Source organism: Sardina pilchardus, chromosome 2 (genome assembly GCF_963854185.1).
Source record: "Sardina pilchardus chromosome 2, fSarPil1.1, whole genome shotgun sequence".
In the NCBI taxonomy this organism is placed as follows: domain Eukaryota; kingdom Metazoa; phylum Chordata; class Actinopteri; order Clupeiformes; family Clupeidae; genus Sardina; species Sardina pilchardus.
The window spans coordinates 46,945,083-47,017,171 of record NC_084995.1 but is presented as its reverse complement, the minus strand read 5'-3'; the positions used below and the strand labels follow the sequence as shown (position 1 = coordinate 47,017,171).

Sequence of the window (72,089 nt, the reverse complement as noted above, 5' to 3'; positions counted from 1 at the left end):
GCCAGCCCCACCCCATCCAAAACACCGCACGAACACACACCAACGGCCCGACCAGGACACACAATCCGATCATCCCACACACAGCCACATGCCCCACAAGACGAAGAAGACAAAAAAAAAGAAAGAAAGCACATGAGAGCAACAACAAAAAAGAAAACCACACCACAACATCACACCCAGACCAAACCGGCCGCCCAGGCCCCCCGGAAACAGTGCCCCCAGAGCAAAAGTCCAGAATGCTTCATGTCTTTGGACATGTCATCCTGTCAACTCTTTAACCGCCCAAGGCGCCGTACGGCGACAAGCAACATCACTGATTAAAACAGACGGTAGATCCGAGTAGGGTGACTAATCGCTTTTGTACTCTCCACCACTAGTTGGCAGACATCCAGAGCTTCGATTCAAGCCCAAATTTGAGAAAAAGTTTTCAGCAAGGACCTGTATTACTCGCGAGAAACACAAGAAGAAGACGCATTTCCTGTTTTTAACGCGGAAGTGAAATGCGCGATCGCATTGCACAAATTGAAGCAGAAAAACGGCAAATGTTAAAAAACAAAGTCGTGTGTTATGAAGTCTTGGGTCTGTAAGTCACCTACTCTGATTCTGAAGGAGAATATCTGCCTTTAGGAGATTATGATCGGTCGTCCATTGGCAGTGACAGTCAAGATGCGTCTGTGAATGGAGGTGCGTCTTTGCGTGTGTACCTCAGTGTTTACTTGCAGCAATGTTGACCAAAGGGTTCAAATAAGCATGGTGTGTTCGGTGCCAGTGATAATCATGATGATAGTGTCTGTAATTGACACGGTACAGACAGCAGGGCTAGTGAAAATAGGGCTCTGAAGAACTACAAAGTCATCCACGAAATGAACTGATTTGGCCAGGCTACTTTATTGTATAGTAACATAGGGATTGTGGTAATACTAATAGTTTACTATTGTTGGTTTACATTTGGCTGTGGTCCTGTTTGTTTGTTATGTCGGAAAAATTACAAAAATCAAAGTAAAAATCAAACAACCAGTATTTACTGAAATGTGCATAATTTGACGCTATTGCCATCCTGTGACGTCATAATATGCAAATTAGATGAGTAAATTGACTTCCTTCATAAACTTTAGTTCATACTCAATGATTTTCACATTTACAGTAGGACTTTATCTCTGACCACTTTCAAGCCATGGCCTTTTGAAATTTTTATGCAAAAATCCAAAAAAAACCCGGGCGGTTAGAGGGTTAACAGGGTAGGGAGGCGATGTAATGTAATTAAAATCGTTAAAATCATTGGACTTCCACTCTAGAAACACCACCCCAAGAAGGCCCGAACCATGAGCCCAATCCAAATACAATGCCGCAATATAGCCCTCCCCTCCGCCATCCACTCCAATGCATTCCCACCTCCCCCGTCCCCCCCATGATCACAACCGATCAGACCGCATGCCCCAGCCAGACCGCCAATATACGCCCACGCAGAGCCACTGCCAAATGGAGCCGACACGAACCGAATTTTGCAGTGGTCCTCTTGTTCTTAGTCTTCTTCTTCTTCCTCTTTTTTCCCTGCGCAGAGGAGGAGGAGGAGGAAGAGGAACGGGCTCGAGGAGACGAGGAACTTCCTGGGCGTGCACCAAATGGATAAGAACAGCAATTACCACTACATATGGATTATCAGATACATGTACAGAGGCCTGCACTCCCGCGAGACCCGACGCAAAAGGGTGCAGAACGGGATGAGTTGTGAACTTTTGTTGCGGCTGCCGGCGGTAGTGAAGAGACATTTGAGGGAGCGGAAGAAGCAGCTGGTTCGCGGGACTCAAGCCAATAAAAAAAAAAAAATACAATCTAAACTTTATAAAATCAGCTCTTGTATGTGATTATGATTTTGGTTAATATTAGTCTATGCTTTTCCCAGGCTGCGATAACGTAGGCTACAGTAGCAGGGGCGCAAATAGCAGGAGAGCCACTTTCGCGTAGCTACAGCTCTGCCTTGACAGTTTTCACAAGAAAAGCTGGATGCCAAAATTATCTTCAAAGCTTTATTCAAGATTCACTGTAAAACTGCAAAGTAGAGTCTACAATAAAGCCTATTGCTTGTTTCTGAAAAACATTTCCATGACACATTCATAAAAACGAAGAGGGAATGAATTGTTAGCTTAAGGCTAACGTCTATGGGAAAACTCATAATGAAGCTAGCCGTTAGCATTCAACAAACTCACTAAAGCAGTGGTTCTCAAACTTTTTCTTTCATTCCCCACTTTGATCAAGGGGACTTTCTCGAGCCCCACCTGTCCATCATCGCTCTATAGAAAGTATAGGTCAAGCTCAAAATTGTCATATTTATAACGTCACTTGCTAAATATACATCAGTAGGCCTAACAAATAACAGTTAGGCTACTAAAGATAAATATCAGTTCAAAAATAGAGAAAATAAAAATCTAAATCAATGACCAATAACGTCAGTTTTTTGTCATTGACAAGGTGTCAATCCTTGCTTCAAAAAAAGCTGATTTCCAATAATACAGCAAAAGGGCCAACTATATGCTACCATTGTGTTATAAATGAAGTTCAACACTCTCACAACCTCGTTCAAAATCTTATTCAGGTCAAGCCTTGACGCGAGCGCTTCCCTGAATGAAACAGTCCGTCTGTTGCGCATCAGGCACTACCCTCTTTATCACGACGATAGCATTTCTTTTACCTGCTATCGTCTGTGCGCCAACCGAGAAAAGTCCCTCACAGTTTTCCCATTTGATGTCCTGTTCTGCCAGGTAGACTAATTGTTGAGATCAATGTTGAATAGTTCATCTGCAGTGGCCCTACTTTTGGCATACTCGCAGAATAGAATATCTTCGCCCGCTGTCAAGTTAACAAAGCGGACATAAGCAATAACTAAACCACCTTTGTGGTGGCCTTGTACACTTGCAAGGCAAAACATGAGTGTTTGCGTTTGTCAAGCAGTTGTTCTTCGAGATCGCAGAACAGCAATTGTGTCGTCGGACAGATAGCCAAGATATCCTTACTGCGCTCGTCTCGAACATAAACAGCGGTTTTTTTTCCGCTGCAATTAAATCCGACATCAATCATTTTTTTCGGACTATGGTTCCAGGACAGACATTCTCATCTGGTCAATGATAGGCCTACAAGAGTCTAGATTACCTTGTTTGTGTTTATTTTGTGAGATGGAGGTGCATTCTCGTAATTATCAATAAAGAAAGGCACAGGCTACAGATTCAAAAGAAATCTCCGGTTTTTCACGTCAGCTCGCGCCCCACCTGGCATGTCTCTGCGCCCAGTGGGGCGCGCCCCACAGTTTGAGAAACGCTGCACTAAAGAAATGAAACATACTTTGCCTAGCGCCTCTTTAAATCCCAGTATATGAATTACAATAAAGTTCCACTTACCAGGAGAAACATAGAGGTACTGGGACGCTGCAATGCAGCCTTTAGCTGTTCCCTCAAAAAATCTCGCTCTTCCTTCAGCACATTGACCTCTTCCTGGAGTTTTTTGCATCTGGCTTGGGCTGTTGGAGCATCCTCTTGAGTTTGAACAGCTCCTGAGTTATGAAAACAAAAATACAATACGATGTGCACATTTGAATACATATTTTTGTTTGTTTTCAAGGGTCTACTCGAAAAATCAAAGTTCACCCCTTAGCAGGAAGCGACGATCGCAAAAAAACAGTTGAAATAAGATGAGGAATTTGTCTAGGTAAAAACACCCAGAGTCACGATTTTCTCCGCAACCTACTCAGTTTGACAGAATCCAAAAAACAAAAGTGGCATATTAACATCGATTGACTTTTTCACGATGGAGCCAGGGGTGGTGTATCAACCACATTTTCATGATGTCACAATTCTATCCCTTACCTCCCTGCCCAAGTAAAAACCTATAATTGCAGTAGCCTACCTTGTGCAAGATCCTCAGGTTCATCCTCAGGCTCCTAAAGAGGTACTGCTGCTTGAGCTCTTCTGTGTTTTGGACGCATGGTGCCGTGGCTGTAATACAGTAGCACACAAACATGAAACAAAAGATTACAAAAAATAAAAAAAAACGCATTTAAGGTTTTACTTTACAGACTCAAAAACACGTTTGCGGGCATAATTTGGAAATAGAATTACGTTATTATGTTTTTGAAACGGATAGTTCCGGTCCTTGATTATGACAACGATAACGCGATCACGATAAACACACACCTTGACCGCATTTCGTTCTATAGTAGGCCGAAAGTGTAGCACAAATATATGGCTGCATCTCGTTGTTGCATTGCAACCATTCATATGGAGAGAATATTCTTGGCGGACGAATGATACATTTTTCGTTGCTGTGCCTTTGTTTCATGAAATCTTGCTAGATCGACGTAGTAACCGTTTTAGAAAAGCAATAAGCCACTCGAGTCAGTCAGCTACTCCGCTTTGCGTCGTGCCTTACAACGCCCGTAGCTCTTCGATTATACAGTATGCACGGCCAGTGTTGGGAAGGTTACTTTAGAAATGTAATGTGTTACAGTTACAAGTTACTCTGTTTAAAATGTAATAGTAGTGTAACTATTTGAATGACTTTTTCTGAGTAATGTAACTAATTACTTTTGATTAGGCCTACTTTTCCGATTTTTGAATGATATATCGAAGTGATTATTTGCACCCGGGTGTAAATAGTGGAAAGGAGGCATTTTCTTATTTGCACCCAAACCTGAAATGCGTGCTATCCAACATCGCGGGACCATCTTGGCAGGACATGGCCTACCTAAATCTAACAAGTTAGGATTATTGAAACAATATTTGAGATGGGAAAGTGGTGCTAAATTTCCATAAACTTTATTCAGTGAACGGGTAAAGCCGTCCGTTTGCAAGCAAAATCAAGAAATGCGATCTTTTAGTTTTGTTTACCGTTACCTAGCAACCCCAACAAGTGAGTAAATGATTAGCATTCTCCCACTTCAACTCAACGGGGCATAGTACAGCGGATAAGTGATCGAATTACCATGCCCGAGGTGTGGATTTCACGTGAAACTTTTTTTTTTTTGCCTGCCAATGTACGAATGATGACTTCTTTTTTCTTAGATGACGTTACCTCGCAGCAAATAAGAGTTTGTGCTTTTTGAACCTGTCAAAGACTGACTGGTTTTATTTCAGTTATGAGTAGCCAACAGTTAAGTAGAAGTAGGCTTCAGTAGTTGTGAGTAGAAAGGTTTCTTGGTGTTTTGACTTTGAGCCCCCAACGCTGCCTGGAAGGCGCTTAGGCATGGGTTAAGGTTAGGAGTAGGATTAAGTGCTTTTAAGTCAACAGTGGCAGCGCTGCCTGGAACAACTCTTTGAAGTAGCCTGCCTTTGATGAAGCTACCACATGACCACTCATTAGCCTAACATATAATCACTTCCAAGTAACCCAGACGGCAAAACAGCTAAAAACTGTTCAAAACTAAATTAAGCCCAGCCTACTGTAGAGCTGGTAACACAGGCCTATTGACAGAGACCATGGATGTTAGACATCGGGTGTAAAGTATTGTTGATTATTACACTATTTGCTCCACGGTGTAAATAGTATTGTTGATTATTACACTATTTACACCCGGGTAATGTTGATTATTTGCACCCGGGTGTAAATAGTAATGTTCATTATTTCCACCCAGGTGCAAATAGTCTCTGCCATGATATATATATAGTCCCCAAATCCATGCAAAGATTTCGGCCTTGGTCTACAGGCTGCTGAGCAGTTCTGTACAAGCGCACAAGGCAGCAAGGGCATTCAATACATGAATTAGCATCACATTTTTTGTGAGGATAATATAATGATAATCATAACACATTTACAGGCAGGCATGTAGGCCTACGCTGATAGCGCTGTAGACGTGATAGAGCCTATCAGAAGGTCCTGTATCAAACTATGGCTGTGGAGGGAAACAGTTCTTTTTACATACAATATTATTTGCAAAGTTTTGCTGACAATATTGAGATGTAATTCAAATTGTAATTTTGAAAAATTTCAAAAGTACCTGTAATTGAATTACTGTTACATTTATTTTGTAATTAAATTACGTAACTCAATTACATGTAATGCGTTACTCCCCAACACTGTTGGTTTGTTACTATTTTCACCCTGAATGCCAGAAAGATACTGTATTTCCATGTTAGCCACTGACAAGATATTTCCTGTCAAAATATGCGTTTGCAAGACAATCCAAAGACAAAGACAAAAAAAGTTGTTTCAGTACCTCAATCTGCGCCTTTTGGGGGCCTGCATCACTCTAAAATCCTCCTCCTTCACAGCAAAAATCTTCCTGGCATTCTGTTTCCAGAATCCTGATCCTGTGCAAAAGATAATTCATCACTGAACTACTGGGACAAGTGTGTGATGTAGGATGGTTTGATGGATGTGATGTAGGATAGTTTCTTAAAAATCTGAAATACAAAATTGATATATGAGATTCAACTGTACCTTTGGTTCCCTCAGAGTCAATTATTTTATTGCCCTGCCCATCTGCTAGCATAAGTTTCCTCCTGGCGAAGGGCATCATGCACTTTGGAGAGAATCCCCTCCACCGAGGCCTCAAACTCCGAAAATCGGACTGTGAGCGTCTGTTTGCTCTCCAGTTTACCAGATCCGCAATAAAGATGCTCTTAAAGCCTACCTTACATTGACAGACTTTGCAAAGATTTGGAAAAGATTTTTGAAAGACTACAGTCTCAGACCCTCTCACATCTAAAGACAATTCATTGAGTTTTTAGTCACAGTCTAGTCACAGGCCAGTCTCAGATTAGGATTTTGCAAAGACTGGGTCACTATTTACAAGACTGCTGCTAGATTCCCTCAAATTATTTCCATCGTGCAATAGGCTACACGTCATCATTAACACTAGAAGCGCCGTGCCGTTCTGACCCACTTATACCTAGAAGCGCCGCGCCCCGGTCATTTGACCGCTTTGACGACCTACTAGAAGCGCCGTGCTGGTGTGAACTACTTAAAGCGTGGCTGAGCGGTCAAAAGACCGCCGAATCCTTAGACTGGGAGGCTGTTACTTACACATAATGATAGCTAGATGGCGCTTCGTGCACGAATCAAATCGTTTGGTCATAATTCAGTTTGCACTAAGCCATGTGTCATTCGTGTCAGACCGTGTTGACGTGGTTGTTTCATTATGACATACAGCACGTTTGAGATATCTGTTCATTTATTTGTGTTGATTTGTGTTGTTTGAGGTAAAAACACTGGAAGAGTTCTTGAACAAACCTTAAGCAAACTTGACTTTAAACTTTTTCATAGTATTTCACTTTTTTTATATTTCGTTTTTACATTTTGAATGCTACTTAGAAATGTTATAGGCCTAGGCTATTTTAAAAGCCTGACCCGACGGGAGGGGATGGATGAAAAATGTCGACCCAACACCGGTGTTGGATCTCAAAATCACCGGCCCGCAGTTCAGGTTTGGGCAGATAATCTAAGGTCTAAAATGAATGGGTGGCTAGTTCTAATTCACTCCCCAAATTCACCTCTATTCATTTAATAGGTAATATGTTCGCGCTATAAAAAAAAAGCTATAGGCCTATTGTCTCCACAATTTAAGCTAACTTCTATGTGAATTCGTGATTCAGGATTGAGACACACATTGTAGCAAGAAGCTGGGGCAGAGCCGTGGCGCACTGGTTAGAGGTTCAGCCCCAAACCCCAATGATTGCTGGTTCGATCCCCGACCTGTTCGCAGCTGAAGTTCTTTTGAGCAAGGCATCAAGTAAGGGATAATCAACGACGCGCCGTGCGTTTATAGGAAAATAATGCACATTTGAAGTGGTAATAAGGACCCGACGCCGTAGGCGGAGGGGACTTTACACTTCGATAAGTGCATTATTTTCCTATAAACGCACAGTGCGGAGTTGATTATCACGCTTATACCACTGCTACTATCACTTTCGTTTATATTGCCGCTGTCTTAGATACAACGTTGTTGTTTTTACCGTTACATTGACATTGGCGAATTAATATTCAAGTGTAATAAGCCCAAAAGTAGGGAACTACTTCATAGCCGTGCGTTATATTGAAAAATGATGCACGTTCCAAACAGCGCATCACAATAGGAAATTTGACCAAGCAATGGTATAAACTTTATTGATGCCTTGCTCAAAAGAACTTCAGCTGCGAACAGGTCAGGGATCGAACCAGCAATCATTGGGGTTTGGGGCTGAACCTCTAACCAGTGCGCCACGGCTCAGCCCCAACTTCTTGCTACAATGTGTGTCTCAATTCTGAATCACGAATTCACATAGAAGTTAGCTTAAATTGTAGAGACAATAGGCCTATAGCTTTTTTTTATAGCGCGAACATATTACCTATTAAATGAATAGAGGTGAATTTGGGGAGTGAATTAGAACTAGCCACCCATTCATTTTAGACCTTAGATATTCTATTCTTCACTATTCACTACACGCACGCTGGCGAATTCGAACATTCTGAAATGCGCATATGCGATGAAACATGATTGCTCATTCTTCCACGAGTTGCCTAAAACAGCCAGCAGCCTATGCAGGGGGCAGAGAGAGGAGGTGGGGGTGGGGAGGCAGTTGTCCTCAATTGCCGCAGTGATGTCTAGCCTAACTGGTTAGACGAGTGTAGCCTATGGGGGAGGGGGAATGATCGGTTTCAAATAGGCTATGTTTGCAATGGATAGTGTGTTATGTATAGACCCCGAAGCCATATGCTTTAAGAATAACGGCTGGCTAATGAAGTTATTGGCTGGCTAGCTGGCTCAGCCAAACCCTAAATGCTGCTGCAGCCGCCAAAGTTTTCATGGCTGATAATGGCTTTAGTTGCCACTTCATGTCTACAGATGTCTATATTGTACTAGATCTCAACACACAATGTTATTGTATTGTTTTGGACAAAGTTCTGCACGTTTCACTTCAATGTAGACTGCATGCATGCGTTGTGAACAGCGCAGCAATCTCTGGAAGTCGCAGTAGGCCTAGCCTAATATTGTGTTCAGTGCTGTAGCCTAAATCCGTCTGTTCCAGAATATTTGGTTCATATCATCAATCTTTGGTTTTGGTGTTTGTGCAACCGGGCCCTGAAGATTTAACAAAAGTCTGAGTAGCCCTACGTAGGAATTAGGAAAGTATGTAAAGCGAGATCAAAATTAGGCTACCTTGTTTGCTTCTTTCCATCATGTCATCTCAGGGCGAGAAAAAAACATTGCACTTTTAATTGGTCGTCAATTCACTGTGAGTCCTGTGTATCGTAGCAACGAGCACAATACTGATGTGGTGTATCCAGTGGGAAATCTCATGTAGGCCTAGTTTCTAGCCTATCGTTTATTTTTCGCGTGTGTCTCTATGATATAATTATTTTTAGATGCAGAAAGTCTAACTGGCTTAGCCAAAGTTTGTCAGGTGGCGGCTTAGAAAATTATTGGCTGGCGAAATAATTTTTCGTTAATGGTAAACAGTATTGTGATACATCCGTTTATTTCAGATAGTTTGTTATTAAAAACCATTAACAAAAAATAATTGTTTGTCGACGTTGAAAAACGGACGGTGAATTCAGTCAATGTAAGCTACCACATTTCGCTCGTGTCGAGATGTGAACCCGGTATTAGTCGAGGGAGTTAACGTTGCGCCACTTAAAGTTTCTTACTCTGCATGGAAATGGGTAGCCTATTTGACGCGACGTAACTCAGTCAGTCCAGCAAATAGGCCTATGTAAGAAAATGCAGGGGTGGAAATGAAAATTTAAAAATGTGACAATCTATCAGCCAATAACTGATTTCTGGTGAAATTAACCAGCCACTCAATGTTAAAATTTCAATTCAATTTCAATTTAATATCGCTTATAGAGCGCCAATACATTACACATGTCTCATGGCGCTTTGCAGAGTGTTAGACATTCAAAGAGAGCCCATGAGTAACAGGGGCAAGGAAAAACTCCCTAGAATTGGAGATACATATAGGAAGAAACCTCAGACAGATCCACGACTCAAGGGCCCAACCCATCTACCTTGGGTCAGTTACAGTACAGTTAGAGTACAAAATATGACTTTGTGTCTAAATCTACCAGCCACTCTCACATTTTACCAGCGCTAATTTCCATCCCTGTACATTAGTCTGAGCTTTAAAAGATAGCCTACAAATAGAAGATAAGATATACAACTATGAATGTACGTAGGCATACGCGTCCTACGTAGCCTAAATAGGCTACAACGAATTTCAGCTGAAAATATTTTTTACACACGTACGGCCTGTCGCAATGTTTTCAAAACAAACTTGCATTTTACCACTGTAAATCGCCTCCATAGACTATGCCATGTAAATGAAACAGTTATTAAAATATATATATACATATATAACCTATGTTTTATGGTAAAATATTATTCTCATGCCCGACTGACAGGAAACCCTTGCGACATCTGCTGTGAGAAAAGAGAATAGCAGCCTGGATAAACATGGCCGAACGTGAGAGAACATAGTGTTGTCACATAAGTGAGAGCAAAATAGCTCTAAACTAGCTTGTGCCGGTGTGCTTTTGATCATGTGTATTTAGGAAAAGTCGTGGAATTTAATCGAGTGAGGAGATTTTTTTTTTTTGCAAAAAAACAGGAATTTCTTAACCAACATGTTTGCTTGGACATACAACATTCGTCTCTGTCTATACATATCAGCATCATCTTCCATCTTGTCAGTGATGATGTGCCCAAGATATTTTGTACAGCTAGATACACAGAGGGATTGCCCTGACAAGTAAAACATACATACATACTTAATAGTAAGGCTTAGTAGAGATATTGAGTGGGTGAGTAAGGGGGGGGGGGGGGGGCAGCAGTGTGTGTGGGGGGTGGCTATATATGTGTGGATGTGAGGTTAGCTTCTTGCGAGTAAAGGGGGGGATTTATTAGGGCAGTGTGCAATACAGTGTGCAATATTAAGGCAATGTGCAATACTGTGTGTGTGTGTGGGGTGGGGGGGGGGGGGGCTATATGTATGTGGATGTAAGGTTAGCCTCTTGTTTATATCTCTTTATGTCTCTGTATAATTGGTTGGTGTTTTTTGTGTTAATGTATGTTATGTGTCCCAATCTCACTCTCTTGATTGCCCAAGGCAAATTTCTCCACTTGGAGACAATAAAGGCTCATCTTATCTTATCTAATATCTTATGATCACCGCACTATAGACAGTCACTGGTCATAACTGTCCAGCAGTTGAGTCGAGGAGCGATGAGCGTGCGGGTCATCTACCGACTCTTGTAATTTGCTCCTGCAGGACAGTGCAAGAAAATACAACCGGGAGAGATACAACAACGTCATCGAACATTGTTTATGCACAACCTCTCATAATTCATGAAAACCAAGAAAAAAATTATTTCCATTCTAGGTCACCTTTAACTTTGACTCATTATGTTAGCCTACTGAAAAGGACACAGACACACGTTTGACCCTTTGGCCCTCTAATCATTTTTATTTATGACACATTTTGTCAAACACTTGTCAAAACATATTGTGCCTAAACTGCACAATCAATTACCCTCACCACTGTACAGTACCATACAAGGTACCTCCAAAACACACTGAAACCCTGGCTGTGTCATATTATTCAGCCTTAACCGGATCACCACATGAACATGTATAGTTGTTCTCACACAAGTTTTGTTCAATATAATGATCATGCATTTTAAAGAGACCCTATGCAACTTTTTCATAGTCATAAAATCGCTCAGAGATCGTTGTTTTGCTTGACTGACCAGTTTCATCGAACACAGTAATATTTCCTCCCGCCCCCAGTGTCCCTATCCGCTATTGCAACCTTGCAACTTTCTGATAAGCGATCGTCTTCAGTTTACATCTGGAAGTCAGAGACGCGTAAGGAACAAGAAGAACCATGCTTGCAATTTATATATTTATATATAGCCTATATATGTATAAATATACATGCTAAAGCTGTCGGGGAAGCTCTGCAGAGAAATATGCAAGCATAAAACGAGCGAAAACGAAACCGAAACCAGAGATGAAATCGCCAATCCTGCATAATTCCTCTTTAAAGGGATAATCCGGAGTGAAATGCACTTTAGATCATTTTTTCGGACTATTGGGAGTACATACGTTGAGTTGACACCAAAATCATGTCATTCGGATGTATTTTGAGAAAGTTCGAGCTCACCGTTTTTAGCCAAAACTCGTTAGCCTGGAAGTGACTGAGGCATGTCCTTTCGCCGCTACAAAACGCTATTTTTATACCTCTTCTACTGTTCCAAACAGTAGGTACTGACTCGATTAAATTCATTCTGGACTCTCTATCCGACCACATAAAGACGTGGGGATACTTCGGTTTGGCTTTAGGGACCCTCTACTCACTACCACGCAAGTGTAGTGTTGTTTGGAACAGTAAAAGAGGTATAAAAATAACGTTTTGTAGCGGCGAAAGGACATGCCCGAGTCACTTCCAGGCTAACGAGTTTTGGCTAAAAACGGTGAGCTCGAACTTTCTCAAAATACATCCGAATGACATGATTTTGGTGTCAACTCAACGTACGTACTCCCAATAGTCCGAAAAATTGATCTAAAGTGCATTTCACTCCGGATTATCCCTTTAAGGCAATCCTAAACTCTTTGAGCTCTTTGTATCTTTTTACATATTTCTTTCAGAGACAAATACTGACCCAATGGCCAACTCCTGCTGCGAATCACTAATTGGTTGCCAGCCGTGTGTGGAGCAATGCTTGCAAAATCCTCTGGACCAGTGCCCCAAATAAAGGGGGGGATTCTTTGCGAGCCATGTCCATAGAATTTGTGGACTTGCTGATGCCCTTTCTGCACTTGCAGATATCCAGTAGCCTATATTGTGTAATTTAGGGTTTTACGTATACAGTATAAGGTTTCAGTGACTTACAGTTATTATGTAATTTTCTATGCAATTAGCCCCCCCACACACACACTGCCCCTTACCAGCGTCTTAATAAGCCACGTACATACAACACACTGCTCACCACCCTCTGGATCATCAGTATGCCACTGCCCCACACCCACACTTACATGCTCCCTCTACTAGCACGACCCCAGGCAGTTGGGTTGGCCCCTTGAGCTGTGGATCTGCCCAAGAATTCTTCCTGGACAAGTTTTTCCTTGACCCTGTTGCCCCCCCCCCCGCCCATACATCATTCACCCCCTGCAGCTTACTCTTACCCCCCCCCCCCCCCTCCATATGCACAACAGGCGAAGGAACTGACAAATTTCACTGCATTCTTTAGTTTAGACACATTTTCATTCATTTCTTATAGCTGGGAAGACTTTGAGCACAATTTCATTACTGATAAATATGTTTATGAATACATGACAAAGTAATGTCATGTACTTATCTAATCAAATTGGGATAAGGTCTAGAATTAACTAGGGCTATGGGTCAAATAATGCTGATTTTGAGACAGTTAGAGTCCACACACAAAATCAATAGTGTGATTTATAAACTCTACATATTCGGCACATACCTTTACATATGAGGCATCTGAAATCCTCCTTGATATGCTCCGCTGTAGAATTGTTCAAAACCAGCACCGTGCAATTGTTGCTCCTGGTCAGCTGGGAGAGGTTGTTGATGGACACCGTGACATCATTTTGAGATTGAGCAGCCTCTACAACCTCTTCAATTTTGTCCAGGATGTCCTGAAGAGCTGACACACTTACTTTAGGACTACAGAGAGAAGCCAACAACACAAAGCAAAAATAAAGGAAACTTTTATACCTGACATTAGCAGTGACATATTTGAACTTTTAGGAGGAGCCAATTATTCGACAGTCTTACCTTTTGCGTTTCGTTCCCTCTTGAAATTCGTGGAAAACTTTCTCTGAGACAGCATAAATTTTGCGAGAATTTTGCTTCCAATAAACAGAGCCTAGAAAATAAGAAACTGTACATAAGCCATTTTAAGTCAAGAGGATACTGTCTGACTAGTCACCCCAGCCACTGTCTCTTCATCCTGCCCTCTGGTACATGTAGATGTGAGTACCCCCATTCAATAAAATAAAAAAGGGAGTGGTGTAATCGCATTAAGATCAGCACCACAAGATTTAGAGACAAGCCATTAGGATGCTGAACTCCACATCTTCTGCAAAACACCTGCCATTTATTAACACTACCTCACGCAACTAGGCCAGCTAAATTTATGATGGATTAAGCAAGATGAGGCTGCTCTGAGCACATTTTTCCACACTAATAAATCACTGCATAAGTTGTATATGACAGTAAACAATAGGCTTCTTGAATCGTGGTACATCGAGTCCCCTCAGAGTCTACAATCTGGTTGTACTGGGAGTCCGTAAGGATGAAGGGCTCTTCAGTTTGCATGGCCAGCTGAACTTTGGAGATGATCCCATCAGTTGATGCCTCAAATTCGCTGAATCTAAGGACAGCAGTGCTTCTGGGTCTAAGTCTCCCGTTCTCGAGTTCGGCTATGTAAACAGATCTAAAACAAGAACCAGGTAGCCGTTTAATTAGAGCCATGATGTTTATCTGGTTTATTTGTATATGTATTTTAATACATAATGGTAATGAGGACAAATACCTTTGAAACGACTTCAACACTGCCCGAGGGGCAACTGGCCCTGGTTGAAGTGCAGAGCCATAGAAAGAGAGAGTTGCGACACTCTTTGATGTTGCCGCCACGATCAAAAGTAAAAAAAAAACCTGTGCTGAATGGCTGAATCGCAGGAGGGTGGGATGTACTTCTGATGCTGGAAGGTGTAATCAATTAACTCATTGACTACTGACCAAGAGATTGGCTGTAAACAGTTCCAAAAGCCCCATAACGAGGAAATAGCCTGGAAAAAGCGCTGCCATTTTTTCCTATGGAGGTCTATGGGAGTGTCGCCACTCTGTTTTATCTACCGCTCTGTTGAAGTGGAGATGGAGAACCAGCAGCAGCCGAGGGGCGTGTGAAACGAAATCGGTGGTCTGCCTGAGGAGGAGAAACCATAGGCGCACTGAAGTCGTCCCCGTGGACTTCGAAGTGAGCTTGTGGAGTTAGGTCATAGATGTTGAACTGGTTGTTTGCAGTTGGAAATATTGCCATCTTGTCGTTAGACCTTTTTTAGACCATTATGGGTTAAATTTAAGACCATCACGAAGTATTAAAAAAAAGAAATAACAAGCCAGATTGCGGTCAATTGACATCCTGTCACCATCCTGCATCCTGTGACGACAGCAGGGGTCAAAATGTGGCTGGTAACTGGAAAAAGTTACCGGCCAAGCAGATTTTTTACCAACCAAAATTAAAAAACTAATTTTAAAGCTATTGTTAAGTACTAATGATATAGTACCTTTAACTATTGCTTGTGTTCATGTCATTATACACTATATTTGGAAAAGATTTAACAAAGACCATTTTTTTTTACTTTCCAGACATTATTAGGCTACACTAACCATTTTTATACCTGCAGTATTTTTTAATACCTTAAATTTCATTTACGTGTATCTCATTCATACTTGTTCAATCATAAGGATGAAAGAATTGAACATATGAGGCAAAGTAATAAAATAAACAAATTCATGTGTCTGTTCTTCATCCACTATGCCCTCCATGAAGTCTGGCCTTTTCATTCGAACACCCTTTCACGTGACTCTCAGCAGGATATAGTTTTCCGCCTCACTTATGGATACAATGTTTAATTCTGGCTCTATCACTCAGCCTATCATTGACACAGAAGTTGCGCGATCGCTGTCTGCTTTATTTACTTTCATTTTGCGTCATATATCACGCCAGTCAAGGCGTCAATAATTTAATAGGCTACAGAACGGAAAATGGCAGGGGTGGACAGGATTAGCTGACAAATCTGTGATGCTCGCTTGTAGTTCTTGAAGCTACAAGCTCAACTAACTCTGCAGTTTTCGAGCGGCCAGATCAGACCGCTGTCTAGCATTCACTGCCACTGGACAAAACAGCCACTAGCAGCCACTGCCGCGGGAGAGAGACGGTGAGCCAAGGAGGGGCTAGCGGCAAACACACATACACACACACGCGCACACCATACAGCAAAGTTTTGTCGTTAACCTAATATAACCATATAACTAAGTAGGCTAGGCTATTTCGTTGATGACTAGTGGCCATTTAACACACGTCAAAGTGGTGGATTACTTGTCATAATTCACTCGCCAGAACAGAAATCTACACGCTTGGCGGGTTTTGAGCCCTGGACGCGGTACATTTCCGTTTCACATCTGTAGTTTTATTATTACGTTCCACTAACAGCAACATGTCATGTAGAACTACACAGACCATAACTGCCACCATAACAGAAAAACAAAAAACAGAACGGCGTGGAAAAGGACGTAGCCTAAAACAAAACAAAAAAACATGAATCCTTTGTCGATATTTTGAATTGAAACTTAGGTCTTAAATTACTCAAACTCAATTTTAGACTTACAGTGCAAAATATCTCTATATTTTAGACTTTTTTAGGCCTAAAATCGGAAATGTGTAATTTTAGACTTTTTTAGACTTTTTAAGACCCCGCGGACACCCTGCTTTAAAACAGTGCAATCACAAGGATGAGCAACAATGATCGGGATCAATTTGAGGTGACATGCGTGCTGCGAATGGACACACTCCACGCAGAACTAAAACAATTTTTTTTTTTTTTTTTTTAAACGTCCACAACGGGGACTAAGCAAAATATTGTCTTTCCTTTATAAACCGTCTTGGGCTAAACATGAATCGTAATTCAGCTAGCAACAGGGAACGGCTAGTGTAGGCTAGGTCGGCCTGGCTAGCTTTATCGAACAAGTTAGAAATTAATTCAGAAATTACGGATTATCAAATTACCTGGAAGATTCTGGCAATTTTGTCCACATGGAGATCACTCTCCTTTAAAAGCACCCTCTTGCTTCCCTTGTTAAATATATAACAATTCTCCATTGTCCTCCTGAGTTGGAAATCGCGGTGTCGTCAGCTATTGAAGAGGTAGGCTACGGATTCATTTAAGACAGACTTGAATGTTATTCTTTATTTGAGCAGGGTTTCTAATACACTCCAACTTTTATAGACTGGTCCAACATTTGGTCGAAAATGTATGACTGGTTACCTGGCGACCAAAGGAATTTTTGCTGCAGAAAATCGTGTTGGTGGAGCCCTGCGCGGGATGGCGAGACCCTACCACGAAATGAGATGCAAGGTGGTACCCCCAGCAAGCCTCATACTGTCTAAATCATGTTACATCATTTTACTGTATTCTTTACATTCAGTAGTCTATGCATGCAACAATAAACCTCCTTTTATCCCTGTACATTTAGGCATTAGGCACACAGGTAATAACTTAATTAGTCTATAGCCAAGTGGCTGCAGATCTGTGTGAACACACTAAGATAATTTCCCATCAACTGCTATTGAAATGGTTTTAATAACACTTGAACTACTTCGAAATATTGTAATAGGCACATTTATTTCACAGCACTAGCACTCAGGACTGGGTTGTAGAACAGATTTGAACAGAGAATGTACATCAGACATAAAACTGACTAAATTTATTTGTCATATTACAGGGCCTGCGAAACCTCAATCCAGTACCATACAATGCTGCCTATATGGGGCATAAACTCCATTTAGACCAAAACGAAAAACTTGCAATGTTTGGAGTGACACATGTGATTGCCATAGATGGCTATTCTAGCAAAGTAGTGGCACATGCAACAATGCCAGTGAAGAATAACCTCATTATTTATGAGGATGTTTACAGGTATGGAATTGGTTCCATTCACATTGTTAATGTAATGCAGTTTTGCTCAAATGTAGACCATATATTTTTTTTATCTGTATGGATGTCATTGTGCCTTAATGTGTACGCTGCTGGACACTTTCATTTCCTTTGAGATAAATAAAGTATCTCTATCTATCTATCTATCAATCAATCAATCTATCAATCTATCTATCTTTGCAGCTATAACAGCTTCAACTATTCTGGGAAGGCTTTCCACAAGGTTAAGGGGTGTGTTCATGGGATTTTTCGAACCATTCTTCCAGAAGCGCATTTGTGAGGTCACACACTGATGTTGGACAAGGAGACTGTCTCTCAGTTTCTGCTCTAATTCATCCCAAAGGTGTTCTGTTGGGTTGAGGTCAGGACTCTGTGCAGGCCAGTCAAGTTCATCCACACAAAACTCTATTATCCACATCTTTGAGGACTTTGCTTTGTGCACTGGTGCACAATCATGTTGGAACAGGAAGGGGCCATCCCCGAGCTGGGCTTGGCCCAGGGTCAAATGGAAATAATTGAATATTACAAATTAAAAAACGATCGGAAATGTCGTCTGTTTTTCTAATATTACTATTTGAAGATGATAACACATTTTGAAAACAAAATACAGACATTTCTGCTTTTATTCTTTCAAATAAAACACCAAGTTGCACCCTTTTTTACATTTCACATTTCATTCCAAAATAGAATAACGAATGAACGAAAAAGTACATCGGTTTTCAAAACATAGAAAATACAAATACCGATATCAGTCTTAAATTTATATTTTCGTTTGGCGTTTTTCACTTTTTTTTTTTTTACAATGCCAGCACAGTGACCTTAGTTCCTCCGTAGACGGGCTGTGGTTCCTCTCTCACATTGAAATGGCGCGTTTCTGGTTTCGTTTACAACTGTAACTTTCTTATTCTGTTGAAAAATACTTTCTTTATGTGACAAATTATCTTTAAAAAATACTGATGTAATTTACCAGAGACGGTTTATAAAGTAATAACTAGACAATCTTTGATAATATAAAGTGGACTATATCCCGAACCGGAAGCTGTCAAAGATCAGAGACATAAGAATCCTCGCTCTCAGCCGTTTCTTTCTCTGTCTGGATTCAACATGAACATGGAGGAGATGTACACTTTGTTCCGAGGGTGAAAGCGTGTTAACCTGTGAGAAAGCGATTTGACTACAGACAAAATCGCAAGAATATTTCAAGTAAGTACTCATTCATATCCAGTAGTAGGCATACATAATGTGAAGTGTTCGCTATATCAAAGATACTTAGCTATATCTAACAACATGCCGTATTGACGCTAGCCCTATTATAACCGTCACTGACTGTACGTTTAGCACGTTTGTTTAAGATAATTTGGCTGCACTACTAACAGTAATGTATCGCTTATTTAGGTGAATGCAGACAACTTATATATCACAGTCAATCGGAATGTGGCATTGTTCCCAGGCGCCAACGGGTGGTTCAGCGTCGCAGAAATGGCGCCAGGCGGCCATTTCGAGGTTAGCGGCGACGCTGGACCCCCGTTGGCGTCAAATCGCCCCGAAGATGGACCTGTACCTTCGGGGCGATTTGCCTTCAGCAGCTCGAGCACCTCGGCTCCGACTGCGAGTGCGAGCAAGACGTTTTCAAGGTGAGTTTTAATTTCCTCAGAAACCTTTTATGTAACACATCTACAGACATTGTTATGGCATTGACTGTGATAGCTATGTATGTAATAATGTGTGCTGCATTGTCCCTGACAAATAAACTAATAAATAAATAAAGGAGGAGAGCAAGGTACAACCAGGATCAGAAAAGTAGCAAAGTGTAGCTTTTCTTACCCTCTAGAGTTACTTGGTTGAATCTTTCATCTGTCAAAAAGCAAGTAATTGAACATAGTCCAGGTGATGTGTTCAGATTTTCCTGATTTTTGGTCCAAATGTTCCTCCATGTCTCATTAGAAGGAAACCAACATTTTTGCTTGGTATCTTGTTTAGTTTCTGAGATATGGCTCTTCAAATGTGGATAGACGTGTCCTAAAAAAAGGCTGAAAATGCCTGTATTTAATGAGCATCACCTTTTTAAAACCACTCTCCTGTCTTAAGGCTACCATATTATTTTCTAAAAATTTGAACACTGGGGCAGTACCCTGTTTAGTTGTCCAATATCACAAAGGAATTACAGTCCTTCCCACCATTGAAGACTTATTCATCAAAAAAAACCCATATGTTTTTTAAACAAGATACCAAGCTAAAATTTTGGTTTTCTTCTAATGAGACATGGAGGAACATTTGGACCAAAAATCAGGAAAAACTGAGGACCATGGTGTCGGACCTGTTCCAACTGATATGGAATTGCCCATACGACGGCCATATTGAATTTTTGGCCAAAATTTAACATGCCCAAAGTCTTAATCTGTTCCAATAGGGGTTCTGACCAGGAATCCATTGAGAAAACTTTGACCAAAAACTAGGCCCAAAACTTCCAGCAAATGACCTGTCTATAAGGAGCCTGGTCCAACTCAGCAATGCTACGACATGTCTAGTAATCTCTTCACAGCAAGCTGAGGAGATAAAGGCGTTGTTGTCCTGTTTAGTCTGCAAAGGTAAGTTTGTTTACGGTAGGGCATTACACGCAGCATCCTTAGGAAACTGCAGTCAGGTGCTTCTCGGTAGGACAAGACTGCAAGTGATCAGTGTTCTCCAGCTCTCTCTTCACTGTAATTTTTATCATATTTTAAGAAACTTGCTGTTCCTTGCATATTTAGTTTACATTTGAACTTAGGTTGCATTCAGACTGCAGGGAATCTGATTCAAAACGGATTCCTCATATCCAATTTTTAGGGCTGACTGTCCACACTGTTTAGCAATTGGCTGTTTATCATTGCTATTCTCCTTAACCCTTAACGCAAAATGAGTAAAAAAACGCACACATTTTCTTTGTTACATTGCTCCGTGATTATTAGTCACAGCGAGATGAGACTTATTGCACGAAAGAACAGAACCGGGGCTTTCCAATGAGACTAGACACTTGTCTGTACGATCAAGTATGAAAATAAAAGTATACCTCCACCATGGTTCTAATATTGCCATTTTCAGGACAGTCAGGCCTACACAACCATGCAAGTCATGTCGAGCTGTCAGCTTGCTGTGTTGAGATATACGTCAAAATGTAAGAATTTGTATAGTATGCCTTTCAAAATTGTATTATTTAAAAATCTAAATCAAATCAATGCAAGTATTTATACATGATATTATGGCAGATCTGGGTAGCCTAGACTGTGCTGAAAAACACAATATTTAGCATGTGTGAATGGCACTTACAATGACCAGGATAAATGCTTCTAACTAGAGGTAGTGAAAATGCCCTTAAAACAGCTTAGGGCTCATAGGGTTAAAGAATTCTCTTTTTTTGGGCTATTTTTGCAAAATCACATATCCTATTCCTAACTCACTTAGGCTCACCTAGCCACTGAGTTGGAAAAACTGAAATAGAAACATTAAACACATCAATCATCTGGAACGGGCAGGAAAATGTAATATAAATGTTATCTGACTAAGATTTAAAGTAAATTTCCCTGTTAGATTTAAGTATTGTTTTGTTGTAAAATCTTAACCATAAAAACATGCATATTGTGCATTTTATTTTAATATTGCAAATGTAGAGCTCCCAACTTTGATCTTCTCCGAATCAATGGGTTGACAGAGTTGGTTGCAATTTTCCAGCACATTTTGATTGAAATTGTTTTTGCTAATAACTTTTTCTAGCAGATTGTTAAGTGTTTTCAAACTGGGGAGAGTAGGGGGAGATGTTGATTAAACTAAAAAGTGCTTCAAACTGCTAAAGCATCAACTGAAGAATAAACAGATGAGGGGAGATGTTATCTTTTTTAATTATGAATTTTGCATGTGTTAATGTTTTGAAACGTAATATTTAAAAAGCTACAACAATTCTAAAAGCTGCTAAATTCTAAAAGATTAGGCAATGTTTTTTAATGTCTATAACAATAAACAATTTACAGTGTTTAAATGTGTCTGTCTGTAATTTCTACAAGGCACTTTAATGCCTCTTGATATGTAAGGGATAATGTATAGAACGCCGGTCATTATCGGAAAATAATTCCCGACAGGATGAACTGAACCCCAACGCGCAGCAGAGGGGTTTTGCTTCGTCCTGAAGGGAATTATTTTCCGATAATGACCAGCGTTCTATACATTATCGCGCTTATTATACGGCTACTTGCCAAAACGAGAAAAGAAACTCATCTCAATGTGTCTTTAGCAATGATTTGGCTACCGTTTCGTGGCTTCCGCAACAACTAGCGGAGTGAACCCGTTGCCATTGGCAGCGGTCATTATACCTTCGGAGCGGTCATTATGCAAAAATAACCGGTAGAACGTTGAGAGGCCCATTCAAAGTGAATGGGAGCTCCCTCAACATTCTAGAGAGCCGTATAATAAGGTGTGTAATTGTGATGCACTGCACTCTCATAGAGCACAGCCATGTCAGGGAAACGAATGCAAAACTCTCTTTCTGCCCTCAACTTGGTTACATGTCGGCAGTCCGACATCCTGCCAGTCCGACATCCCTTTCGTCCGACATGCTGCTATTCAGACATGGTGTTATTCCGACATGCTGCCAATCCGACACATTTTAGTACCCCCATTCCGACAGTTTACAAATCCTATTTTTTTCCACGTCAATTAAACGGACCCTATGAGCCCGACGGACGCAAAGTGCGTCAAAAACACACCCATTCTGTTACATTGCTCCGCGATTATTAGTCACAGCGAGATGAGACCTATATTGCATGAAAGAGCTCAGAACTGGGGCTTTCCAACGAGACTAGACACGTGTCTGTACGATCAAGTATGAAAATAAAAATAAAATCATGAATTTAAATGATATCATATTTACAGTCTATATTGCTCTGCGTTCACCCACGCAGCCACTGCTCTCGCTTGAATTACTCCGGGACCAGGCATCGCACAGACATAACACGCATATCAAATGAAAGAGGAGAAACAGAGCTTTCCATTGATACCAAACACATCGATCCTTTTGTGTTATAGAAACAGACAAAGTGACAAACAAATAAGAATCATATAGCTTCGACTACCGCTACTTTCGTTTGATTTACTCGTGAAACCGTGGTTAAAACGATACGGCTTGCATGTCAGATAAAAAAGGAGAGCTAGAGCTATCCACAGATACCAAATACAACCTTCTAGGCCATAAAACAGACGAAGTGACAGCAAAATAATAACTTAATTTAGCTCCACTTAGTCGAATAATGAGACAGAGAAGAAAACTTGCCATGTCTATAGAACTGCTTTCACTTCCCCGAGTCGTGCACGCAACAGACATATAACGATATCAAGAAGTCTTCACAATGACATTTTAAATGTGAATCTTTATTATTTTACACAATTGGATATAGTTGTGACATTAATAGCCTATTAATGACCTCATGTCGGAATGGCACGTTGTTTGAAAAAAAAGTTAAATACCGCCACTGCGACCATGAAAAAAACAAATGTCGGAGTGGTGGGACTTTTTCCCATAAAGAGACATGCCTCCACTACGACAATTGGACGTCAATGTCGGAGTGCTGGTATGTCAGAATGAACGGCGGTAGCCCCTCAACTTTGCCTCTGCTGTAGGGAACGGGTCTTGTCCAAAACAAGATTCTCTGGACAGTGAGGCACCAAACGCACAATCATACATGGTGGCTGCCTCTGATCCTGGTGGTAAGAGGTTCTCTGGGATTCTCACTTTGCAGCCACTTGCAGCAAGTCTGTTTGGTACTCCCTTCCCTAACAGCACAGTAAGAAAAATTAAAGGTTGGGTACGGAATTAGCAAAACGGACGGCAGAGTTTGAACATATACAACCTCAAGTCCCGCCCTCCATACACGAGCGACAATTCAAATGCGCAGCGCGAGAGCGAGCCAGGCTAAATGAAATGCCAACCTGGCGTCTACAGCACTATGAGCTCTAGTCTCCATACAATCACTCACATCAACTTCCCCAATTACATTCTTTATTCACCTCCAAAGGGTTGTAGTACATATGGTTCAGTAGCTGTTATGTTCTGTATGTTTTTATTTTCAATGCGGGTGTTGTCTCCCCCTAGCGGCGTGGATGTCAGTTGTAATGTAATCACATTCTCACGCAAGTTATGATATTTCTCCTCCGGTTTTATGCGTCTTCCTCCGGTGTGTCAGCATCCTCGGTATGTTCATTTAATACTGTATCTGAGTGTGTGATGTTATTGAGTGATACTTTTACCTACTTTTTGAGTTGTTAAGTAAATGTATGAAGTTTAACTGTTTATCAGTGTAACACGATGGTTAGCTTGTGCGTTTCATTAGCCCTTGCTAGGCTCTGTTAGCTATTTCTATGAGTTGTATTGAACGTATGAGATTGTCTAGAGAGTAATGGAAAATGTATTCTCCCTTTTTCAGTTTTACCTTCCTACCAATAAAACAACAGTTTGCATCTACGTCTTGTTGATTGGGAAGCGTTTAGCTGCCTGTCAAATCATGCTCAGTGTGTGAAGAGGACAGAACAGTAAAACGAGGGCTATCATCACTACACGAGGGCAGACAACGACCGTGGGATCTCGACTGCAGCCACGTCACTACGCTCCCCGCTCACACAATCACAACAGCTCAAGCAGGTGAGATCGCTCCATGCACCATGTCAGAGCAACGGTCCCCTGCCTCATACAGAACGAGATCGTACACATCAGGATCAGCAAAGCTATCAGGAGTGTCGTCCACTAGGTCAGCAGCAGCCATAGCCCGTGCTAGAGCCGAGGCAGCCAAAGTCCAAGTTAAATTTGCTGAAAGAGAAATGGAAATTAAGTTAGAAAAAGCTCGCATAGAAGCTTCATTAGACATATTGACCGTGCAGAAGAAAGCTGCTGTTGCCGAGGTTGAAGCTAATGTATTGGAGGCCGCTGCTGAAAAAATTGATGAAAATGACCACAAAGAACCCTTTATTCCAGTTTACATCCAAGACTCTCAGCAACGTACACGGGAGTATGTACATAACCTCCCTGACTGTAGCCTTGACTCAATGCCACCACTAGAGACAGTCTCAGACTATGACATACACAGAAGACCTGCTAAGACACACACCGGCCATGAGCAACATCACGCACCCGCCGTAGGCATTGAGAACACCCCCGCACCTGACATTGTCGACCTTCAATATAGACTGCCCCCACACTCTAGTGACATGGCCCCACCTGGACCTAACCAGTATAGTAGCTGGGTCAAACCCAGGCTAGATGAGCATGGCCGCCCTCCAGATAATCTTCCCACACCGCTGCATTCACCAGCGCGGGCAAGCATCGATGGCTTAGGGGACTTTGTTAGATACTTTGCCAGGAGGGAACTAGTCTCCACGGGTCTGATTGTGTTTAACGACAGACCTGAAGATTTCAGAGCATGGCGCTCGTCATTCGAAAATGCAGTGAGAGGTCTTGACGTGTCCCCTGCCGAGGAAGTTGACCTCTTAGTAAAGTGGCTAGGGCCTAACTCCTCAGAACATGCTAAACGCATCAGGGCAGTCAACATCATACAACCTGTTAAAGGACTGGGGCTCATCTGGGAACGGCTAGAGCAGTGCTATGGTTCCGCAGAGGTAATCGAAGAGGCTTTATTCAAAAGATTAGATGCCTTCCCCAGGGTCTCCAACAAAGAGTATAGCAAACTCAGAGAGTTAGGTGACCTACTCACAGAGCTTCTATCTGCAAAGTCCGGCGAAGACCTGCCCGGCCTTATGTTCTTAGACACAGCACGGGGAGTGAACCCCATTGTTCAGAAGCTCCCACACAATTTACAGGAAAGATGGTTAAGTCTCGGCTCACAGTACAAACAACAGAAGAAGGTCACATTCCCGCCATTTTCCTTTTTTGTCGACTTTGTTTGTCGCGAAGCCCGAACCAGAAATGACCCAAGCTTTGACATCACCATGTCTGCAACAACAGCCACGAAAGTTGAAAGAGGCGCGTTTAAACAGAATTATCCAAGAGCCACCATCTCTGTTCACAAAACGGACATTGTAAGAACTGATGCTGCCCAGGAAAGGACAGATACCGAGAACTGGTGTCCCCTACACAAAAGACCACACCCCCTGACGAAATGTCGTGTGTTCCGAGCAAAGCCACTAGAAGAACGCAAGACCTTTTTAAAGGAAAACGGCATCTGCTTCAGGTGCTGCTTATCGTCCTCACACTTAGCAAAACAGTGCGAAATAGATGTGAAATGCTTAGAGTGCGAAAGTGAACGCCATGACGCAGCCCTGCATCCAGGCCCTGCCCCATGGACACGCCAACAGCCCGTCACAGAGGACGGCGGGGAGGAAGAGAACGAACAGCCTGCCTCCATTTCATCCAGCTGCACCAAAGTCTGCAGCGAGGGCCAAAGCGGGAGGTCATGCTCAAAAATCTGCTTAGTGAGAGTGTTTCCTACTGGTCAGAGAGAGAGAGCAACCAGGGCCTATGTTATCCTCGATGATCAAAGCAATAGGTCCCTTGCCCGCACAGATTTCTTCAGCCTCTTTAACATAACAGGCCCAAGCTCACCGTACTCTTTGAACACATGTTCCGGGGTAGTCAATACAGCTGGGAGAAGAGCCAGTGGATACCAGGTTGAATCCTTAGACGGCAAGATATGCTTGGACTTACCCACGTTGATAGAATGCAACGAAATCCCTAACAACCGGTCAGAAATACCCACCCCAGAGGCTGCTGCACACCATGCCCATCTTCGTCCCATAAGTCACCAGGTTCCCAAACTAGACCCCCAGGCTCCCATAATGCTCCTCCTTGGCCGAGACATAATCAGAGTCCACAAAATACGAGAGCAGATAAATGGCCCTCACGACTCCCCATACGCCCAACGCCTGGACTTAGGATGGGTCATCATAGGAACAGTCTGCCTGGGAGGACTGCACACCCCCACTACTGTGAATACCTTCTACACAAGCACTCTGGAAAATGGACGTCCCAGTCTCTTCCTTCCCTGCCCCAACCGCTTCATGGTAAAAGAGAAGTACAGTAACACACAACTTCCAAAGGCCCATGAGCAGCTCATCTGTGATGGAGACAGCTTGGGATGCTCTATCTTCCAAAGAACAAACAAGGACGAGTCAGTCGCACTTTCTATTGAAGACGAGGCCTTCTTAGGCATAATGGAACAGGAATTCCGCCAGGACGAATCCAACAGCTGGGTGGCGCCCCTCCCATTCAAAGCACAAAGGCAGCGCCTACCAAACAACAGAGCCCAAGCGTTACGCCGCCTGTTGTCACTCAAACGCAACTTAGAACGGAAACCAGAAACAAGAGACCACTTCCTCTCATTCATGGCCAAGATTTTTGAGAATGGGCACGCAGAGCTCGCCCCAGCTCTTTCAAAGGAAGAGGAACGCTGGTATCTCCCCATCTTCGGGGTGTACCATCCCAAAAAACCAGATCAAATACGAGTGGTCTTCGACTCGAGTGCACAGCACGAAGGCGTGTCCTTGAACGACGTCCTCATGACGGGGCCGGATCTCAACAACCGCCTCCTCGGTGTCCTCATCCGGTTCAGGAAAGAGCCCGTGGCTGTCACAGCGGACATTCAGCAAATGTTCCACTGTTTCCTGGTGAAAACAGAGCACAGAAATTTCCTGCGTTTTTTGTGGTTCAAGGACAACGACCTTGACAAAGAAGTAACAGAGTACAGAATGAGGGTGCACGTCTTCGGGAATAGCCCCTCACCAGCTGTTGCCATATATGGCCTGAGGCGGGCCGCTCAAGAGGGCGAGTCTGAATTCGGAACAGATGTTCGTCAGTTTGTTCAGAGAGACTTTTATGTAGACGATGGCCTTAAGTCACTACCCACCGCAGGTGCTGCAATCAGTCTACTCAAAGCAACGCAAAATGTGCTGTCAAGCTCGAACCTCAGACTGCACAAGATTGCTTCCAACAGTGCAGAAGTCATGAGTGCCTTTCCTCCCAACGACCACGCCGCCAGCCTGAAGGACCTAGACCTAGGTGTTGACCACCCGCCAATACAACGCAGCCTGGGCATACAATGGGACCTGAAAACAGACACCTTTACCTTCCAGGTGTCAGAAGAGAACAAACCCTTTACACGCAGGGGCCTTTTATCTACCATAAACAGCCTCTATGACCCTTTGGGCTTTGCTGCACCAGTAACCATACAAGGCAAAATGTTGCTACGCGAACTCACTACAGACACCACGGACTGGGATTTACCCCTGCCACAAGAGAAAGAGAAAGCATGGGCTACATGGAGAGACTCCCTTAAAAACCTCAACAGCGTACAGATTCCCAGAATGTACACCCCCGTCTCATCGTCCGATGGCTTACGGAGAATCCTCCACGTTTTCTCGGACGCATCAACAATGGCCGTAGCAGCAGTGGCATACCTACAAGTCACAGACAGGGAGGGCATCGACCATGCTGGGTTCGTCATGGGTAAAGCGAAGCTGGCGCCAAGACCTGAACATACAGTCCCTAGACTAGAACTATGTGCAGCCGTACTTGCAGTTGAACTCGCTGAACTCATCCACTCCGAAATCGATCTCAAGCTTGACAACACACTGTTTTACACTGATAGTAAAGTCGTGCTCGGCTATATCTATAACGAAACAAGAAGGTTCTATGTGTACGTCAACAATAGAGTCCAGCGGATTCGCAGATCTACACAACCCGAACAGTGGCGTTACGTCCGTACTGACATCAATCCTGCAGACCAAGCTACGAGAGCCATCCCCGCATCTCACCTTAATGGTAGCGTGTGGCTTACTGGGCCCAAGACTCTGTCCGGCCCAGAGGAGGAACCAGGGTCACCACAATCCCACTGCTACGAGCTAATTGAACCTACTCAGGATACAGAGCTACGTCCCCAGGTTTCATCACTAAGCACCAACGTCTCCGAGGAACACCTCGATTCACAGAGGTTTGAGCGCTTCTCATGCTGGAAAGCTTTAACACACACTGTGGCCAGGCTAATCCACATAGCAAAACTTTTCAAAAACCCGAAGCCTACAGATACAGAAAGTTGCATGGGATGGCATACTTGCAGCAAAGCTCACACAGTCGAAGGTCTGCTTCAAGCCAAACAAGTCATAATACGCGCTGTGCAACAAGATGTCTATGGTCGAGACATCGAGACTATTGTCAAAGGAATGGGAGTTCCAAAGGACAGCCGTCTCAGGAAATTAGACCCCTTCGTTGATGACGCCGGCCTGCTGAGGGTGGGAGGCCGGATATCAGAGGCGGATCTACCTGTGGAGGAAAAGAACCCTCTCATCATTCCAGGTCACACTCATGTCGCAGGACTGCTAATAAGACATCATCATGAGCAGATACGGCACCAAGGCCGTCTGTTCACAGAGGGGGCGATACGGACAGCAGGCCTATGGATAATTGGAGCCAAAAGGAAAATAAGCAGCAGCATCTACAAGTGTGTCACCTGCCGCAAGCTACGGGGTGACTTCCAAACTCAAAAGATGGCCAACTTACCTGTAGACAGGCTGACGGTGCAACCACCATTCTCAGAAGTAGGCCTTGATGTTTTTGGGCCTTGGTCAATCTTAACGCGTCGCACACGAGGTGGGAGTTCAGACAGCAAACGATGGGCAGTCATGTTCACCTGCATGAGCACGAGAGCTGTACACATAGAGGTAATCGAAGCGCTTGATACTTCAAGTTTCATTAACGCTCTCCGAAGATTCACATCCATCAGAGGCCCCGTCAAACAGATCAGGTCTGACCGGGGCACCAACTTCGTTGGCGCTTGCAAAGAACTGCAGATTCCATCCAATATCAGTGAGAAGATTGACAGATACCTTGCGGAAAGGGGATGCAAATGGACGTTCAATCCACCCCATTCTTCCCATATGGGTGGATGTTGGGAAAGAATGATAGGTTTAGCACGAAGGATATTAGATTCAATGCTCTTACAAGCACCTTCGAGGCTGACTCACGAAACACTCACCACCCTTATGGCCGAAATAGCTGCCATCATCAATGGACGACCTCTAACCCCTGTGTCAACCGACCCTACAGACCCAATCATACTTACCCCCTCGACTCTTCTCACTCAAAAGATCGGAACACTGTCAGCACCAGCAGGAACATTTGATGTGAAGGACTTATGTAAACGACAATGGCGGCAAGTGCAGAGCCTCGCCAATGTGTTCTGGGACAAGTGGAGAAAGCAGTACTTGTCTACTCTACAGACACGCACCAAGTGGCTAAGCAACAAGCCAAACCTCGAACTCAACAGCGTCGTCCTCCTTAAAGACTCTCAGACAAAAAGAAACTTCTGGCCAATAGGGCTGGTGACCAAGGCCTGCCCCAGCAAGGACGGGAAGGTGCGCACCGTGGAGGTCAAGGTGATGCGTGAAGATGGACCAAAGCTGTTCCTTAGGCCCATTTCAGACTTAGTCCTTCTTGTTCCTCCAGAGGACTCTTAGAATAAGTAGAGACTTCTCAACAGTTTATGATTATGATGTTGTGGTATTTAGAAATACCAGACGGGGAGTGTTATGTTCTGTATGTTTTTATTTTCAATGCGGGTGTTGTCTCCCCCTAGCGGCGTGGATGTCAGTTGTAATGTAATCACATTCTCACGCAAGTTATGATATTTCTCCTCCGGTTTTATGCGTCTTCCTCCGGTGTGTCAGCATCCTCGGTATGTTCATTTAATACTGTATCTGAGTGTGTGATGTTATTGAGTGATACTTTTACCTACTTTTTGAGTTGTTAAGTAAATGTATGAAGTTTAACTGTTTATCAGTGTAACACGATGGTTAGCTTGTGCGTTTCATTAGCCCTTGCTAGGCTCTGTTAGCTATTTCTATGAGTTGTATTGAACGTATGAGATTGTCTAGAGAGTAATGGAAAATGTATTCTCCCTTTTTCAGTTTTACCTTCCTACCAATAAAACAACAGTTTGCATCTACGTCTTGTTGATTGGGAAGCGTTTAGCTGCCTGTCAAATCATGCTCAGTGTGTGAAGAGGACAGAACAGTAAAACGAGGGCTATCATCACTACACGAGGGCAGACAACGACCGTGGGATCTCGACTGCAGCCACGTCACTACGCTCCCCGCTCACACAATCACAACAGCTCAAGCAGGTGAGATCGCTCCATGCACCATGTCAGAGCAACGGTCCCCTGCCTCATACAGAACGAGATCGTACACATCAGGATCAGCAAAGCTATCAGGAGTGTCGTCCACTAGGTCAGCAGCAGCCATAGCCCGTGCTAGAGCCGAGGCAGCCAAAGTCCAAGTTAAATTTGCTGAAAGAGAAATGGAAATTAAGTTAGAAAAAGCTCGCATAGAAGCTTCATTAGACATATTGACCGTGCAGAAGAAAGCTGCTGTTGCCGAGGTTGAAGCTAATGTATTGGAGGCCGCTGCTGAAAAAATTGATGAAAATGACCACAAAGAACCCTTTATTCCAGTTTACATCCAAGACTCTCAGCAACGTACACGGGAGTATGTACATAACCTCCCTGACTGTAGCCTTGACTCAATGCCACCACTAGAGACAGTCTCAGACTATGACATACACAGAAGACCTGCTAAGACACACACCGGCCATGAGCAACATCACGCACCCGCCGTAGGCATTGAGAACACCCCCGCACCTGACATTGTCGACCTTCAATATAGACTGCCCCCACACTCTAGTGACATGGCCCCACCTGGACCTAACCAGTATAGTAGCTGGGTCAAACCCAGGCTAGATGAGCATGGCCGCCCTCCAGATAATCTTCCCACACCGCTGCATTCACCAGCGCGGGCAAGCATCGATGGCTTAGGGGACTTTGTTAGATACTTTGCCAGGAGGGAACTAGTCTCCACGGGTCTGGTTGTGTTTAACGACAGACCTGAAGATTTCAGAGCATGGCGCTCGTCATTCGAAAATGCAGTGAGAGGTCTTGACGTGTCCCCTGCCGAGGAAGTTGACCTCTTAGTAAAGTGGCTAGGGCCTAACTCCTCAGAACATGCTAAACGCATCAGGGCAGTCAACATCATACAACCTGTTAAAGGACTGGGGCTCATCTGGGAACGGCTAGAGCAGTGCTATGGTTCCGCAGAGGTAATCGAAGAGGCTTTATTCAAAAGATTAGATGCCTTCCCCAGGGTCTCCAACAAAGAGTATAGCAAACTCAGAGAGTTAGGTGACCTACTCACAGAGCTTCTATCTGCAAAGTCCGGCGAAGACCTGCCCGGCCTTATGTTCTTAGACACAGCACGGGGAGTGAACCCCATTGTTCAGAAGCTCCCACACAATTTACAGGAAAGATGGTTAAGTCTCGGCTCACAGTACAAACAACAGAAGAAGGTCACATTCCCGCCATTTTCCTTTTTTGTCGACTTTGTTTGTCGCGAAGCCCGAACCAGAAATGACCCAAGCTTTGACATCACCATGTCTGCAACAACAGCCACGAAAGTTGAAAGAGGCGCGTTTAAACAGAATTATCCAAGAGCCACCATCTCTGTTCACAAAACGGACATTGTAAGAACTGATGCTGCCCAGGAAAGGACAGATACCGAGAACTGGTGTCCCCTACACAAAAGACCACACCCCCTGACGAAATGTCGTGTGTTCCGAGCAAAGCCACTAGAAGAACGCAAGACCTTTTTAAAGGAAAACGGCATCTGCTTCAGGTGCTGCTTATCGTCCTCACACTTAGCAAAACAGTGCGAAATAGATGTGAAATGCTTAGAGTGCGAAAGTGAACGCCATGACGCAGCCCTGCATCCAGGCCCTGCCCCATGGACACGCCAACAGCCCGTCACAGAGGACGGCGGGGAGGAAGAGAACGAACAGCCTGCCTCCATTTCATCCAGCTGCACCAAAGTCTGCAGCGAGGGCCAAAGCGGGAGGTCATGCTCAAAAATCTGCTTAGTGAGAGTGTTTCCTACTGGTCAGAGAGAGAGAGCAACCAGGGCCTATGTTATCCTCGATGATCAAAGCAATAGGTCCCTTGCCCGCACAGATTTCTTCAGCCTCTTTAACATAACAGGCCCAAGCTCACCGTACTCTTTGAACACATGTTCCGGGGTAGTCAATACAGCTGGGAGAAGAGCCAGTGGATACCAGGTTGAATCCTTAGACGGCAAGATATGCTTGGACTTACCCACGTTGATAGAATGCAACGAAATCCCTAACAACCGGTCAGAAATACCCACCCCAGAGGCTGCTGCACACCATGCCCATCTTCGTCCCATAAGTCACCAGGTTCCCAAACTAGACCCCCAGGCTCCCATAATGCTCCTCCTTGGCCGAGACATAATCAGAGTCCACAAAATACGAGAGCAGATAAATGGCCCTCACGACTCCCCATACGCCCAACGCCTGGACTTAGGATGGGTCATCATAGGAACAGTCTGCCTGGGAGGACTGCACACCCCCACTACTGTGAATACCTTCTACACAAGCACTCTGGAAAATGGACGTCCCAGTCTCTTCCTTCCCTGCCCCAACCGCTTCATGGTAAAAGAGAAGTACAGTAACACACAACTTCCAAAGGCCCATGAGCAGCTCATCTGTGATGGAGACAGCTTGGGATGCTCTATCTTCCAAAGAACAAACAAGGACGAGTCAGTCGCACTTTCTATTGAAGACGAGGCCTTCTTAGGCATAATGGAACAGGAATTCCGCCAGGACGAATCCAACAGCTGGGTGGCGCCCCTCCCATTCAAAGCACAAAGGCAGCGCCTACCAAACAACAGAGCCCAAGCGTTACGCCGCCTGTTGTCACTCAAACGCAACTTAGAACGGAAACCAGAAACAAGAGACCACTTCCTCTCATTCATGGCCAAGATTTTTGAGAATGGGCACGCAGAGCTCGCCCCAGCTCTTTCAAAGGAAGAGGAACGCTGGTATCTCCCCATCTTCGGGGTGTACCATCCCAAAAAACCAGATCAAATACGAGTGGTCTTCGACTCGAGTGCACAGCACGAAGGCGTGTCCTTGAACGACGTCCTCATGACGGGGCCGGATCTCAACAACCGCCTCCTCGGTGTCCTCATCCGGTTCAGGAAAGAGCCCGTGGCTGTCACAGCGGACATTCAGCAAATGTTCCACTGTTTCCTGGTGAAAACAGAGCACAGAAATTTCCTGCGTTTTTTGTGGTTCAAGGACAACGACCTTGACAAAGAAGTAACAGAGTACAGAATGAGGGTGCACGTCTTCGGGAATAGCCCCTCACCAGCTGTTGCCATATATGGCCTGAGGCGGGCCGCTCAAGAGGGCGAGTCTGAATTCGGAACAGATGTTCGTCAGTTTGTTCAGAGAGACTTTTATGTAGACGATGGCCTTAAGTCACTACCCACCGCAGGTGCTGCAATCAGTCTACTCAAAGCAACGCAAAATGTGCTGTCAAGCTCGAACCTCAGACTGCACAAGATTGCTTCCAACAGTGCAGAAGTCATGAGTGCCTTTCCTCCCAACGACCACGCCGCCAGCCTGAAGGACCTAGACCTAGGTGTTGACCACCCGCCAATACAACGCAGCCTGGGCATACAATGGGACCTGAAAACAGACACCTTTACCTTCCAGGTGTCAGAAGAGAACAAACCCTTTACACGCAGGGGCCTTTTATCTACCATAAACAGCCTCTATGACCCTTTGGGCTTTGCTGCACCAGTAACCATACAAGGCAAAATGTTGCTACGCGAACTCACTACAGACACCACGGACTGGGATTTACCCCTGCCACAAGAGAAAGAGAAAGCATGGGCTACATGGAGAGACTCCCTTAAAAACCTCAACAGCGTACAGATTCCCAGAATGTACACCCCCGTCTCATCGTCCGATGGCTTACGGAGAATCCTCCACGTTTTCTCGGACGCATCAACAATGGCCGTAGCAGCAGTGGCATACCTACAAGTCACAGACAGGGAGGGCATCGACCATGCTGGGTTCGTCATGGGTAAAGCGAAGCTGGCGCCAAGACCTGAACATACAGTCCCTAGACTAGAACTATGTGCAGCCGTACTTGCAGTTGAACTCGCTGAACTCATCCACTCCGAAATCGATCTCAAGCTTGACAACACACTGTTTTACACTGATAGTAAAGTCGTGCTCGGCTATATCTATAACGAAACAAGAAGGTTCTATGTGTACGTCAACAATAGAGTCCAGCGGATTCGCAGATCTACACAACCCGAACAGTGGCGTTACGTCCGTACTGACATCAATCCTGCAGACCAAGCTACGAGAGCCATCCCCGCATCTCACCTTAATGGTAGCGTGTGGCTTACTGGGCCCAAGACTCTGTCCGGCCCAGAGGAGGAACCAGGGTCACCACAATCCCACTGCTACGAGCTAATTGAACCTACTCAGGATACAGAGCTACGTCCCCAGGTTTCATCACTAAGCACCAACGTCTCCGAGGAACACCTCGATTCACAGAGGTTTGAGCGCTTCTCATGCTGGAAAGCTTTAACACACACTGTGGCCAGGCTAATCCACATAGCAAAACTTTTCAAAAACCCGAAGCCTACAGATACAGAAAGTTGCATGGGATGGCATACTTGCAGCAAAGCTCACACAGTCGAAGGTCTGCTTCAAGCCAAACAAGTCATAATACGCGCTGTGCAACAAGATGTCTATGGTCGAGACATCGAGACTATTGTCAAAGGAATGGGAGTTCCAAAGGACAGCCGTCTCAGGAAATTAGACCCCTTCGTTGATGACGCCGGCCTGCTGAGGGTGGGAGGCCGGATATCAGAGGCGGATCTACCTGTGGAGGAAAAGAACCCTCTCATCATTCCAGGTCACACTCATGTCGCAGGACTGCTAATAAGACATCATCATGAGCAGATACGGCACCAAGGCCGTCTGTTCACAGAGGGGGCGATACGGACAGCAGGCCTATGGATAATTGGAGCCAAAAGGAAAATAAGCAGCAGCATCTACAAGTGTGTCACCTGCCGCAAGCTACGGGGTGACTTCCAAACTCAAAAGATGGCCAACTTACCTGTAGACAGGCTGACGGTGCAACCACCATTCTCAGAAGTAGGCCTTGATGTTTTTGGGCCTTGGTCAATCTTAACGCGTCGCACACGAGGTGGGAGTTCAGACAGCAAACGATGGGCAGTCATGTTCACCTGCATGAGCACGAGAGCTGTACACATAGAGGTAATCGAAGCGCTTGATACTTCAAGTTTCATTAACGCTCTCCGAAGATTCACATCCATCAGAGGCCCCGTCAAACAGATCAGGTCTGACCGGGGCACCAACTTCGTTGGCGCTTGCAAAGAACTGCAGATTCCATCCAATATCAGTGAGAAGATTGACAGATACCTTGCGGAAAGGGGATGCAAATGGACGTTCAATCCACCCCATTCTTCCCATATGGGTGGATGTTGGGAAAGAATGATAGGTTTAGCACGAAGGATATTAGATTCAATGCTCTTACAAGCACCTTCGAGGCTGACTCACGAAACACTCACCACCCTTATGGCCGAAATAGCTGCCATCATCAATGGACGACCTCTAACCCCTGTGTCAACCGACCCTACAGACCCAATCATACTTACCCCCTCGACTCTTCTCACTCAAAAGATCGGAACACTGTCAGCACCAGCAGGAACATTTGATGTGAAGGACTTATGTAAACGACAATGGCGGCAAGTGCAGAGCCTCGCCAATGTGTTCTGGGACAAGTGGAGAAAGCAGTACTTGTCTACTCTACAGACACGCACCAAGTGGCTAAGCAACAAGCCAAACCTCGAACTCAACAGCGTCGTCCTCCTTAAAGACTCTCAGACAAAAAGAAACTTCTGGCCAATAGGGCTGGTGACCAAGGCCTGCCCCAGCAAGGACGGGAAGGTGCGCACCGTGGAGGTCAAGGTGATGCGTGAAGATGGACCAAAGCTGTTCCTTAGGCCCATTTCAGACTTAGTCCTTCTTGTTCCTCCAGAGGACTCTTAGAATAAGTAGAGACTTCTCAACAGTTTATGATTATGATGTTGTGGTATTTAGAAATACCAGACGGGGAGTGTTATGTTCTGTATGTTTTTATTTTCAATGCGGGTGTTGTCTCCCCCTAGCGGCGTGGATGTCAGTTGTAATGTAATCACATTCTCACGCAAGTTATGATATTTCTCCTCCGGTTTTATGCGTCTTCCTCCGGTGTGTCAGCATCCTCGGTATGTTCATTTAATACTGTATCTGAGTGTGTGATGTTATTGAGTGATACTTTTACCTACTTTTTGAGTTGTTAAGTAAATGTATGAAGTTTAACTGTTTATCAGTGTAACACGATGGTTAGCTTGTGCGTTTCATTAGCCCTTGCTAGGCTCTGTTAGCTATTTCTATGAGTTGTATTGAACGTATGAGATTGTCTAGAGAGTAATGGAAAATGTATTCTCCCTTTTTCAGTTTTACCTTCCTACCAATAAAACAACAGTTTGCATCTACGTCTTGTTGATTGGGAAGCGTTTAGCTGCCTGTCAAATCATGCTCAGTGTGTGAAGAGGACAGAACAGTAAAACGAGGGCTATCATCACTACACGAGGGCAGACAACGACCGTGGGATCTCGACTGCAGCCACGTCACTACGCTCCCCGCTCACACAATCACAACAGCTCAAGCAGGTGAGATCGCTCCATGCACCATGTCAGAGCAACGGTCCCCTGCCTCATACAGAACGAGATCGTACACATCAGGATCAGCAAAGCTATCAGGAGTGTCGTCCACTAGGTCAGCAGCAGCCATAGCCCGTGCTAGAGCCGAGGCAGCCAAAGTCCAAGTTAAATTTGCTGAAAGAGAAATGGAAATTAAGTTAGAAAAAGCTCGCATAGAAGCTTCATTAGACATATTGACCGTGCAGAAGAAAGCTGCTGTTGCCGAGGTTGAAGCTAATGTATTGGAGGCCGCTGCTGAAAAAATTGATGAAAATGACCACAAAGAACCCTTTATTCCAGTTTACATCCAAGACTCTCAGCAACGTACACGGGAGTATGTACATAACCTCCCTGACTGTAGCCTTGACTCAATGCCACCACTAGAGACAGTCTCAGACTATGACATACACAGAAGACCTGCTAAGACACACACCGGCCATGAGCAACATCACGCACCCGCCGTAGGCATTGAGAACACCCCCGCACCTGACATTGTCGACCTTCAATATAGACTGCCCCCACACTCTAGTGACATGGCCCCACCTGGACCTAACCAGTATAGTAGCTGGGTCAAACCCAGGCTAGATGAGCATGGCCGCCCTCCAGATAATCTTCCCACACCGCTGCATTCACCAGCGCGGGCAAGCATCGATGGCTTAGGGGACTTTGTTAGATACTTTGCCAGGAGGGAACTAGTCTCCACGGGTCTGGTTGTGTTTAACGACAGACCTGAAGATTTCAGAGCATGGCGCTCGTCATTCGAAAATGCAGTGAGAGGTCTTGACGTGTCCCCTGCCGAGGAAGTTGACCTCTTAGTAAAGTGGCTAGGGCCTAACTCCTCAGAACATGCTAAACGCATCAGGGCAGTCAACATCATACAACCTGTTAAAGGACTGGGGCTCATCTGGGAACGGCTAGAGCAGTGCTATGGTTCCGCAGAGGTAATCGAAGAGGCTTTATTCAAAAGATTAGATGCCTTCCCCAGGGTCTCCAACAAAGAGTATAGCAAACTCAGAGAGTTAGGTGACCTACTCACAGAGCTTCTATCTGCAAAGTCCGGCGAAGACCTGCCCGGCCTTATGTTCTTAGACACAGCACGGGGAGTGAACCCCATTGTTCAGAAGCTCCCACACAATTTACAGGAAAGATGGTTAAGTCTCGGCTCACAGTACAAACAACAGAAGAAGGTCACATTCCCGCCATTTTCCTTTTTTGTCGACTTTGTTTGTCGCGAAGCCCGAACCAGAAATGACCCAAGCTTTGACATCACCATGTCTGCAACAACAGCCACGAAAGTTGAAAGAGGCGCGTTTAAACAGAATTATCCAAGAGCCACCATCTCTGTTCACAAAACGGACATTGTAAGAACTGATGCTGCCCAGGAAAGGACAGATACCGAGAACTGGTGTCCCCTACACAAAAGACCACACCCCCTGACGAAATGTCGTGTGTTCCGAGCAAAGCCACTAGAAGAACGCAAGACCTTTTTAAAGGAAAACGGCATCTGCTTCAGGTGCTGCTTATCGTCCTCACACTTAGCAAAACAGTGCGAAATAGATGTGAAATGCTTAGAGTGCGAAAGTGAACGCCATGACGCAGCCCTGCATCCAGGCCCTGCCCCATGGACACGCCAACAGCCCGTCACAGAGGACGGCGGGGAGGAAGAGAACGAACAGCCTGCCTCCATTTCATCCAGCTGCACCAAAGTCTGCAGCGAGGGCCAAAGCGGGAGGTCATGCTCAAAAATCTGCTTAGTGAGAGTGTTTCCTACTGGTCAGAGAGAGAGAGCAACCAGGGCCTATGTTATCCTCGATGATCAAAGCAATAGGTCCCTTGCCCGCACAGATTTCTTCAGCCTCTTTAACATAACAGGCCCAAGCTCACCGTACTCTTTGAACACATGTTCCGGGGTAGTCAATACAGCTGGGAGAAGAGCCAGTGGATACCAGGTTGAATCCTTAGACGGCAAGATATGCTTGGACTTACCCACGTTGATAGAATGCAACGAAATCCCTAACAACCGGTCAGAAATACCCACCCCAGAGGCTGCTGCACACCATGCCCATCTTCGTCCCATAAGTCACCAGGTTCCCAAACTAGACCCCCAGGCTCCCATAATGCTCCTCCTTGGCCGAGACATAATCAGAGTCCACAAAATACGAGAGCAGATAAATGGCCCTCACGACTCCCCATACGCCCAACGCCTGGACTTAGGATGGGTCATCATAGGAACAGTCTGCCTGGGAGGACTGCACACCCCCACTACTGTGAATACCTTCTACACAAGCACTCTGGAAAATGGACGTCCCAGTCTCTTCCTTCCCTGCCCCAACCGCTTCATGGTAAAAGAGAAGTACAGTAACACACAACTTCCAAAGGCCCATGAGCAGCTCATCTGTGATGGAGACAGCTTGGGATGCTCTATCTTCCAAAGAACAAACAAGGACGAGTCAGTCGCACTTTCTATTGAAGACGAGGCCTTCTTAGGCATAATGGAACAGGAATTCCGCCAGGACGAATCCAACAGCTGGGTGGCGCCCCTCCCATTCAAAGCACAAAGGCAGCGCCTACCAAACAACAGAGCCCAAGCGTTACGCCGCCTGTTGTCACTCAAACGCAACTTAGAACGGAAACCAGAAACAAGAGACCACTTCCTCTCATTCATGGCCAAGATTTTTGAGAATGGGCACGCAGAGCTCGCCCCAGCTCTTTCAAAGGAAGAGGAACGCTGGTATCTCCCCATCTTCGGGGTGTACCATCCCAAAAAACCAGATCAAATACGAGTGGTCTTCGACTCGAGTGCACAGCACGAAGGCGTGTCCTTGAACGACGTCCTCATGACGGGGCCGGATCTCAACAACCGCCTCCTCGGTGTCCTCATCCGGTTCAGGAAAGAGCCCGTGGCTGTCACAGCGGACATTCAGCAAATGTTCCACTGTTTCCTGGTGAAAACAGAGCACAGAAATTTCCTGCGTTTTTTGTGGTTCAAGGACAACGACCTTGACAAAGAAGTAACAGAGTACAGAATGAGGGTGCACGTCTTCGGGAATAGCCCCTCACCAGCTGTTGCCATATATGGCCTGAGGCGGGCCGCTCAAGAGGGCGAGTCTGAATTCGGAACAGATGTTCGTCAGTTTGTTCAGAGAGACTTTTATGTAGACGATGGCCTTAAGTCACTACCCACCGCAGGTGCTGCAATCAGTCTACTCAAAGCAACGCAAAATGTGCTGTCAAGCTCGAACCTCAGACTGCACAAGATTGCTTCCAACAGTGCAGAAGTCATGAGTGCCTTTCCTCCCAACGACCACGCCGCCAGCCTGAAGGACCTAGACCTAGGTGTTGACCACCCGCCAATACAACGCAGCCTGGGCATACAATGGGACCTGAAAACAGACACCTTTACCTTCCAGGTGTCAGAAGAGAACAAACCCTTTACACGCAGGGGCCTTTTATCTACCATAAACAGCCTCTATGACCCTTTGGGCTTTGCTGCACCAGTAACCATACAAGGCAAAATGTTGCTACGCGAACTCACTACAGACACCACGGACTGGGATTTACCCCTGCCACAAGAGAAAGAGAAAGCATGGGCTACATGGAGAGACTCCCTTAAAAACCTCAACAGCGTACAGATTCCCAGAATGTACACCCCCGTCTCATCGTCCGATGGCTTACGGAGAATCCTCCACGTTTTCTCGGACGCATCAACAATGGCCGTAGCAGCAGTGGCATACCTACAAGTCACAGACAGGGAGGGCATCGACCATGCTGGGTTCGTCATGGGTAAAGCGAAGCTGGCGCCAAGACCTGAACATACAGTCCCTAGACTAGAACTATGTGCAGCCGTACTTGCAGTTGAACTCGCTGAACTCATCCACTCCGAAATCGATCTCAAGCTTGACAACACACTGTTTTACACTGATAGTAAAGTCGTGCTCGGCTATATCTATAACGAAACAAGAAGGTTCTATGTGTACGTCAACAATAGAGTCCAGCGGATTCGCAGATCTACACAACCCGAACAGTGGCGTTACGTCCGTACTGACATCAATCCTGCAGACCAAGCTACGAGAGCCATCCCCGCATCTCACCTTAATGGTAGCGTGTGGCTTACTGGGCCCAAGACTCTGTCCGGCCCAGAGGAGGAACCAGGGTCACCACAATCCCACTGCTACGAGCTAATTGAACCTACTCAGGATACAGAGCTACGTCCCCAGGTTTCATCACTAAGCACCAACGTCTCCGAGGAACACCTCGATTCACAGAGGTTTGAGCGCTTCTCATGCTGGAAAGCTTTAACACACACTGTGGCCAGGCTAATCCACATAGCAAAACTTTTCAAAAACCCGAAGCCTACAGATACAGAAAGTTGCATGGGATGGCATACTTGCAGCAAAGCTCACACAGTCGAAGGTCTGCTTCAAGCCAAACAAGTCATAATACGCGCTGTGCAACAAGATGTCTATGGTCGAGACATCGAGACTATTGTCAAAGGAATGGGAGTTCCAAAGGACAGCCGTCTCAGGAAATTAGACCCCTTCGTTGATGACGCCGGCCTGCTGAGGGTGGGAGGCCGGATATCAGAGGCGGATCTACCTGTGGAGGAAAAGAACCCTCTCATCATTCCAGGTCACACTCATGTCGCAGGACTGCTAATAAGACATCATCATGAGCAGATACGGCACCAAGGCCGTCTGTTCACAGAGGGGGCGATACGGACAGCAGGCCTATGGATAATTGGAGCCAAAAGGAAAATAAGCAGCAGCATCTACAAGTGTGTCACCTGCCGCAAGCTACGGGGTGACTTCCAAACTCAAAAGATGGCCAACTTACCTGTAGACAGGCTGACGGTGCAACCACCATTCTCAGAAGTAGGCCTTGATGTTTTTGGGCCTTGGTCAATCTTAACGCGTCGCACACGAGGTGGGAGTTCAGACAGCAAACGATGGGCAGTCATGTTCACCTGCATGAGCACGAGAGCTGTACACATAGAGGTAATCGAAGCGCTTGATACTTCAAGTTTCATTAACGCTCTCCGAAGATTCACATCCATCAGAGGCCCCGTCAAACAGATCAGGTCTGACCGGGGCACCAACTTCGTTGGCGCTTGCAAAGAACTGCAGATTCCATCCAATATCAGTGAGAAGATTGACAGATACCTTGCGGAAAGGGGATGCAAATGGACGTTCAATCCACCCCATTCTTCCCATATGGGTGGATGTTGGGAAAGAATGATAGGTTTAGCACGAAGGATATTAGATTCAATGCTCTTACAAGCACCTTCGAGGCTGACTCACGAAACACTCACCACCCTTATGGCCGAAATAGCTGCCATCATCAATGGACGACCTCTAACCCCTGTGTCAACCGACCCTACAGACCCAATCATACTTACCCCCTCGACTCTTCTCACTCAAAAGATCGGAACACTGTCAGCACCAGCAGGAACATTTGATGTGAAGGACTTATGTAAACGACAATGGCGGCAAGTGCAGAGCCTCGCCAATGTGTTCTGGGACAAGTGGAGAAAGCAGTACTTGTCTACTCTACAGACACGCACCAAGTGGCTAAGCAACAAGCCAAACCTCGAACTCAACAGCGTCGTCCTCCTTAAAGACTCTCAGACAAAAAGAAACTTCTGGCCAATAGGGCTGGTGACCAAGGCCTGCCCCAGCAAGGACGGGAAGGTGCGCACCGTGGAGGTCAAGGTGATGCGTGAAGATGGACCAAAGCTGTTCCTTAGGCCCATTTCAGACTTAGTCCTTCTTGTTCCTCCAGAGGACTCTTAGAATAAGTAGAGACTTCTCAACAGTTTATGATTATGATGTTGTGGTATTTAGAAATACCAGACGGGGAGTGTTATGTTCTGTATGTTTTTATTTTCAATGCGGGTGTTGTCTCCCCCTAGCGGCGTGGATGTCAGTTGTAATGTAATCACATTCTCACGCAAGTTATGATATTTCTCCTCCGGTTTTATGCGTCTTCCTCCGGTGTGTCAGCATCCTCGGTATGTTCATTTAATACTGTATCTGAGTGTGTGATGTTATTGAGTGATACTTTTACCTACTTTTTGAGTTGTTAAGTAAATGTATGAAGTTTAACTGTTTATCAGTGTAACACGATGGTTAGCTTGTGCGTTTCATTAGCCCTTGCTAGGCTCTGTTAGCTATTTCTATGAGTTGTATTGAACGTATGAGATTGTCTAGAGAGTAATGGAAAATGTATTCTCCCTTTTTCAGTTTTACCTTCCTACCAATAAAACAACAGTTTGCATCTACGTCTTGTTGATTGGGAAGCGTTTAGCTGCCTGTCAAATCATGCTCAGTGTGTGAAGAGGACAGAACAGTAAAACGAGGGCTATCATCACTACACGAGGGCAGACAACGACCGTGGGATCTCGACTGCAGCCACGTCACTACGCTCCCCGCTCACACAATCACAACAGCTCAAGCAGGTGAGATCGCTCCATGCACCATGTCAGAGCAACGGTCCCCTGCCTCATACAGAACGAGATCGTACACATCAGGATCAGCAAAGCTATCAGGAGTGTCGTCCACTAGGTCAGCAGCAGCCATAGCCCGTGCTAGAGCCGAGGCAGCCAAAGTCCAAGTTAAATTTGCTGAAAGAGAAATGGAAATTAAGTTAGAAAAAGCTCGCATAGAAGCTTCATTAGACATATTGACCGTGCAGAAGAAAGCTGCTGTTGCCGAGGTTGAAGCTAATGTATTGGAGGCCGCTGCTGAAAAAATTGATGAAAATGACCACAAAGAACCCTTTATTCCTGTTTACATCCAAGACTCTCAGCAACGTACACGGGAGTATGTACATAACCTCCCTGACTGTAGCCTTGACTCAATGCCACCACTAGAGACAGTCTCAGACTATGACATACACAGAAGACCTGCTAAGACACACACCGGCCATGAGCAACATCACGCACCCGCCGTAGGCATTGAGAACACCCCCGCACCTGACATTGTCGACCTTCAATATAGACTGCCCCCACACTCTAGTGACATGGCCCCACCTGGACCTAACCAGTATAGTAGCTGGGTCAAACCCAGGCTAGATGAGCATGGCCGCCCTCCAGATAATCTTCCCACACCGCTGCATTCACCAGCGCGGGCAAGCATCGATGGCTTAGGGGACTTTGTTAGATACTTTGCCAGGAGGGAACTAGTCTCCACGGGTCTGATTGTGTTTAACGACAGACCTGAAGATTTCAGAGCATGGCGCTCGTCATTCGAAAATGCAGTGAGAGGTCTTGACGTGTCCCCTGCCGAGGAAGTTGACCTCTTAGTAAAGTGGCTAGGGCCTAACTCCTCAGAACATGCTAAACGCATCAGGGCAGTCAACATCATACAACCTGTTAAAGGACTGGGGCTCATCTGGGAACGGCTAGAGCAGTGCTATGGTTCCGCAGAGGTAATCGAAGAGGCTTTATTCAAAAGATTAGATGCCTTCCCCAGGGTCTCCAACAAAGAGTATAGCAAACTCAGAGAGTTAGGTGACCTACTCACAGAGCTTCTATCTGCAAAGTCCGGCGAAGACCTGCCCGGCCTTATGTTCTTAGACACAGCACGGGGAGTGAACCCCATTGTTCAGAAGCTCCCACACAATTTACAGGAAAGATGGTTAAGTCTCGGCTCACAGTACAAACAACAGAAGAAGGTCACATTCCCGCCATTTTCCTTTTTTGTCGACTTTGTTTGTCGCGAAGCCCGAACCAGAAATGACCCAAGCTTTGACATCACCATGTCTGCAACAACAGCCACGAAAGTTGAAAGAGGCGCGTTTAAACAGAATTATCCAAGAGCCACCATCTCTGTTCACAAAACGGACATTGTAAGAACTGATGCTGCCCAGGAAAGGACAGATACCGAGAACTGGTGTCCCCTACACAAAAGACCACACCCCCTGACGAAATGTCGTGTGTTCCGAGCAAAGCCACTAGAAGAACGCAAGACCTTTTTAAAGGAAAACGGCATCTGCTTCAGGTGCTGCTTATCGTCCTCACACTTAGCAAAACAGTGCGAAATAGATGTGAAATGCTTAGAGTGCGAAAGTGAACGCCATGACGCAGCCCTGCATCCAGGCCCTGCCCCATGGACACGCCAACAGCCCGTCACAGAGGACGGCGGGGAGGAAGAGAACGAACAGCCTGCCTCCATTTCATCCAGCTGCACCAAAGTCTGCAGCGAGGGCCAAAGCGGGAGGTCATGCTCAAAAATCTGCTTAGTGAGAGTGTTTCCTACTGGTCAGAGAGAGAGAGCAACCAGGGCCTATGTTATCCTCGATGATCAAAGCAATAGGTCCCTTGCCCGCACAGATTTCTTCAGCCTCTTTAACATAACAGGCCCAAGCTCACCGTACTCTTTGAACACATGTTCCGGGGTAGTCAATACAGCTGGGAGAAGAGCCAGTGGATACCAGGTTGAATCCTTAGACGGCAAGATATGCTTGGACTTACCCACGTTGATAGAATGCAACGAAATCCCTAACAACCGGTCAGAAATACCCACCCCAGAGGCTGCTGCACACCATGCCCATCTTCGTCCCATAAGTCACCAGGTTCCCAAACTAGACCCCCAGGCTCCCATAATGCTCCTCCTTGGCCGAGACATAATCAGAGTCCACAAAATACGAGAGCAGATAAATGGCCCTCACGACTCCCCATACGCCCAACGCCTGGACTTAGGATGGGTCATCATAGGAACAGTCTGCCTGGGAGGACTGCACACCCCCACTACTGTGAATACCTTCTACACAAGCACTCTGGAAAATGGACGTCCCAGTCTCTTCCTTCCCTGCCCCAACCGCTTCATGGTAAAAGAGAAGTACAGTAACACACAACTTCCAAAGGCCCATGAGCAGCTCATCTGTGATGGAGACAGCTTGGGATGCTCTATCTTCCAAAGAACAAACAAGGACGAGTCAGTCGCACTTTCTATTGAAGACGAGGCCTTCTTAGGCATAATGGAACAGGAATTCCGCCAGGACGAATCCAACAGCTGGGTGGCGCCCCTCCCATTCAAAGCACAAAGGCAGCGCCTACCAAACAACAGAGCCCAAGCGTTACGCCGCCTGTTGTCACTCAAACGCAACTTAGAACGGAAACCAGAAACAAGAGACCACTTCCTCTCATTCATGGCCAAGATTTTTGAGAATGGGCACGCAGAGCTCGCCCCAGCTCTTTCAAAGGAAGAGGAACGCTGGTATCTCCCCATCTTCGGGGTGTACCATCCCAAAAAACCAGATCAAATACGAGTGGTCTTCGACTCGAGTGCACAGCACGAAGGCGTGTCCTTGAACGACGTCCTCATGACGGGGCCGGATCTCAACAACCGCCTCCTCGGTGTCCTCATCCGGTTCAGGAAAGAGCCCGTGGCTGTCACAGCGGACATTCAGCAAATGTTCCACTGTTTCCTGGTGAAAACAGAGCACAGAAATTTCCTGCGTTTTTTGTGGTTCAAGGACAACGACCTTGACAAAGAAGTAACAGAGTACAGAATGAGGGTGCACGTCTTCGGGAATAGCCCCTCACCAGCTGTTGCCATATATGGCCTGAGGCGGGCCGCTCAAGAGGGCGAGTCTGAATTCGGAACAGATGTTCGTCAGTTTGTTCAGAGAGACTTTTATGTAGACGATGGCCTTAAGTCACTACCCACCGCAGGTGCTGCAATCAGTCTACTCAAAGCAACGCAAAATGTGCTGTCAAGCTCGAACCTCAGACTGCACAAGATTGCTTCCAACAGTGCAGAAGTCATGAGTGCCTTTCCTCCCAACGACCACGCCGCCAGCCTGAAGGACCTAGACCTAGGTGTTGACCACCCGCCAATACAACGCAGCCTGGGCATACAATGGGACCTGAAAACAGACACCTTTACCTTCCAGGTGTCAGAAGAGAACAAACCCTTTACACGCAGGGGCCTTTTATCTACCATAAACAGCCTCTATGACCCTTTGGGCTTTGCTGCACCAGTAACCATACAAGGCAAAATGTTGCTACGCGAACTCACTACAGACACCACGGACTGGGATTTACCCCTGCCACAAGAGAAAGAGAAAGCATGGGCTACATGGAGAGACTCCCTTAAAAACCTCAACAGCGTACAGATTCCCAGAATGTACACCCCCGTCTCATCGTCCGATGGCTTACGGAGAATCCTCCACGTTTTCTCGGACGCATCAACAATGGCCGTAGCAGCAGTGGCATACCTACAAGTCACAGACAGGGAGGGCATCGACCATGCTGGGTTCGTCATGGGTAAAGCGAAGCTGGCGCCAAGACCTGAACATACAGTCCCTAGACTAGAACTATGTGCAGCCGTACTTGCAGTTGAACTCGCTGAACTCATCCACTCCGAAATCGATCTCAAGCTTGACAACACACTGTTTTACACTGATAGTAAAGTCGTGCTCGGCTATATCTATAACGAAACAAGAAGGTTCTATGTGTACGTCAACAATAGAGTCCAGCGGATTCGCAGATCTACACAACCCGAACAGTGGCGTTACGTCCGTACTGACATCAATCCTGCAGACCAAGCTACGAGAGCCATCCCCGCATCTCACCTTAATGGTAGCGTGTGGCTTACTGGGCCCAAGACTCTGTCCGGCCCAGAGGAGGAACCAGGGTCACCACAATCCCACTGCTACGAGCTAATTGAACCTACTCAGGATACAGAGCTACGTCCCCAGGTTTCATCACTAAGCACCAACGTCTCCGAGGAACACCTCGATTCACAGAGGTTTGAGCGCTTCTCATGCTGGAAAGCTTTAACACACACTGTGGCCAGGCTAATCCACATAGCAAAACTTTTCAAAAACCCGAAGCCTACAGATACAGAAAGTTGCATGGGATGGCATACTTGCAGCAAAGCTCACACAGTCGAAGGTCTGCTTCAAGCCAAACAAGTCATAATACGCGCTGTGCAACAAGATGTCTATGGTCGAGACATCGAGACTATTGTCAAAGGAATGGGAGTTCCAAAGGACAGCCGTCTCAGGAAATTAGACCCCTTCGTTGATGACGCCGGCCTGCTGAGGGTGGGAGGCCGGATATCAGAGGCGGATCTACCTGTGGAGGAAAAGAACCCTCTCATCATTCCAGGTCACACTCATGTCGCAGGACTGCTAATAAGACATCATCATGAGCAGATACGGCACCAAGGCCGTCTGTTCACAGAGGGGGCGATACGGACAGCAGGCCTATGGATAATTGGAGCCAAAAGGAAAATAAGCAGCAGCATCTACAAGTGTGTCACCTGCCGCAAGCTACGGGGTGACTTCCAAACTCAAAAGATGGCCAACTTACCTGTAGACAGGCTGACGGTGCAACCACCATTCTCAGAAGTAGGCCTTGATGTTTTTGGGCCTTGGTCAATCTTAACGCGTCGCACACGAGGTGGGAGTTCAGACAGCAAACGATGGGCAGTCATGTTCACCTGCATGAGCACGAGAGCTGTACACATAGAGGTAATCGAAGCGCTTGATACTTCAAGTTTCATTAACGCTCTCCGAAGATTCACATCCATCAGAGGCCCCGTCAAACAGATCAGGTCTGACCGGGGCACCAACTTCGTTGGCGCTTGCAAAGAACTGCAGATTCCATCCAATATCAGTGAGAAGATTGACAGATACCTTGCGGAAAGGGGATGCAAATGGACGTTCAATCCACCCCATTCTTCCCATATGGGTGGATGTTGGGAAAGAATGATAGGTTTAGCACGAAGGATATTAGATTCAATGCTCTTACAAGCACCTTCGAGGCTGACTCACGAAACACTCACCACCCTTATGGCCGAAATAGCTGCCATCATCAATGGACGACCTCTAACCCCTGTGTCAACCGACCCTACAGACCCAATCATACTTACCCCCTCGACTCTTCTCACTCAAAAGATCGGAACACTGTCAGCACCAGCAGGAACATTTGATGTGAAGGACTTATGTAAACGACAATGGCGGCAAGTGCAGAGCCTCGCCAATGTGTTCTGGGACAAGTGGAGAAAGCAGTACTTGTCTACTCTACAGACACGCACCAAGTGGCTAAGCAACAAGCCAAACCTCGAACTCAACAGCGTCGTCCTCCTTAAAGACTCTCAGACAAAAAGAAACTTCTGGCCAATAGGGCTGGTGACCAAGGCCTGCCCCAGCAAGGACGGGAAGGTGCGCACCGTGGAGGTCAAGGTGATGCGTGAAGATGGACCAAAGCTGTTCCTTAGGCCCATTTCAGACTTAGTCCTTCTTGTTCCTCCAGAGGACTCTTAGAATAAGTAGAGACTTCTCAACAGTTTATGATTATGATGTTGTGGTATTTAGAAATACCAGACGGGGAGTGTTATGTTCTGTATGTTTTTATTTTCAATGCGGGTGTTGTCTCCCCCTAGCGGCGTGGATGTCAGTTGTAATGTAATCACATTCTCACGCAAGTTATGATATTTCTCCTCCGGTTTTATGCGTCTTCCTCCGGTGTGTCAGCATCCTCGGTATGTTCATTTAATACTGTATCTGAGTGTGTGATGTTATTGAGTGATACTTTTACCTACTTTTTGAGTTGTTAAGTAAATGTATGAAGTTTAACTGTTTATCAGTGTAACACGATGGTTAGCTTGTGCGTTTCATTAGCCCTTGCTAGGCTCTGTTAGCTATTTCTATGAGTTGTATTGAACGTATGAGATTGTCTAGAGAGTAATGGAAAATGTATTCTCCCTTTTTCAGTTTTACCTTCCTACCAATAAAACAACAGTTTGCATCTACGTCTTGTTGATTGGGAAGCGTTTAGCTGCCTGTCAAATCATGCTCAGTGTGTGAAGAGGACAGAACAGTAAAACGAGGGCTATCATCACTACACGAGGGCAGACAACGACCGTGGGATCTCGACTGCAGCCACGTCACTACGCTCCCCGCTCACACAATCACAACAGCTCAAGCAGGTGAGATCGCTCCATGCACCATGTCAGAGCAACGGTCCCCTGCCTCATACAGAACGAGATCGTACACATCAGGATCAGCAAAGCTATCAGGAGTGTCGTCCACTAGGTCAGCAGCAGCCATAGCCCGTGCTAGAGCCGAGGCAGCCAAAGTCCAAGTTAAATTTGCTGAAAGAGAAATGGAAATTAAGTTAGAAAAAGCTCGCATAGAAGCTTCATTAGACATATTGACCGTGCAGAAGAAAGCTGCTGTTGCCGAGGTTGAAGCTAATGTATTGGAGGCCGCTGCTGAAAAAATTGATGAAAATGACCACAAAGAACCCTTTATTCCAGTTTACATCCAAGACTCTCAGCAACGTACACGGGAGTATGTACATAACCTCCCTGACTGTAGCCTTGACTCAATGCCACCACTAGAGACAGTCTCAGACTATGACATACACAGAAGACCTGCTAAGACACACACCGGCCATGAGCAACATCACGCACCCGCCGTAGGCATTGAGAACACCCCCGCACCTGACATTGTCGACCTTCAATATAGACTGCCCCCACACTCTAGTGACATGGCCCCACCTGGACCTAACCAGTATAGTAGCTGGGTCAAACCCAGGCTAGATGAGCATGGCCGCCCTCCAGATAATCTTCCCACACCGCTGCATTCACCAGCGCGGGCAAGCATCGATGGCTTAGGGGACTTTGTTAGATACTTTGCCAGGAGGGAACTAGTCTCCACGGGTCTGGTTGTGTTTAACGACAGACCTGAAGATTTCAGAGCATGGCGCTCGTCATTCGAAAATGCAGTGAGAGGTCTTGACGTGTCCCCTGCCGAGGAAGTTGACCTCTTAGTAAAGTGGCTAGGGCCTAACTCCTCAGAACATGCTAAACGCATCAGGGCAGTCAACATCATACAACCTGTTAAAGGACTGGGGCTCATCTGGGAACGGCTAGAGCAGTGCTATGGTTCCGCAGAGGTAATCGAAGAGGCTTTATTCAAAAGATTAGATGCCTTCCCCAGGGTCTCCAACAAAGAGTATAGCAAACTCAGAGAGTTAGGTGACCTACTCACAGAGCTTCTATCTGCAAAGTCCGGCGAAGACCTGCCCGGCCTTATGTTCTTAGACACAGCACGGGGAGTGAACCCCATTGTTCAGAAGCTCCCACACAATTTACAGGAAAGATGGTTAAGTCTCGGCTCACAGTACAAACAACAGAAGAAGGTCACATTCCCGCCATTTTCCTTTTTTGTCGACTTTGTTTGTCGCGAAGCCCGAACCAGAAATGACCCAAGCTTTGACATCACCATGTCTGCAACAACAGCCACGAAAGTTGAAAGAGGCGCGTTTAAACAGAATTATCCAAGAGCCACCATCTCTGTTCACAAAACGGACATTGTAAGAACTGATGCTGCCCAGGAAAGGACAGATACCGAGAACTGGTGTCCCCTACACAAAAGACCACACCCCCTGACGAAATGTCGTGTGTTCCGAGCAAAGCCACTAGAAGAACGCAAGACCTTTTTAAAGGAAAACGGCATCTGCTTCAGGTGCTGCTTATCGTCCTCACACTTAGCAAAACAGTGCGAAATAGATGTGAAATGCTTAGAGTGCGAAAGTGAACGCCATGACGCAGCCCTGCATCCAGGCCCTGCCCCATGGACACGCCAACAGCCCGTCACAGAGGACGGCGGGGAGGAAGAGAACGAACAGCCTGCCTCCATTTCATCCAGCTGCACCAAAGTCTGCAGCGAGGGCCAAAGCGGGAGGTCATGCTCAAAAATCTGCTTAGTGAGAGTGTTTCCTACTGGTCAGAGAGAGAGAGCAACCAGGGCCTATGTTATCCTCGATGATCAAAGCAATAGGTCCCTTGCCCGCACAGATTTCTTCAGCCTCTTTAACATAACAGGCCCAAGCTCACCGTACTCTTTGAACACATGTTCCGGGGTAGTCAATACAGCTGGGAGAAGAGCCAGTGGATACCAGGTTGAATCCTTAGACGGCAAGATATGCTTGGACTTACCCACGTTGATAGAATGCAACGAAATCCCTAACAACCGGTCAGAAATACCCACCCCAGAGGCTGCTGCACACCATGCCCATCTTCGTCCCATAAGTCACCAGGTTCCCAAACTAGACCCCCAGGCTCCCATAATGCTCCTCCTTGGCCGAGACATAATCAGAGTCCACAAAATACGAGAGCAGATAAATGGCCCTCACGACTCCCCATACGCCCAACGCCTGGACTTAGGATGGGTCATCATAGGAACAGTCTGCCTGGGAGGACTGCACACCCCCACTACTGTGAATACCTTCTACACAAGCACTCTGGAAAATGGACGTCCCAGTCTCTTCCTTCCCTGCCCCAACCGCTTCATGGTAAAAGAGAAGTACAGTAACACACAACTTCCAAAGGCCCATGAGCAGCTCATCTGTGATGGAGACAGCTTGGGATGCTCTATCTTCCAAAGAACAAACAAGGACGAGTCAGTCGCACTTTCTATTGAAGACGAGGCCTTCTTAGGCATAATGGAACAGGAATTCCGCCAGGACGAATCCAACAGCTGGGTGGCGCCCCTCCCATTCAAAGCACAAAGGCAGCGCCTACCAAACAACAGAGCCCAAGCGTTACGCCGCCTGTTGTCACTCAAACGCAACTTAGAACGGAAACCAGAAACAAGAGACCACTTCCTCTCATTCATGGCCAAGATTTTTGAGAATGGGCACGCAGAGCTCGCCCCAGCTCTTTCAAAGGAAGAGGAACGCTGGTATCTCCCCATCTTCGGGGTGTACCATCCCAAAAAACCAGATCAAATACGAGTGGTCTTCGACTCGAGTGCACAGCACGAAGGCGTGTCCTTGAACGACGTCCTCATGACGGGGCCGGATCTCAACAACCGCCTCCTCGGTGTCCTCATCCGGTTCAGGAAAGAGCCCGTGGCTGTCACAGCGGACATTCAGCAAATGTTCCACTGTTTCCTGGTGAAAACAGAGCACAGAAATTTCCTGCGTTTTTTGTGGTTCAAGGACAACGACCTTGACAAAGAAGTAACAGAGTACAGAATGAGGGTGCACGTCTTCGGGAATAGCCCCTCACCAGCTGTTGCCATATATGGCCTGAGGCGGGCCGCTCAAGAGGGCGAGTCTGAATTCGGAACAGATGTTCGTCAGTTTGTTCAGAGAGACTTTTATGTAGACGATGGCCTTAAGTCACTACCCACCGCAGGTGCTGCAATCAGTCTACTCAAAGCAACGCAAAATGTGCTGTCAAGCTCGAACCTCAGACTGCACAAGATTGCTTCCAACAGTGCAGAAGTCATGAGTGCCTTTCCTCCCAACGACCACGCCGCCAGCCTGAAGGACCTAGACCTAGGTGTTGACCACCCGCCAATACAACGCAGCCTGGGCATACAATGGGACCTGAAAACAGACACCTTTACCTTCCAGGTGTCAGAAGAGAACAAACCCTTTACACGCAGGGGCCTTTTATCTACCATAAACAGCCTCTATGACCCTTTGGGCTTTGCTGCACCAGTAACCATACAAGGCAAAATGTTGCTACGCGAACTCACTACAGACACCACGGACTGGGATTTACCCCTGCCACAAGAGAAAGAGAAAGCATGGGCTACATGGAGAGACTCCCTTAAAAACCTCAACAGCGTACAGATTCCCAGAATGTACACCCCCGTCTCATCGTCCGATGGCTTACGGAGAATCCTCCACGTTTTCTCGGACGCATCAACAATGGCCGTAGCAGCAGTGGCATACCTACAAGTCACAGACAGGGAGGGCATCGACCATGCTGGGTTCGTCATGGGTAAAGCGAAGCTGGCGCCAAGACCTGAACATACAGTCCCTAGACTAGAACTATGTGCAGCCGTACTTGCAGTTGAACTCGCTGAACTCATCCACTCCGAAATCGATCTCAAGCTTGACAACACACTGTTTTACACTGATAGTAAAGTCGTGCTCGGCTATATCTATAACGAAACAAGAAGGTTCTATGTGTACGTCAACAATAGAGTCCAGCGGATTCGCAGATCTACACAACCCGAACAGTGGCGTTACGTCCGTACTGACATCAATCCTGCAGACCAAGCTACGAGAGCCATCCCCGCATCTCACCTTAATGGTAGCGTGTGGCTTACTGGGCCCAAGACTCTGTCCGGCCCAGAGGAGGAACCAGGGTCACCACAATCCCACTGCTACGAGCTAATTGAACCTACTCAGGATACAGAGCTACGTCCCCAGGTTTCATCACTAAGCACCAACGTCTCCGAGGAACACCTCGATTCACAGAGGTTTGAGCGCTTCTCATGCTGGAAAGCTTTAACACACACTGTGGCCAGGCTAATCCACATAGCAAAACTTTTCAAAAACCCGAAGCCTACAGATACAGAAAGTTGCATGGGATGGCATACTTGCAGCAAAGCTCACACAGTCGAAGGTCTGCTTCAAGCCAAACAAGTCATAATACGCGCTGTGCAACAAGATGTCTATGGTCGAGACATCGAGACTATTGTCAAAGGAATGGGAGTTCCAAAGGACAGCCGTCTCAGGAAATTAGACCCCTTCGTTGATGACGCCGGCCTGCTGAGGGTGGGAGGCCGGATATCAGAGGCGGATCTACCTGTGGAGGAAAAGAACCCTCTCATCATTCCAGGTCACACTCATGTCGCAGGACTGCTAATAAGACATCATCATGAGCAGATACGGCACCAAGGCCGTCTGTTCACAGAGGGGGCGATACGGACAGCAGGCCTATGGATAATTGGAGCCAAAAGGAAAATAAGCAGCAGCATCTACAAGTGTGTCACCTGCCGCAAGCTACGGGGTGACTTCCAAACTCAAAAGATGGCCAACTTACCTGTAGACAGGCTGACGGTGCAACCACCATTCTCAGAAGTAGGCCTTGATGTTTTTGGGCCTTGGTCAATCTTAACGCGTCGCACACGAGGTGGGAGTTCAGACAGCAAACGATGGGCAGTCATGTTCACCTGCATGAGCACGAGAGCTGTACACATAGAGGTAATCGAAGCGCTTGATACTTCAAGTTTCATTAACGCTCTCCGAAGATTCACATCCATCAGAGGCCCCGTCAAACAGATCAGGTCTGACCGGGGCACCAACTTCGTTGGCGCTTGCAAAGAACTGCAGATTCCATCCAATATCAGTGAGAAGATTGACAGATACCTTGCGGAAAGGGGATGCAAATGGACGTTCAATCCACCCCATTCTTCCCATATGGGTGGATGTTGGGAAAGAATGATAGGTTTAGCACGAAGGATATTAGATTCAATGCTCTTACAAGCACCTTCGAGGCTGACTCACGAAACACTCACCACCCTTATGGCCGAAATAGCTGCCATCATCAATGGACGACCTCTAACCCCTGTGTCAACCGACCCTACAGACCCAATCATACTTACCCCCTCGACTCTTCTCACTCAAAAGATCGGAACACTGTCAGCACCAGCAGGAACATTTGATGTGAAGGACTTATGTAAACGACAATGGCGGCAAGTGCAGAGCCTCGCCAATGTGTTCTGGGACAAGTGGAGAAAGCAGTACTTGTCTACTCTACAGACACGCACCAAGTGGCTAAGCAACAAGCCAAACCTCGAACTCAACAGCGTCGTCCTCCTTAAAGACTCTCAGACAAAAAGAAACTTCTGGCCAATAGGGCTGGTGACCAAGGCCTGCCCCAGCAAGGACGGGAAGGTGCGCACCGTGGAGGTCAAGGTGATGCGTGAAGATGGACCAAAGCTGTTCCTTAGGCCCATTTCAGACTTAGTCCTTCTTGTTCCTCCAGAGGACTCTTAGAATAAGTAGAGACTTCTCAACAGTTTATGATTATGATGTTGTGGTATTTAGAAATACCAGACGGGGAGTGTTATGTTCTGTATGTTTTTATTTTCAATGCGGGTGTTGTCTCCCCCTAGCGGCGTGGATGTCAGTTGTAATGTAATCACATTCTCACGCAAGTTATGATATTTCTCCTCCGGTTTTATGCGTCTTCCTCCGGTGTGTCAGCATCCTCGGTATGTTCATTTAATACTGTATCTGAGTGTGTGATGTTATTGAGTGATACTTTTACCTACTTTTTGAGTTGTTAAGTAAATGTATGAAGTTTAACTGTTTATCAGTGTAACACGATGGTTAGCTTGTGCGTTTCATTAGCCCTTGCTAGGCTCTGTTAGCTATTTCTATGAGTTGTATTGAACGTATGAGATTGTCTAGAGAGTAATGGAAAATGTATTCTCCCTTTTTCAGTTTTACCTTCCTACCAATAAAACAACAGTTTGCATCTACGTCTTGTTGATTGGGAAGCGTTTAGCTGCCTGTCAAATCATGCTCAGTGTGTGAAGAGGACAGAACAGTAGCCATAGGTGTGTATATTTGAACAGAATCTGGTTTGTTCTTACCAGGGCGATTATCTCCTGAAATATCCGAGTTTAGTGCTGGCCCGTTGGTTCGCCTATTCCACCGTAGCTCCAAGCTGTTAAGTTTCGATTTCATGTTTACAGCACTCTTCGTGTCACGGTAAAATGTAATTTTTGCTACATAGCTTATTTATTGCGTGGGTGATTGAGTTTCCGTAGGTATCCGCTGCCTTAGTTAGTTTGTATAGAAATGAAGTGACACATACAACAAGAGGGGAACATGGACGTGCAGCAGCAGGCAGTTGGTTTCGTTTCAGCACTGACTCGCGGTCACCAGCTTTCGAAAGGGTCGCGCACGGTGGGGAGGGGGAGCAGGAAGAGGAGTAAGACGTTAGATTGACGAACGAGCTGTGAAATGATGGTATGGGGTGAGGAATTCTATTGGCTGGAGTTTTTCGAGCCCTGCCCGTTCCGCAGATGATTGACGTGTTTAATTTCCATTTCAGTGCTTCCAACTTAGTGGCTATAAGTGGGTTAGGAATAGGATTTCAAGTGATTTTGCAAAAATGGCCAACAAAGCTCATTCCATACCCTACCTTTAATAATGACCTTTTTTGAGTTTAAAATTGCAGCAAATGCTCCAGAAATGTATTGATGTTTAATGAAGACCAATGCATTGTGCTACCCAGAAATGTATTGATGTTTAATGAAGACCAATGCAAATGCTCCAGAAATGTATTGATGTTTAATGAAGACCAATGCATTTTGTATTGATGTTTAATGAAGACCAATGCATTTTGTATTGCTGTTTAATGAAGACCAATGCATTTTGTATTGCTGTTTAATGAAGACCAATGCATTTTGTATTGCTGTTTAATGAAGACCAATGCATTTTGCTACCCAGAAATGTATTGATGTTTAATGAAGACCAATGCATTTTGCTACCCAGAAATGTATTGATGTTTAATGAAGACCAATGCATTTTGCTACCCAGAAATGTATTGATGTTTAATGAAGACCAATGCAAATGCTCCAGAAATGTATTGCTGGTTAATGAAGACCAATGCATTTTGTATTGCTGTTTAATGAAGACCAATGCATTTTGTATCGCTGTTTAATGAAGACCAATGCATTTTGCTACCTGGAATTGAATTGGCATTCCATGCTGCCACTGCTCGTGCAACACCTATGCGGCTCACTTGACAAAGCAGTTGAGATGAACAGTATTTAACAGTGTTGTCCTCCATACTGAGTAAATCCTGGCCCATCAACTGCACCATGGGAGCCTTCAGTGGGTAGTTCACTCTGTCATTTATCTCGGGCCACATTCTCTCAACTGTATGGTTCTAAGAAAAAGATAAAACTGCCTTATGTTGGAATCACAGCATTGTTTACATTACATTTGGCTTAAGCTTTTTAAGCTTAAGCGACTTACAACATGGTAAAAACATTCAAGCTTCGTAGAGCACTTCCAACAACAAAAAAAAAACAAAACACAATGAGTGCAATTGTCTGGAGTAGTGCTATGAGAGGAGATGTTCTCTGAAGAGCTGGGTATTCAGGCATCTTTTTGAAGATGGCGAGGGATGTTCCTACTGTTGTAAGAACAAATAGCAGCATTAGTGTAGTTTCAGTAGGGTATTTGCCTACCTCTGTGGACTTAGTCTGCAGATAGGGCCGCCTTTCCTGATTATGCCGATACGCTTTAAGGTTTTCTTGCATGAACAATGTTACCGTGATCTACTCTAACCTGGTCCCACAGGCCATATTTCATGATTGCGGACCTTTATGATTACATAAACATAAAATCAACTTAGTTCAGCATATAGGCTACACATGTTTATGTATTGAAGCTTCACAGGCTGAATGCATCAAAAGCAAGGAATACCTGTATACTTCTTCATATATCCTCACATTGTTTTTAACAGGCATTGTTGCGTAGCCAACTATCTTGCTGCTAAATCCATCAATGGCAAGTACATGGGTAGCTCCAAACATGACTAGTTTTTCATTTTGATCCATATGGATCTTGTGACCCATGTATTCTGCCATGTAGGGTGTTGGATTAAGATTTCTTGCACCCTGGTGTGGTTATGGGGAGAAAAAAAATCATTCACAACAGTAGGCCTAAACCTAGACCGGTATCACTGACTTAACATACACTATATTGAATAGGATGTGACTGAAGTTCATATGGGGGTCAAAGCAGGTGACCCAATACTTTTGGCAATATGTGTACGGAGTGATTATTTGCACCCGGGTGTAAATAGTGGAATGGAGGCATTTTCTTATTTGCACCCAAACCTGAAATGCGTGCCATCCAACATAGCGGGACCAGGAGATGGCCTACCTAAGTCCTAAATCTAACAAGTTAGGATTATTAAAACAATATTTGAGATGGGAAAGTGGTGCTAAATTTCTTTATGAGATGTCTTCATAAGACATATCTTTTCTAACCATCTCTTCTATTTCCCTCGCAACAATTTCCAAGGCCGCCATGGCTAGGCTATTTTAACGAAGTTAAACTAACGTTAATAGCAAATATTCTAGAGCTTTGGTTAGGCTTTATTGAATAATGGATAATAAAATTTAAGACTGATATCGGTATTTGTATTTTTTATGTTTTGAAAATCGATTAGGAAAACGACTCGATTCTCGTTTTTCGATTTTGTATTTTAAAATGGAAATCAAATACTCATTCGTTTTTTGTTTTTTTAATTTTCATTTTCAAAACAGAAATCGATTGGCCAGAATATCCACTGACCGTTTTGTTCTCTGATTTCCGATTTCAAAATGGAAATCGGAGAACGAGTCGTTTTCTGATTTTGTTTGATGTGCGTATAATTGGAAATAGGATCGGCTGGGTCGTATTTTCATTACCGATTTTGAATTAATATCTTTATACTTGACCCGGAAGACGCCTATAGTTTGAAATAGCCTATGAACTTGAACTTGAACACAGTTTGCGGTTGCATTTGTAGTTTAACAGGCTAGATAGGCCTAATAATAATAAATAGGCTATGGCTCTTGATTTGTTCGGTTTTATCCGAATTAATATCACGTCAAAACTGGTGTCGTCTTTCGGGAACCAGAGGGTTTTTTCTGAAAGAAATGTCCAACGGTGGTGCAGGGAACAGGGGGTGATGAGGGACTTTTGTCCCAATTGCCGCCTCGAGTGTGAGGTCGCGAAAGGTATTGAAGAGCTAGGCTTATCCTGTCAAGTGTAGACACATTTTCATAATCATTTTCAGGTCATTGCAGTCACCTCGTCGCTACATCTATAAAGTATAAGTATAAGTAAAGTATAAGTATAAGTAAAAAGTAAAAATCTAAAAAGCAAGTCACATTGCACCCGTCAAAACGCAACCAGTGCGCTGTTTGCACAGCAAAGTAAGATAGCCTACGCTATCTCATCGATCAAGGTTCTTGATGAAGCCTATACGTCCAAAGGATACTTTCCCAAACAATAATAACTTACTTCAGCTAGTTGTAGCCTACATATATTTGCTAGACCTATAAAACCTATGAATGATACACAGCGTTTTTGCTAATTTAAAATAGCTTGGACTTTTTTTTTTTTTTCAGTTTGGCATCCCATCTGCCATGTCTCGAGGTTATAGCCTACTGATGGTTTTTAATTAGAAGATGAAGATTTGACCATAAATACCTTGGCCAATGTTCAAAACCACCCGTGAGAGACGGACGCTCCAATAGCACGCATCAAAAACGACTGACAGAGGTGATGCACTGATGTTAGGCCTGATACACTGATGTTGGTCAGAATATCGGCAAAGTAGGCCTAGTTGTTTTGCTACTGCTACTGTCATCGCGTATGCAAATATGGAGAGGATTTCTACAGATATATTACTCCTGTACACCCGAGCAGCAACTTCATACATGTGTTTGGATGGGCAGTAGCAAGTTAGCGCTTCAGCAACTTCATACATGTGTTTGGATGGGCAGTAGCAAGTTAGCGCTTCCCAACATCAACATTTGGTCATATCAAGGCCCATTTGTTTCCTCTTGATACTAACTACGCCCCGTCAGCATTCACTGTATCTGTTAGGGTGTCCGTAGATACAGTGGCCATTAGTGATCACTGTATCTGTTATGCCCCCATCAGTGATCACTGCATCTGTTAGGGTATCCGTAGAGCTGGTGGCTGTTAGTATTCACTGTAACTAGTAGGGTATCCGTAGATCTGGTGGCTGTTAGTATTCACTGTAACTAGTAGGGTATCCATAGATCTGGTGGCTGTTAGTATTCACTGTAACTAGTAGGGTATCCGTAGATCTGGTGGCTGTTAGGATTCACTGTAACTATTAGGGTATCAGATAAGATGGCCGCTTCCCAAACCCCAACAACGTGACAGTCACCCATTCTCTTTATGAAATATTTATTAGAATATATATAAAAGATATAAAACATATACTGCCATTACACAAATACAACTGTTTCGGGAATCATGGGGTCTGCTCCAGCTGGGGGAACCACTCTTGGGATCCGTATGGAACTGTGCATGTGGGGTGGAACCAAATGCAGACCACATTGGGGATCCGTATGGAACTGTGCATGTGGGTCGGATGCAGACCATATGGGGGATCCTGGGGTGGTTAGGGATTGTCATTTTCAGTTAAGGTTGTGTGTGCATATGGGAGAGGGGGCCAGTGGTTGGGGATTATCATTTTGGGTTAAGGTTGTGTGTGTATAGTTGAGATTGTGTGTGTCTCATTTTGGATGTATTTGTACTTGTACAATTTAGATGCTTGTTTTATTGTTGTATAAATCTATGTGTGCGTACGTGTGGTTAGGTTGCTTTTTTTGAATGATATACTTGTCCATTGGGATTGTCGTTCTGTGTGTGTGTGTGTGTGTGTGTCTTTGGTCTTGGTCTCTGCCTGCAGAGATGTTCTTTGGTTAAGACTGTTTGCATAAAATAAAATTCAGCTACTGCTCCTACACACACACACACATTTGAAACACTCTCAGACATGCTCTTGAACACACAAACACAAAGGAAGTTCATCTGAAGGTTGTCATGTTGAATCTTCACCAATGGTTCCCTTGGTTACTTATTGACTGGCAGGTGCTGACACGCCTCTTCACGATGAGACTGATGTACGTCTTCATGAGCCTCGCAATGTCCACCACCTAACACACACACACACACACACGTACACAAACAGATCCACACACACGTACACACACACACACACGTACACAAACAGATCCACCCACACGTACACAAACAGATCCACACACACACACACACGTACACAAACAGATCCACACACACACACACACACATGTACACAATCCACACACACACACACGTACACAAACAGATACACACACACACACACACACACACACACACACACACACAGCAATTTGAGTGTTGGGGTTCTCAATACAGAATACAGAGGAGCTGAATTTAAATCTGCGCACACACACACACACACACAGACACACACACACACACACACACACACACACACACACAGACACACACACACACACACACACACACACACACACAGACACACACACACACACACACACACACACACACACACACACACACACACACACACACGGCGGCCCGCACCTGCTCTGTGTGGAACAGTAGGAGGCGCTGTTGAGTGCTGATGCAGAGCGTGTTGTCCACCACCTAACACACACACACACACACACACACACACACACACACACACACACACACACACACACACCCCCCCCTGGCGGCCCGCACCTGCTCTGTGTGGAACAGTAGGTGGCGCTCCTGAGTGCTGATGCAGAGCGTGTTGTCCACCACCTAACACACACACACACACACACACACACACACACACACACACACACACACACACACACGGCAGCCCGCACCTGCTCTGTGTGGAACAGTAGGTGGCGCTCCTGAGTGCTGATGCAGAGCGTGTTGTGCTGCGGCGCTCCAAACGACAGGATGACATCATAGGACAGCACCTCCAGAGGCCACGCCTCCCCGCGCTTGTACACGCCCACATTCTCCTGACCAACAGCTAACCACAGATTCTCTGGATACACTCCGTCAGCACACTGGAAACGCACACACACACACACACACACACACACACACACACACACACACACACACACACACACACACACACACACTTTGCATAAATATGTAATTAGACCAAGGTGAATACATCTACCAAAAGTTTATCATAGCGTTTGTTTGTGACATCTAGCCTATGGACGGATGACAATTTGCATACTTTTTAAAAAACTAAATCTGAGCATTGGATGAAGTCAGGGGCAAAATTCTTTTTTTCACTGTGTTCACATATTAGATGATTAGATATATTAGATGATTAGACTTGAAGTTTGGTGCATGAAAGTGCTTTTGAAGTGTGTGTAGGGTTGGGGACCAAAACACATGAAAGTGCTTCTGAAGTGTGTGTAGGGTTGGGGACCAAAACACGGCACTTAAATCTCATTTTGTTTAGTACAAGGCATCACTCCACGTCATGCTTCATGCAACGTCTTGCTCTGATAGCAACACATAAATACATGTTACACAATAACCTTACTAATGCGCTACGTCTTGCTCTGATAGCAACACAAATACATGTTACACAATAACCTCACTAATGCGCTACGTCTTGCTCTGATAGCAACACACAAATACATGTTACACAATAACCTTACTAATGCGCTACGTCTTGCTCTGATAGCAACACAAATACATGTTACACAATAACCTCACTAATGCGCTACGTCTTGCTCTGATAGCAACACACAAATACATGTTACACAATAACCTTGCTAATGCGCTAACTGGCACAATGAATATGAAGATCATGCTAAGAGTTAGCATGCAAAACTGTAGGTTCCAAACACAGGGTATGTACAGCAATCCTTAAGTTCAATTTACTACTTTTTAATACCTTCTTTTACTACCTTCAGAATGTTTTTTTAAACCATCAAGACACTGAATTGCAAGTGCTCATCAGCGACCTTTGTATTATTTACACAGATTTGATAACATACAAAGAGGAATAGATTTAGAGCAGAGTAATTTTTGGAGCAGAGTAATTTTTGTTGGGGGGGGGGGGGGGGTGCACACACACACACACACACACACATATACAGATGGTACGGGTTGAGAATGCTCCTTTCTTTCCCGCACATCGGGACTCCCGAAGCATCGGGAAAACTGCAACCGCAAGGGGGCAACATAGACCGCCCTAATAATATGAAGGTTCGGCTCATGGAAAAACCCGAGGACACCGCGCTGGTGACGAGCGGAGAAAAGAGACATCACGCTCGGCATGTCAGATTGCAGTTTCAGAGTTTTCGAATGTACAGCCTACCTCACAGCTGGCTCTCTCACTCGACGTAGCCTATAACTCAGTCAGTCCAGCAGAGATGCCAGAGCAACGTTTTGGTCAATGGAGAGGGAGAGAAATGCTCCGCATATCCGTCTCATTTAATCATTAAAATGAAGGTGATGACTGGCGAAATTATAATCAAACGACGTTTCAATAAACCATTGTTGAAATTAATGAAAATGGTTTTAGAAGCCTTCAATTCAACCTGAAAGACTCGATAGGCAACCTTAGATTAATTCATTAATTCATTACGGTTACAAACCGCATTTCCGTGAATAGGCTATTATTGTCAAGGCGAAGACGAAAGAGATGGACAAGATGGACATTTAGGCTACATTTATGCTAGGAATACTTAGAAATGTGTAGGCCTATAGGCTATTTTAAAACGGAGGCATGTTCATTTTAACCGGCGACGCTGGGTAGCTTACCCAGCACTTTATCACAGATTTTGTCCCCACCACTTTTGACAACTGAAAATAAAATGTATTTAACAGAAATATCTTTAATAGGCATACATGCCTATCATGTCACTTTACTTATAACCGTAGGCTACATGCATGGAGAAGATCGCGCATTTTGTAACATTGTATGGATGGTCAGATATGCGATAGGGCAGTGAGGGTGATTCATTGTAACCATCGACTAGTAGGCCTAGTTCCGCAAAAGAAGTTTCTAGCAACTTAGAATATATGGATCTCGTTATGCATGTTCATGTTGATTCAGAGATAGACATAGACTACCGTGGGCTACTGTGCGTCAATATAACAGCATTTTATCATGTGGTGAATTAATGACTAACGTCAGTTTAACATGTCAGAACTTTTGATCGGCGTTTCAAGTGCATGCTGCGAATAAATTAACTCGACTGACTGAATCCTTTATATTTCTTGGCTAAGTGCGAAGATATTGATACTCGAACGGTGGCGTAACTGGATGAGGCATCTTAATCACACGTCAGCGACCGGGGTTCAAAACTTACTCTACGAACCTCCGGAACCCATTAAGACAAGAGGCATTATTCAATTAAAAAGTTTTGCGATTTTTTTTATGATTGCGATGTTTGCTGAAAAGAAAAGTTAATATGTGAATTCGTGGTTCAGCGCGCGCGCACACACACACACACACACACACACACACACACACACACACACACACACACACACACACACACACACACACATTTTTACATTTACATAATAGGGCTCGGGCACACGCCTTGAACTCTAGGAATATCGCCGCCATTTGGTAGCGCACTGAACGTAATATCCATTCATTCAGATGCACAAGACAAGAAGCAGAAATATAGTAGCGATTTATTATTTTCCTCTTGCGATCGTGGGTTGCACTGTTACACCCCACTACACAGCAACATACGACCAAGAAGGCAAAAACTAAGTAACAGGAACACACTAAAAGGCGGGAGTAAATCCATAGTAATCCATAGTAAACTAAGGAGTGAAGCTGCCAATGTGGCTGTGCCCGCGAAGTTTTGATGTCATGATCCCGAGCCCTAGTGTCAGGAAGTGTCTGTCGAGAGAGAGGGGGGAGGGAGGCAATCGTCCTCAATGCAGCATATAGGTAGGCTATAATGTCTAGTGAACTGGTTAGACAAGTGTGGGGGAGGGGGAATGATCGCACAAGACAATTGCTCTTCATGAAATGGGTAGTCTCACAGACGTTTGTCGATGTTTAAACGTAGCCTACTACATCACTTGCGAAATCGGACGTGGCACATAGAATTATTAGGCTACTGGATTTAATATAGCAAGTCCATATACTTTGTTCATCCTATATTAAAATGTAATGTGCTGCGGGGAAGCATTGGGGAAGTCAGTTTAAGTTGTCCTGTAACAATTTGCCTCTTATTATAATCAAGAGTAACACGAAAAACACAAATATCATGTATTGTGTCGTAAACAGTTAATGACTTCGTGGCCACTATGCGCAACTGCATCGCGCAGTGAGCTAAAGGATAGGAGGACCGACACTTATTAACACAAAGCTTTGTAAAGCACTAACAACCACCCCTCAAAGTTCATTGTCCATAAGTCCAAACAATAAGTATAAAAATTCGACAATCCAAAACGATAACGAGATCTCCCAGAAACGAAAAACAAGTTTGTTGAGTAGCCTAGTCCTTCCAACAATCTCAGCTTTTGCGTTTGTTAGATAAAAGGCATTCTGTCCTGCTGTATTCCAATGAGAAAAAATCATCCACAAGGTAGGCTAAGGGTCACGGTAATGCAGCATGCAGGAATCTATATACGCACAAAACGAATGAATGGGTTATATCGGCCAAAACGAATGAATGGGTTGGGAGAGTCGTCTGGCTGTGTCAGCAGACTGCAGTCGGTCTCGAGGGGTTAAATAACGCACGTACTTGAATTTTAATCTGAAGAAGACCACACGGTCGAAACGTCATTCCTTTGTGATAAAGAAAATAAAATAAAATCAAAAAAGAAGGATTTCAAGTGTGCGAACCTTTTTCCATTTTTTTATGATTTAGCCTACTCTTGTTCTGCACCTTGACCGGGGATGTGCACAAACTTTTTTACTACAACCAACCATCCTATAGCCATACTTTAATAATCAGATGTTATGCTCATTTTTGTAGGCTACACCTCACCGGCAAGCACGCACGCAAATGCTGCTTTTATTGCACATCTACAATATTGGCCAGGCTATATAGAATAGGCTTTTAGGACTGTATTTTGCCTTCGTGCAACTTTAGTTGTGCTCAATCTAAATTATTGTCAGTAAGAATAGGTCATATTACCAAATGGCGAACCTCGAAAATTATTTTGGATATAGAGCCGTGTCCATTACGCATGCAGTTATTTTTTAGGCTATTGTTTTATTTGAGTATTTTTGTCTACCATGGCAAACATAGTTGAAACGTTCGCTCTAAACTTATGTATTTCCAATCGGCTTTCACAATCAGCTACAGCTGCGCATGAAAACTTGCAATGTCTTTACAGAACTGCTTTCACTTCCCCGAGTCGCGAACGCAACATGCACAACAACCGATATTTAGCAAACACATGCATTTCCAGCTCTCAAAACCGATGAGGTCCAGATCTCAGTGGACTCAAAGCTGCCTACAGCCATGCATAGTAAGCCTAATGATAGCCTAATAGTTATGACATTAATAGCCTATTAATGTTTAGTGTTTAACTTTCTGTTTAGTGTTGACAACACAAAGGCCTTCACGTTGTGTGGCAGTGCTTGCTTGCCCTTCGATCCATCCCAGTTGGTGGTTTTGCACCTGTCCCTGAGTTATAGTCTATATGAGTAAGCGCTTATGCTCTAACCGCATAATAAAAGAAGCACCTGGAGCAGTGCTTATGGCAAGGCTATTAACACCTGTCACTGAGCTATGGACAAGCAGTTATGCTCGAAAATTATCATAATAACAGACACACCTAATTGTATGGCTCTATGTTTGAACACATCAAATTAGCAAGCATTTCCTCCCGATAGCAGCAACGTTTGCTTTTTTTTTCTGTCGGTCCGCGGTTGCTTGGTCAATTGCGCAGCAAATTATCAGATGAAGCGGACCTAATTTCACTCCATGTCTCGCGGACCAGCAGCAGTCTCCACGTTTCGCGGCCCATAGTTTGAGAAACGCTGCATTAAAGTGTCATTAAGTTGTAGGCTATATGTTTAGTGTTTTCTTTGTGTGTTTTGCATTGTAGTGTGTTTGCATTGAGTAGTTCCTTAAAATACGGAACAAAGAGCGTCCCGTAGGCTATCTGTTCAATACAGAAGAAGACTTTTACTTATATATTTCTTATAACGAAACGCGAAGAAAAAATACGAGGACTGACCATCTCGCCTCTCCGCGTTTCCCCCAATATCATGGCGACAAAGAGAAATAAATATGATTGGACATTTTAATGTTTGTAGCGCGCCAGTTTACCCAGTGTGTGTGCATTGAGTAGTTCCTTAAAATACGGAACAAAGAGCGTCCCATAGGCTATCTGTTCAATAAAGAAAAAGACTTTAACTATTACTTATATATTTCTTATAACGAAACGCGAAGAAAAAATACGAGGACTGACCATCTCGCCTCTCCGCGTTTCCCCCAATACCATGGCGGCAAATAGAAATAAATATGATTTGACATTTTAATGTTTGTAGCGCGCTAGTTTACCCAGTGTGTGTGCATTGAGTAGTTCCTTAAAATATGGATCAAAGAGCGTCCCGTAGGCTATCTGTTCAATACAGAAGAAGACTTTAACTATTACTTATATATTTCTTATAACGAAACGCTGCATTGAGTAGTTCCTTAAAATAGCCTACGGAAGAGCGTCCCGTAGACTATCTGTTTAATACGGAAGAAGACTAACTATTACTTATATATTTCTTATAACGCTGGCTGTAGGCGATTTCTATAACCATTTTCATTCATTTCAACAATGGTTCATTGAAGTGTCGTTTGAATGATTTCGCCAGTCATCACCTTCATTTTAATGATTCAATGAGATTAAGGAGTCGACTATTGACGGATATGCGGTCTTCATCATTAAATGCAGTTGAAACTTTCTGCCACCTGGTGGTTGTTTGGGTACATTGCCTTAGCCTCGAAAAAAATCGGCTTGACGCACTGCGGGATCTCTTCGGGAGTCCCGCGGGAGAAGGTGCATTCTCAACCCGTACCCACTGTATATATATATAATATATATATGCAAATGACATATCTGAACGTGACTGAACAAAAATCAGCATACTTTATCAAAAATCAACGTCAAAACATCTTGACTCTTAAAGAGAATTACACTTTTTATTATTATTATTATTATTCCACTGCTTAGTTGAATTCCCTGTGCTGCCTAGAGGGTGCATTAACCATATGTTATTCACAGGACGCTGTCGGGGGGTAAGTCAGTGCTGATGCACAACGTTGCTGACAGGGAACCCATATAACTTCGTGTCTTAAAACCCGAACTATCCCTTTAAATATTTGTGTCTAATGTTATTGCAAAAATGCGGGCAATCTGTTCTGCTAGGTCGAACATTTTTCTTCCGGAAGCCTATGCGCTGCGTTGTCTATGGTTAGTAGAGTGTGGATTGGGCCGATTTTTCCTGTCCGCGACCAACCCGCGCCCGACAACGCAGTGATCAAATCCGAACCGAACCTGATAGGCATTAAGATATTTGTGTCCGAGTCCGACCGAGCTCAACACACTTAAAATCACACTATTTTCATAGGCATTCTAATGACACACGAGGATATTGCTTGTGTGGAAAGTCCGATTTTCTCAATCAATTGAAAGGCATTCAGAACGTTAGCACAGATAAGCAGAGGCATGAGCGCATAGGCTACACACGGAGCAAGAAGTGCACGTTAGATCAAGAGGCCGGGCACAGTTATGTAGGCTAACCAATTTGAATTAAATTAACATGAGCCTACCAAACTTGACAGAACAGCAAAACAAAAGCCAAAATATTCAGACAAAAAGGTCTCACGTCTCACAACTGCACTTACTGCACGTGTTTCGTTGTTGCAGCAATAGAAAAATCTTGCGCACAGGAAGAAATTATGTTAGGCTATGCTGTTATTTATTTTTTCAATTAGGATAATCTATCACAAGAAACGAACATCAAGTGTAACTAGAAATGCAATTCCAAGGAATTACCAGTGCATGAAAATGAAAAAAATTATAGATAGATGATGTAGATATGGCTACTAAGGTGTAACTAGGGTAAAGATGGTGATTGCATAGTTTAACCCTTAAATGCAAGTGACCCGGACGAGTTTATTTTTTCTGTAACTCGGCTATAACTTATTTTCATGACCCAGCACTCCATGAATTCCTCAATTAACTTGTTTTTGTTCATTACAAGACTAAATATTATTTTTTTCTCTTAAACTTTTTAAATAAAAACACTTTTTCTGTCACTACCCCTCTAATGCATAACATGGGTCACAAGTGACCCGCATTCATTTTCTATGGAGTTTTGTTGAAGAGTTAGGGTTTCTTAGCTATTTTTAAGAAAATAATTTAATTTGTCATCTAATATTCCAGGTTTCCATCACTTACTTAGTTTCTTCCAAATATCAATTATTATTTTCATTAATTGATGGATACTCCTTGAATTCTAACTCTTTTTATTTGCCTAAATTACATTTGAACACATGGGTCACAAATGACCCGCATTCATTTCCAATGTAAAATTAGCCTATAATCAGAATTTCTTTGCAGTACTCTTTGAAATCAGTGTAATTACTCATTTAATATTCAAATGTACCATCACAAATTCATTTTAATAAACAGCAATAATTATGTTCAATCCTCTGACTACTCTATGAATGTGACTAAGTTTAGTGAAACAATATGGTTAACAAGCTGGTCAACCAGCAAACCACCTTTAGCTGGTCAGGCTGTTTTTTTCAGCAGGGAATACAATGATTGAACACATGGGTCAGAGGGTGGGTGTGTGCAAATGGGTGTGTGAAAAGTGTGATTGTGTAAGATAATGAATATTATGAGAACAATTTTAATACAAATAACAAATTCTAATATTTCTAATACTAATCTGATTAGAAATAGTTGTTAGAGGCCCCAGCCGTGGCACGATTGGTTGGGGCACCTGCACCACACGCCGGCGACCCGGGTTCGATTTTTGTCCCGTGGTCCTTTCCAGATGTAGTAACGTAACGTTAACGTAATTTATGTCCATAACTATGGATCTATGAGACTTCTCTCAGACCGTCACCATGGTCTACCTGTGGATGGCATCATTCACAGGTATACCGTGGTGACGGTCTGAGGGATGTGAAAATAGATCTATAGCGAGGACTTGGAGAACTGGTTAACTTTCAAACTGTGGAGAAGTAGTAAATGCGACTAAAACTGATGGTTTTGCTTGTCGTACCACCTCAAGCTGGTCATTTTAACTGGTGTTGCTGGTCTACATTGTTGGTTTTTACTGGCCATGCCAGCTTATGTTGGTCATTCTAGCAAGCCAGCATGACCATCTCACACCAACAATGTCAAGCTTGGCAGGCTGGTCACCAGCATGACCATCTAACACCAGCGGTATCCCACACGACAGGCCATGACCAGCTTCCTCAGATGGTCACGCCAGCATGTCAACCTGGTGGCCTAACCAGCTACACCAGCTAGCAGCAATAGCTGGAAGAAAACCAGCAAAGAACAGCTCAAACCAGCTACCAGCGTACCAGTAGGGATGTTTCACAAATGACCACAGTCACTTTATGGTCCTGGCACACAGGCCGTGTGCATTTGGAGCAGGAGAGGGTGACTTTTCTATCACTGGCAGTTGGACAAAGGCTGCATCGCTTTCTCTCTTGTGGCTGGGTTGTCTCAGCACTCCCCATATCACCAAGGCCTTGCAAATATTACAGTTACATAAAATGGTTCACATAATATTCATTATCTTACTCACAATCACACTTTGCAGACACAGGTCATTTCTGACCCATGTGTTCAATCATTGTATTGTTTCACAAAAGTTAGTCAGATTCATGGAGTAGGCATAGAGGAATTAACATAATCATTGGTGTTTGTTAAAATATGAATATGTAATGGTACATTTGAATATGAAATGACAAATTACACTGATTTCAAAGAGTACTGCAAAGAAATTTTGATTATAGGTTCATTTTACATAGGAAATGAATGCGGGTCATTTGTGACCCATGTGTGCAAATGTAATTTAGGCACATAAAAAGTGTTAAAATTCAAGGAGTGACCATCAATTAATGAAAATAATGATTGATGTTTGGAAGAAACTAAATAAGTGATGGAAACCTGGAATATTAAATGATAAATTGAATTATTTTCTTGAAAATAGATAAGAAACCCTCACCCTTCAACAAAACTCCATAGAAAATGAATGCGGGTCACTTGTGACCCATGTTATGAATTAGAGGGGTAGTGACAGAAAAGTGTTTTTATTTAAAAAGTTTAAGAGAAAAAAATACAACTTAGTCTTGTAATGAACAAAAACAAGTTAATTGAGGAATTCATGGAGTGCTGGGTCATGAAAATATTTTTTTT

General features: G+C 44.8%; 1 protein-coding gene and 1 pseudogene across 2 annotated transcripts in view; both read right to left on the bottom strand.

Annotated features, from left to right (window-relative positions):
- Nucleotides 1–22,131: 22,131 nt before the first annotated feature.
- On the bottom strand, nt 22,132–59,185 carry LOC134100016 (uncharacterized; annotated as a pseudogene).
- A 1,886-nt stretch (nt 59,186–61,071) lies between these two features.
- The window catches only part of myo10 (myosin X), a 147,756-nt gene continuing 136,738 nt past the window's right edge, over nt 61,072–72,089 (bottom strand). For both annotated transcript variants that reach the window (XM_062530835.1, XM_062530834.1), the window contains 2 exons: nt 62,573–62,764; nt 61,072–61,837 (listed from right to left, as the gene is read on the bottom strand). In XM_062530835.1, the coding sequence (XP_062386819.1) occupies nt 61,736–61,837; nt 62,573–62,764 (294 nt within the window). In that variant the 3' untranslated portion in view covers nt 61,072–61,735. The remainder of the gene's footprint in view (nt 61,838–62,572; nt 62,765–72,089) is intronic.